This window comes from Paramormyrops kingsleyae, chromosome 15 (assembly GCF_048594095.1).
Source record: "Paramormyrops kingsleyae isolate MSU_618 chromosome 15, PKINGS_0.4, whole genome shotgun sequence".
Classification (NCBI taxonomy): Eukaryota; Metazoa; Chordata; class Actinopteri; order Osteoglossiformes; family Mormyridae; genus Paramormyrops; species Paramormyrops kingsleyae.
The window spans coordinates 26,410,215-26,482,303 of NC_132811.1; the positions used below are offsets into that span (position 1 = coordinate 26,410,215).

Sequence of the window (72,089 nt, forward strand, 5' to 3'; positions counted from 1 at the left end):
AAGTTACCTGCACATTGATACTATGAATAGATTTCCTCCGCTATCTCGCTGTACTTGTATAGTGACAATAAAGACATCTATCTATCTATCTATCTATCTATCTATCTATCTATCTATCAACATAGTCTCCCTCATTTATTGAAGGAGCTTTAATAGGAATGTAGGTGCCATCAATGCACCCAATTATGAATGAATGAATGAATGCCTTTTATTGTCACTATACATGTATTACATGTATTCCAAATTACATTTGGAAACCCTGAAATAGAAAGTCATATAGGGAAGTATCAAGTGTGTGTGTGTGTGCAGGATGAATACATGTAGGCTATAGATATAAATAGTATGGCTATATATTAAATATGCATCATAGGTTTTACTACAAAGGACAAACCTACCACTCTGTGGAATTCCTCTTTAATAACACGCAGAGCTTTATGGACAGGGAACTGTATAAACGTGTGTAAGAAGCGTTAAGTACCAGACATACTGTGCGAACGGCTCTACACACAGTTGCCTTTCCTATATGCTCTGCGTCGCCCATATTGTACAAAAAATGCCCTGACGCAAAAAACCGAAGTGCTATGCACAGAATGTTTTCTGTGCTAAGCGCAGACCCGCGGTTTGGGTTTGTGACATTTGCAATATGCGGTTTCAAGAGATGTTAAGTAAATGAACGATTCTTTTGAAAACTGATAACGCTTTTTCAAATAATCATTAGGAAATGACAAGACATCAATACGCGGTCTTATAACTCTCTCCCGGCGAAAAAAACTTGTATAATTTATGCCTCCACGTTCACAGGATCGTCATCAAAAGGGCACGCCATGCTCAGTAACCTTCTGCAACAAACTTACCCTGGAACATAACCTGCTCAGTAGCAGGTTATCTTCAGAGAGTAAGCTGCTATGGTTACGTACATACCCAGAAAGTTAACCTCCGTTTTTGGAACCGAAAGTTGAGGTTATCCACTAACTTACCCTTAAACTTACCCGGGTATGTCACATAACCTGCTTTCTGGAATACCCCCCTGGTATTCCCCCCCTGACGTCTGCGCCTTTCGTCTCCATTCCGTCCCTGCTCCGCACAACAATATTATTATAATTAAATGTATTAATGGTTTATCATTAATGATATTAAATTAATTAATAAGAAATCTTTATTTTTAAATGTATTTTATTGTATAATAATAATAATAATAATAATAATAGTAATTACTGTTACTGTCTATCATTGTCTAAATGTATTTTTACCGTCTAAATACATGTATTGAGCTAGAATAAACATGCACGATGCTATCACAGCGAACAGGAGGCTGAGATTGAAGTGTTACCCTTTGTTTCCGCTGAGAGACTTGCTGCGTGATTCAAGTTATCTGAGGTTGGCGTTCACCTGGAAACATGCAATGCATTCAATGTCTATCATTTGAAGTACATCAAATATTTGTGGTTGTTGCCCCCTTCTCTGACTTGCCCACTCTCACAGGAGTGCAAATACATTCACTGCTCAGGATTGTTAGGAAACAATACTGCCTTTGAACTTTTTTCTTTAGATTAGATTAAATTAGACTGGATTCAATAAGATGCAATAAGTATATAAAATTGCTGATATTTAGAAAGGTCAGGTGTTCAGTGGTATTGTTCAGAATGATGATGGTGTCTTGAAAGAAACTGTTCCTGAGTTTGCTGGTCTGGGACCTAAGGCTCCTGTAGCACCTCCCTGATGGAAGGAGGGTAAACAGTCCAGGGTTGGGGTGCGAGGCAGGTGATGCTATGAGCCTGCTGCAGGTCAGCGATGGTTGGCAGCGGGATGCCAATGATGTGCTGGGCAGTTTTTACAATCCGTTATAGACGATATTCAGTTATAAGCGAGTTTTACAAGTTTTGTAGCCAAATTAATTGTTCACATGCCAGATGTCACTTGAATCTAGCCTATTGGTATAATTTATCTGTATATACCAATTTTATTCTGTGAGCTATTGTGTTATGTTATTGTAAAATATTTATATGATTTATTTCTGTGCTCTGTGAATTGTACTTCTAAATGTATAATAAATATAAAAATTTTGTTACATGTTCAGTTTTCTGAACACTGCAATACTGCGTATGCGCATTTTAGAGGTGTGTGACTTTAAAAGCCCTCCAGAGCATGGAGTGAAAAATGAAATTAAAAGCGATTTAAAACTAGTCTGTTGCAGAATGCACATTAGGGTTATTTACACGCAGTACATCCAAATTTTGGTGTTTCTCCACCCAAAATGCATATCTGGCCTAAGGTTATGTACACCATAGGCTGTACGCTGATGGTAGAATATGTTTAGGCCTAAGTGAAAAATGCACGCAGCTATGAACTTTTTTGACATGGGGGAATAGACCCCATAATCGAGAAGCTGAGGACTTCATGGATTCATGCTGCCCCCTATTCTGGAGCAGTGGTACATGCACTTGTTATTGGTTTTCAATTGATGTTTCACTGGCTGCCTTAAGAAATAGAAATACATGACTGGCCATCCTTTCTGTCTGTCAGTTTGCTAAATGGAGGTTCTGAAACAAATTAGTGAGAGACAATCTTCCACGTGTCCAATAGGTGGAATTCCTCAGGATTTGTATGCTGTGTGCTATATATGTATCTTTGTGACATAACACCTCTGGCCATATTAATCATACAGCAATTGATACTCCTACTGTGCCACAAACCGGAATGCATATAATTAAAAGAATTTAACTGGTGGTGGGCAAAAAAAAAAAAAAAAACTGGAAGAAATAACTACATTATTAACCAACAGTTTAGATGCATTTTTAGTTAATGAGTATGAATTGCATCAAATCTCAGGAGAAAATGTCACGATCACTTTTAATTTCGATCGGAACCTTAATCCGAGTTTCTGTTTCAGATCGGCAGGCATTTATGTGAGGACCAATTTTGAGGAAGTATCCCTGTCACCGCTTTCTTGCCGTGTCCTTGTTAGCTAGCCTTAGTCTGCTGATTGTATCATATGTAAAAAAAAACAATGAAATAAAGTGTATTTTAAAAAATAAAACTGTTATTTACATTTATCCCTCCCCCCTCTTTGCTCATAGCATTATGCTACGTGCTGCAAATTCTGTCGCCTGGTAAGTGATTGGTTTATAGATATTAGTATTATCAAGGTAGTTAGCTGCTTAGTCGGGTAGCGAATGGTTTTCCATGAGGGTGACTGTATGCACTGTGTTCGCATCAGGTAGTGGGAATGAAGACAGTAATGTCAGCGACGTTCAGAGGGAACCATGAATTACAAATGCGACTAAAAGGCAGTGTAAACTTAATTGCACAATTATCTGAACTTTAAAACCATTTTTACCTTGACAAGTTACTATATCGATGGCTTTGGTGCTGGAGTCTAAATAGTAATTTACTAATTAGCTTGCTTTTAAGTAGGGTTATTACTGGTATGCCCTGTCAATTTTTCTGTCAATTATAAGCTATACATTTGAAATGACCCTTTAGTTATTTTAGAGGTAAAGTGTCAGTTTTCATCAGAATATTACAAACATTTAAAAATGCAGATAAAGCAGAGTTTTAGTTCATTTGTTTATATTTCCTTAATACTGAAACATTTGTCTGTGTGCACAGTGTGGCGTGTTGGAAACTGGTGTCCTCCAGAATGAGAGTAAGAGTATCTCTGCAGAAGTCTCACCCCATGTCCTGCGCCCCCCGCCACCTGTTCTCCTGGACCGGCAGGACACAGCACCCTCCTCATCGCCTGGTGGTCAGGCATTTCACCAACCTGTCACGGCCACCTCCGCGTTCCTCCCGTCTTCGACACGGGGGACACAGTTTCCAACAGTACCGTTCTTTTTGGGTTACCCGGCTGGTCACGAGATTCCTCAAGCTTCGGTACATCCTGCTGGGTTCTGCTGTGGGAGGAGGGTACACCGCAAAAAAGGTAAGACGGGTGACTGTCACCCACCCTCAAATCATTGTAGAAAATATTTCTCATAATGCATATTCTCTTGTATATCTAGTATATTACTCAAGATGCAGGTTCTTTGAGGCATTGTTTATAAAGAGTATATTACTCATAATGTGGGTTCTCTGAAGCATTTTGTATAAAGAGTATATTGCTCATGATACAGGTTTTCTGGGACCTGCTTATAAAATATATTTACTGTTAAACATGTCTGTTTTACATAAGTAATTTTTAAATCCCTCTATATGTAAATATAAAAAAGGAATTTAGTCTGTGGAATTATGTGTAGTGAATTCCTTTACATTTCAGACCTACAATGAATGGAAAGACCTCCTGCCTGATTTCAGTGAATACACATCAATAGTGCCGGATTTCTTCTGGGAGCTCAGTGAACATATTGACCTGGGTGCGTGTTTGATGTCTTTTTTAAGGATGGCATTGTGTTTTCATATGACACATTTAATATTAATGTGTAAATGCTGTTAACACGAGGTTTTGTGATCTTTTCAGTTAGCAGTCTCTGCTTAAACTAATCTAAATTCAGGGGTACTGAAGAAAATGTGACCCACTTGTCATTGTCCATGTCAGCAGGTCCTGGACTTCATCAAGTGGTTGTAGATTACAGTCTCTGGGATGAACTTAATTACAGTTTTTGGTGCCACTTTACTAGGCTACCAGATATGAGTTTATGAATGGCTTATAATCTGCTTATTAATTAGGTTATTAAGTGGCAAAAGGGAGCGGTGGTACCCACTTTTTTCTTTTACTAATGAAGAAAAGATTGTCAGTGCCCTCCCTGATGCTGAAGAGCTCGCAAAGCTGCTGCCTGATTTGGAGAAGATCGGCGAGAACTTCACCTTCCTTAGGACCCTCATCTCCAATGGTTTGTACATCAGCTGCCGTCAGCCACCATCAGCTGCCTGCTTGTGTCATGGTGTTTGTGTGCCCGATTGAAGCTTTTGAACCAGAATGTTCTGGGTCATTCCATGTCAAATCATCACACTTTCGGACCTCATTGTCATGGGAATGAATAGGATGGAGATGGTCCATGAGGATGTAAAACGCTCAGTCTCAACTCTCCAGTGCTGGACATAGTTTCTTCAACACATCCTAGCCACCAATTATCATCATATGCAGCCACGAAATAAGAACATAAGAACTATACAAACGAGAGGAGGCCATTCGGCCCATCGAGCTCACTTGGGGAGAACTTAACTAATAGCTCAGAGTTGTTAAAATCTTATCTAGCTCTGATTTAAAGGAACCCAAGGATTCAGCTTGCACTACATTATCAGGAAGACTATTCCATACTCTAACTACACGCTGTGTAAAGAAATGCTTCCTTAAATCCAGTTTGAAATGTTCTCCCGCTAATTTCCACCTATGGCCACGAGTTCTTGTATTTGAACTAATGCTGAAGTAACTATTCGGTTGAACAGCATCCAAACCTGTTAGAATCTTATAGACCTGGATCATGTCCCCCCTCAGTCTCCTTTGCTTGAGGCTGAACAGATTTAGCTCAAATAACCTTTCCTCGTATGACATTCCTCTAAGACCAGGAATCATTCTTGTGGCCCTACGCTGCACCTTTTCTAAGGCCGCTATGTCCTTTTTAAGATATGGTGACCAAACCTGTACACAATATTCTAGGTGAGGTCTCACCAAGGAATTGTATAATCTTAGCATTACCTCCCTTGACTTAAACTCCACACACCTGGAGATATACCCCAACATCCTATTGGCCTTTTTTATTGCTTCCCCGCACTGGCAAGAATGAGACATGGAAGCATCAATCAGCTACCTTTATTTCAGTAGGTCCCATAAAATACCTGTACTTTATATTTCTGCTCCCTACATGGAGTACCTTACATTTGTCTATGTTAAATCTCATCTGCCAGGTGTCAGCCCAGTCACTAATTAAATTTAGATCCCGCTGTAGCTGCTGAGCCGCTAGTTCAGTATCTGCTACACCACCCACCTTGGTGTCATCTGCAAATTTCACCAGTTTACTGTATATATTGGTGTCTATATCATTTATGTAAATTAGGAACAAAAGGGGTCCTAAAATTGAACCCTGCGGTACCCACTATGAACGCACCTCTGATGCTTGCAAAGTCGAGTGATTTCCTCAGTGTGCACTTACACTGGGACCGTTTTGCACACCTCACCTCTGATGAATGCAGGGCATTTATTAGCCATATTTACTAGCCATGTGGGCCTTTTCAATAGTATGGCAAGTACAGGTGTCTGCAATGACATTAATGAAGCTTCCAATAAATTTCATTGTAGCATTATTTGTAATCTTAATGTTATTACTTACACCTGTGCTTCAGAATCAGAAAACTTTATTAATCCCGAAGGAAATTGCTTAGGAGCAGTCGTAACGTGCTGCTGCAGGCTTTGCTCCTGCGCACAAGTTATACTATTTCATGTCAGTTTGGCTGGCATTAAAAAGGCCCATTAGTGATATGAAACCATGTGATGCTACCTTTAAGTTAAGATATCTCAGCAACACCTTAAAAACCAAAGACCAAATTTTCTGGAGATATTCATGACATTATGATCTAGCTTTAGTAAAAAAAATGATAAATTTTGAAATTTTTGTTATTGAATTTTTAATATTTTAATTGGTTATTACATAGTAATTATTTATATGGGGATGGCATATTGTTTGTTCAATCTATAGAGCTGGACAATAGCTTTAAAACAATATAAGGACCACTTCTGTGCAGCTTACATTAAGGTAAATATAGCCAGTCAAAGTTATACCCCCCCCAAAAAAAAAATAGTAAAATTTTTGTTCACTTAAATCTCCTTCAATATTGATCCCAGACTCGCCCAAATTCAGTTTCATGAGTTACTCATGTGACCAAATCAGCATGCCAAGTTTCGTTAAAATCCGTGATGATGAGGTCCGAAAGTGTGATGATTTGACATGGAATGACCCTTCCCAGAAAGTGGTGAGATTTAGGTTTTTGGCTGATTTTTACCAATGGTGGATTATTTAAATTAATCATTAAATTAGTCAGGAGAGGCTAGGCTACGAATCTTAGTGTGGCAGGTTATTGTATGTTGATAATCGTTTATACCCAGTTATGATCACAAATGACATTTCTTTTTCAAAACATAAAATTTTTCTTCTGTGAATAACATGTAGTAATTCACTCTCAAAGATGATTTAAATTAGTGAGAGAACTGGGGTCTGAATCTGATGGTGGGTGGGTTGATCATGAACTGTCAATCACAGGATATGATTACTTCATATTGGTTATTGAATTGGTTTCTCTTGGGTTCGTTTAACAAAATCAGCATGTTAATCCAGAGTATTATCAATTTTTTAAGCCTTGTTTCAACTTTTGCTTTAAACATAACTTGCCTTTAATTGAACATGAAGCATTTTTGCTTTTAATATTAAATGTCTGGAGATCTACTACTTTAGTTTAATCATCTAAAATGGATTTAAATTTATTATTTTAGTTTTGTATCACAACCTGCAATTCTATGTACGTGTTAATTGTGACACCTTCACATATATCTTGCTTTGTGCTTCTTTACTGTCTTAAAGAGACTAGTAAAACTAGGTTTTCAAGGTCTAATGAAGAAAGAATTATACAGGATGCTAACATACACAACACTGTAACAAAGAAGAGCTATACTTTCCTGAGGTTTTATTGGTAGTAGTGTGGCTTTTAATAATTACAAGTTACAGTTCTGTTTTTATAAAGATTCCAAGTCAGGGTCAAGTTGTAGCAAGGGTACTGATTAATGCTCTGCCCTGTACTGGTTAAAGTAATGGATGCTACATACTTAGTTCATCGCATTTTGTGTTACTTATGGGGGTTGTGAGCTAATATATGAAAGATGTGATAGAATTTTAATTTTCAGGGCCCCAATGAAATAATGACCTTTCACTAATGTCACAATCAAAGTGTAAAAAATCATCAGCTTGTGCTAAGAATTTCTATATATATATATATGTATATATATCCTTGAGGTCCACTGGAGCCATGAACCACTCTCATGGAACATTCTGAAATGACTCAGTGTCGCTGTAATAATGAATACATACATTTTCCTTTTTCCATCTTTTGATGATTTCTTCTCTCCATCCCCTACCCCCCACCCCCTGCATACTTTTTACAGGTGTTATTGTCAGTAATGAAGTCAAAGGAGCTTCTGGTCTGCGTCTGTTGTTAGGTGTGTGTGATGCCACTTCCTGGCACAGTTTCTAAGGCCACTTCCTGTGAAGCCACTGCTGATTGGTTGCTGCTGCTCAGAAGGGCGTGGTCACCAAGCTAGTAGTGGCCACCAAACCAAATAGTCCAGTGTCTAGTAGAATGTATTAGCTTTGAGAAGCCTTGCTGGTTAGCTGCTTGGCTAGAGCACAGCACGGTCATATTAATCTTACACTGTGATTGCGGTGATGTCTGTTAAAATTAAGTCGAAATTCAATATTAATTGGTGCCTTAAAAATAGAGCTTTGTTGGGGTATGTTAAATCTTCTGACATCAATAATGAGTATAGGTCATGCTACATACTGCACTTAACAACAGATACCCTCTCTAGTTGGCCCATCTAAAATGCATTTGTTTGCTATCTTTTCATTAACAGATCTATTTTCTGTAACCACTCTCCTTCAGGCTGAAGGTGTGCTGGTCTCCTTTGACTTCCTAAGTGTTTTGCTCTTACCTTAACATTGGATGTTAACTATAGTTTTGGTGGTCAAAAGTCTGGGAAATAAACTTTGTTGATTTTAGGTTTTTTCCATACGTGAAGATCATTGCTTCTTGAGACCCAGCATGTATGCTGGTTTTCAGTTCAGTCTCTGTTTACAAGTGACCAAAATATTGATCTAATCCATCATGCAATTTAAATCCCGTTACTACAATTTTTTCATTATTTGTAATAATTTGAAACAGTTGGAAAGTCATGCACAAATTCAGTTTTAGCATTGGCTTTGACATGGTTTTAATTGTGCGATCCATTAAGTAAATTTCAAGTTTGGTCAATGCAAACTAATGAAGAACTGGCTTGGTGCCATAGGTGGTTCTAGACCAGCGATTGTAAACCCATGAGTCGTGCAAGTTCTGAAAGGGTCGTGAGACAGAGTTGGAAATGTAAGCATTTTAAACCAACAAGCTCCTATGCTGATCCACAATCAGATTTCCCAGCCCCAATCCTAGAATTAACCTATATAAACGGGTCTTGGGTCTGCAACTGCTTAGCACAAAACTAGTGAACAGTCAACCAATTCAAGAAGCCAAACCACAGATGCTTCATTTAAAATTAAAATTCACTGGCACGTCCAATTAGATTTGTGTGATAGGTATTGATTGACGTAAATTGCAGAGTGTACTGCGTGCTTGATCATAGCATTAATTTAAACCTATACTTGATATAGGGTCGTGACAGCTGGCATGGTAAAAATTGGGTCATGATGCAAAAAAGGTTGAGAACCACTTTTCTAGACCCTATTTAGAATGGCGTCCTATATTCAAGTGTGAAATCCTAGTGTTGCACCTGCTTGGTACAGATACCAAATGTATGGAGAAAACTTAACTTAACTGCTTAACTGATAACACCGGTGTGGTTGCTACTGGATTTTTGTGTAGCATATTTTTTACTGAAGTGAAACTAAATAGCAAGTGATACACTCAGCTTGTCAAATGAAGTAGCAAAGTTTTATTTCATGACTTTTCCAAACTTTATAGTTGTACTGCTTCTTTACTTGAATGGCAGGGTGCCACTTTACAATAAGGCTACCCATATAAAGAGTTCATGAATGGTTTATAATCTGGTTATTAATTAGGTTATAACACTTTGTAAATTATTAATAAACAATTTTAAACACGTTATAACAGTTTTCTTTTTATTAATCAGTTACTACCATTTACAAGTGGCTAAAAGGAGCCTTATTGTAAAGTGGTACCGATGGCAGACCTTTGTGTATTGATCTGTGAGAACGATGGCTTTGTCAAATCGTAGTTTTAATGTCCTGTGTCCCTGAACCCCCTGTCACAGAGTCTGCAGGGGACCCCGCATTTAAAGCTACAGGTGGCCAGTCTGCAGACAGCAGTGACAGGCACTTTAAGAAGGTAAGGTATCATGCAGAATGGCTTCACTATCCTTTCTCCTAGAAACTAGCTTTCTATTACCCCAGGAGCTGCCTGTGCACTTCCCTGTGTTACTGTAATAATGAATTAGCAAGTTTGTGATTATGCTTTGATAGTTTTTCTGAATCCTTGCTGCCCTCTTGGTGAATTTATCCTAAAAGAGTGCAATTAAGAGGCACACTTTCCGTAATGTGTCTCTCGTGATCTTGTCATCTTTCATGTACCCATTGTGAATGTGTACCACTTCCTGTGGGAATCCGCCACTGAGATGAAGGCTTTCCTGTCTGCTCGACCCCTGTAATCTGTCTAGGTGGCATGGAGCAGGAGAGCAGACCCCCAGCTTGTGAGCTGAGCCTCCAGCCTTTATCCTGATCTGCAGCTCATTTACCCCTCACCTCTCAGTTCTTACATCCTCCAATGCATTCCTTTGCTCTCCAGCAGCTTCACAGCTGATGTTTCATTGCTTTTTCTCTCAGCAGTCCCACATGGTTTCGGGCCCTTCCTACCTTGTCTTCAGCCCTTGTCCTGATGTTTGTTAACCTGGTAGATACCGTTAACTAACCTGACCTGCGTTTTATTACCTGTGGGAGTTCACTTATAAATGCACCATTGTAAAGGGGATTGACAGTTGATTCCATGTTTTGAAATGTCTGTTTAAAGCTTGCCGGCTTCTCCCTGGGTTAGGGTTCGAATGGGTTTCCAGGGTCAGGGTTGGAGCTGTGTGCACTAGGCCAGCTCAACCTTGGATTGTCCCTCTCATGGTTTCACGCCTGTCTCTGCACCCCCCTCCCCCCCGCGATGCCCCGGTGTAGGATCTGCTCAGGGAGCTTGCTCTCATTCAGCGGCAGATCCAGCAGCATGAGGAGGAGACACGCAGGACCGTACCTGATAGCGACCACCCCAACCCCCCGCCGCACAAGCGCAAGGTGAAGCGACCCCACCCGCGGCAAACCAAACTCACCCCAGAGTCCCTCCCCCCGAGACACGCCCTCTGCCTGGTTATGCAAATATGCCAGGCTGAGGCCTCCTGAGATTTTTCTGTTTTTTTTTTGTCTGGTCTGGGAGTGGGTGGAAGAGAAACGCCTCCCCCACTCCCCGCCTGCTGTTTCCCTTCCCTTCTCCGTTTATCCTCTATACTTCATGCATACTCAGATATGACGGTATTCCAGTCAACTTCCCTGAGGCTGTCAGTATTGATCTGAGACTCCCGCCAGCTCCTCCTCTTTCTTTCCAAACTCTAGTTGGTGTGAAGGTGGCTTTAAGACCCAGGGGTGCTCTGATCTGCCGTTCAGCCCAGCTCTGTGAAAGCATGTTCTTTTAGCTTTCCTGCTAACAGCATGGCATGTCCAGGAAACAATCTGAGTTTGTTTACTGATCCAAACCAGAAATGCATTCCCAGGCTTTCTGAGATGATTTTTCTGCTTATGTTTTGCCTGGTCTCAGAGGACACAAAGGCAGACATCCCACTTTAGGCAAACTGATTACAGGGAGGCTGACAAGGGATTAGCTTGATACCCCCCACTCAGAAAATTTTAGTGGGAAATACCGGAATAGTGTTGCTTTTTAAGATATCTTAAAAACAACAGTGTAATGTCTGGAAGATAGTAAACATTGAAGTGCCCAAGCCACTGGCTGGTTGGAGTGCTGGTAGTAAAATTTACTATCTGGGGAGAGGGGTGCTGGTGGTGGTGATGAACAAAATGACGTTTCATGAACCACTTGCTGTATTTTCTTTACCACACTAGATGGTGCTCTCTGTTCAAAAAAAGGACACAAAGCATGCCCCAAAGTAATTCAAGAGCACAATCTAATGGGGACAAAAAATACAGCAAATGATTCATGAAGCGTCATTTTGTCCATCACTAGCAATATTAGTAATATTTTACTGCCACTGAATGTAATGATACGACAGATTTTCAGGGTATTCTCAGCTATCAGGGAGCTGCAGTTGAATTTCAGGAGAGGTGGGATGTCTGTCCTCTGGCCTGTCTCTGCTGTGGGTTTCTTGTTGTTCTGTCGTACTTACTGTGTGACTCCACAGGTATGGAGTGGGGATGCCATATTTTGTAAAATCGATACACTGTGGTTTTAATCAGATCTTTTGCAGAGTATGTTTCTAATATGACCTGCTGCTGATTTTTCCCACAAAGACTGATTGCCTTGTTTTTCCTTCTGCCTCAGTCACTGTGTTCTCTTGCCCCATAAAAATATCCTGTTTCTTGGGTCTTGAATTTCTGTGGTCTTTCTCCTCGGTAAGGGTTCACTATTTAGCTTCTGTAAACTGGCTGTAAACTTTGTTTTGCAGGCCTCAGATAAAGAAAAGATAGACCAGCTTCAGGAGGAGCTTGTCCGGACTCAGGTATTAACCTCAGTTATTTCTCTTTTTGTTACGGCCCCCATAAAGGAAGTACCCAGTGTGTCATGGTACTGCACAGATGGGAAGGAGGTACCCATTGTGCCATGGTACTGCACAGATAGGAAGGAAATATCCAGTGTGTCATGGTACTGCACAGATGGGAAGGAAGTACCCAGTGTCACAAGGTACTGCACAGATAGGAAGGAAATATCCAGTGTTTCATGGTACTGCACAGATGGGAAGGAAGTACCCAGTCTCACAAGGTACTGCACAGATAGGAAGGAAATACCCAGTGTGTCATGGTACCGCACAGATAGGAAAGAAGCATATCTATGCAGCCTTTTTTTACAGTGTATCCGTGTATAAAGCTGGGTGTTTGCTCAATTCATTACAGTTTAGTGCACCTTTCCCTTCCCTTTAGGTCAACTTCTGCCCCCTGTTCGGAGTTGTGTTTTATTGCAACCAAAATCTCAGTATTTGGAGGGTAAATCACAATCCAGGCTGCAGGTTCCAATCGTGCTCTAATTTCGTTTTATGCCTGGGATGATCTCACATGCAGATCAAGTATCAGCGCATGCTGGAACATCTGGAGAAGGAGAACAAGGAGCTAAGGAAGGTGGTTCTTCAGAAAGATGACAAGGGCATTCATCAGAGGAAGGTCAAGGTGAGGCTGGATACCGGGCTCCATTTCTCCAGCTGCTAGTGAACATATACATTTCATTGGGTGATACTGTACCAGGCTCAAAGTTTACTGTTGCTCTTAACGCTTATCCAGTCTAATTTAAGCATATTAGTCAGCAGTTTAATTCATCAGGTCAGTATACACCTTTTGCCTCTTCATACATATATGAATGGGAGCCTACCTCATAAGCACTGATTCAAGATCAGTGTGTGAAAATTAGTCTTATTGCAGGGTAAGAAAAAGTCCCAGAAAAGCAGCCCCCCTTGCTTTTCACACATCCTAAGCATAGACTAGCTTCTGTGCCAAAACTGCGTCCCTGGCAGTCAGAATCCGAGGAGTAAAAAGTTGGGTTTGTCAGCTGTACCTGTCTCCTCCGCAGAAGTCACTCATCGACATGTACTCTGAGGTTCTGGACATCCTGTCTGACTACGACTCCAACTACAACACCCAGGACCACCTGCCTCGGGTACGCTGTGCCGTGGTTCCGCTGCTTCTGCTGCGCGGTGATCGTCTAGACCAGCTTCATAATTAAATGAGCTGCTTGTGCAACTAAACTAGAAAAGTTTCTGGTCCATTAAACTATCCCAATAACTACCTGCTCATTATGCTTACGCACGTCTGTATTTTCCTGCTTAATCGCTGTCTGATCTGCGGCTGCCCTTTGACCTGAACCAGCCCGAGTATAAACACAAGCACACACTTTTCCCCATGTCATTGCATGCTTCCTCCTCTAGGTGGTAGTGGTAGGGGACCAGAGTGCAGGCAAAACTAGCGTCTTGGAGATGATTGCCCAAGCCAGGATCTTCCCACGGGGCTCGGGAGAGATGATGACTCGCTCTCCAGTGAAGGTGAGTGCCGGAAACATTCTTCTCTGTGGGTCTTCAGCATCTTTGTCTTTTTTCTGCAGCTTGTATCTTTGGCGAGGAAAAAGCCATCGTCTTTGGTAGATTTCATTTGATGGTGAATCATGACTACTTTTCATCATAATTGGAAGAGTGCGGTTCTTGTTGAGAATGTGTCCTCCCGATCCCTCAGGTGACATTGAGCGAAGGTCCTCACCACGTTGCCACGTTCAAGGACAGCTCGCGGGAATTTGACCTGAGCAAAGAGCAAGACGTGAGACCCTTTAAAAATGGCCACCCTGACATGTTTGTATCCAGCTGAGCCCTGTGATTGCGGGTGCCTGCTGACCCAGTGTGATCTCCTCTCTCCGCGCAGCTGGCTGCCCTGCGTCATGAAATCGAGCTGCGAATGAAGAAGAGTGTGAGGGAAGGCCAGACCGTCAGCCCTGAGGTGAGGACGGACCCTGTGTGATGGGAGGGGCTCGGCCCCATGTGATTGGTAAGGGCAGCTTTATATGATTGGTGAGGAACTGGATCCATATGATTTGTGAGGATCTGGCCCCATGTGATTAGTGAGGGCTGGGCCTTGTGTGATTGTTGGTGAACTGGGTCCATGTGATTGGTGAGGGCCGGGCCCCATATGATTAATAACAGTTGGGCCCTGTGTGATTGGTGAGGGCAGGACCCTGTGTGACTGGTTAGAGGAGGGCTGTGTGATGGATGTGGACTGGGCCCCATGTGATTGGTGAGAATGGGGCGCCATGTGATTGGTGAGGACTGGACCCCGTGTGATTGGTGATTGGTGAGAGCAGGGCTCTGTGTGATTGGTGAGGGCTGGACCCCACGTGATTGTGAGAGGAGGGGTCTGTGTAATGGATGGGGTCTGGACCTCGTGTGATTGGTGAGAGCGGGGCGCCATATGATTGGTGAGGGCTGGACCCTGTGTGATTGGTGAGAGTGGGACCCCATGTGATTGGCGAGGGCTGGACCCTATGTGACTGGTGAGAGGAGGGCTCTGTGTGATTGGTGAGGGCTGGACCCCACGTGATTGTGAGAGGAGGGGTCTGTATAATGGATGAGGTCTGGACCCCACGTGATTGGTGAGAGAGGGGCACCATATGATTGGTGAGGGCTGGACCCTGTGTGATTGGTGAGAGCGGGATCCCATGTGATTGGTGAGGGCTGGACCCTGTGTTACTGGTGAGAAGAGTGCTCTGTGTGATTGGTGAGGGCTGGACCCTGTGTGACTGGTGACAGGAGGGTTCTGTGTGATTGGTGAGGGCTGGACCCTGCGTGATTGGTGAGAGGAGGGGTCTGTGTGATGGATAAGGACTGGACCCCGTGTGATTGGTGAGAGTGGGGCACCATACAATTGGTGAGAGCTGGACCCCATGTGATTGGTGAGGGTTGGACCCTGTGTTACTGATGAGAGGAGGGCTTTGTGTGATTGGTGAGGGCGGGACCCTGTGTGTCTCATGCCCTCTGGTAGCCACCTTTCTTCTCTGTATTATAAAATTGTTATGCTGTTCGTGTTAAATGCATAGTCAGTTATTATGTACTACATAGTGTTTATTATTACTAATTACTTTTTATTTAGCACAGTATTACAGCTTATTAGTTGCACAGTAAATTGTCATTTATTACAACGTGCTGTAGTGAAGCACAGTAAGCACTGGAAGCTTGTAGTTACAGAATATTGCAGAAGGCTGCTTTCCCAGCTGGCAAAGCTGTGTACTGACTGACTGTTCGTCTTCCTCTCAGACCATCTCCCTGAGTGTGAAGGGCCCAGGAATCCAGAGGATGGTTCTGGTGGACCTACCGGGTGTCATCAATGTGAGCTGAGCCCGTCGTCCCTTCACTGTGATTCAAACACACTTACACAAGCAGGACATGTGTGCTGATAACAAGACCTTAAGAGCAAGTTCCTAGTCGTCTGATCCATTTTCTAAATCCAATCACGAGTATCTAATAATGCCCATCTTTCCTCTTTGGCCAGAAGCAATAAGTAACACAACCTTGTTAGAAGAATCGTACACAGTCATATGCTGCATTGATATGTCACTTCATCATAGAGTTGCGTGTAACATGTCCTCTGGGCAGAACCATGTGTTGCTGGAGTCAGATGGAGGAGAAAGCAGGCAGTGCCTTTAGGGTGGGGGGAGGGGCTCGAATGTAGACAGGCGCTGGGCAATGGAGGGGGCTTCAGCTGAGGTTGCATACTAGGCTCTGGGCACACTTTCATGAGAGTGAGACAGTAGGTTAGCTGTGTTAGTACATATCTGAATAAAGATACCATTTTAAGGCTAGGGAGAGATATCTGACTCCCGCCTGTGCCTGTTCATAGACTGTGACTGCGGGTATGGCTGCTGACACCAAGGAGACCATCTTCAGCATCAGCAAGGCCTACATGCAGAACCCCAACGCCATCATCTTATGCATCCAAGGTGAGCTGGGCTTTGGGTTCCTGCTGGCCAGCCTAGCAGGAAGGCTATCGTAAAGGCACCTACCTCCCCTCCCCCGCAGCCTCTGTGATGTCCACATCATTTTCTAGAAGCCTACTGTTTCAGTTTAGCATTCTGTATGGGGTCCTGTGAGGTGCCATTAGACCCTGAATGTCCCAAGGCAGGTGTAAGACTGGTCTGGTGAGTGATGTGGGGAGGTGTGGGTGATGCTGGCCGGTGAGCGATTGGGGAGGTGTGGGTGATGCTAGCCGGTGAGCGATGTGGGGAGGTGTGGGTGATGCTGGCTAGTGAGCGATGTGGGGAGGTGTGGGTGATGCTGGCCGGTGAGCGATGTGGGGAGGTGTGGGTGATGCTGGCCGGTGAACAATTGGGAAGGTGTGGGTGATGCTGGCCGGTGAGCAATGTGGGGAGGTGTGGGTGATGCTGGCCGGTGAGCAATGTGGGGAGGTGTGGGTGATGCTGGCCGTTGAGCGGTATGGGGAGGTGTGGGTGATGCTGGCCGGTGAGCGGTATGGGGAGGTGTGGGTGATGCTGGCCGGTGAGCGATGTGGGGAGGTGTGGGTGATGCTGGCCGGTGAGCGATTGGGGAGGTGTGGGTGATGCTGGCCGGTGAACGATTGGGGAGGTGTGGGTGATGCTGGCCGGTGAGCGATTGGGGAGGTGTGGGTGATGCTGGCCGGTGAGCGGTATGGGGAGGTGTGGATGATGCTGGCCGTTGAGCGGTATGGGGAGGTGTGGGTGATGCTGGCCGGTGAGCGATGTGGGGAGGTGTGGGTGATGCTGGCCGGTGAGCGATGTGGGGAGGTGTGGGTGATGCTGGCCGGTGAGCGATGTGGGGAGGTTTGGGTGATGCTGGCCGGTGAGCGATGTGGGGAGGTGTGGGTGATGCTGGCCGGTGAGCGATTGGGGAGGTGTGGGTGATGCTGGCCGGTGAGCGATTGGCGAGGTTTGGGTGATGCTGGCCGGTGAGCGATGTGGGGAGGTGTGGGTGATGCTGGCTAGTGAGCGATGTGGGGAGGTGTGGGTGATGCTGGCCGGTGAGCGATGTGGGGAGGTGTGGGTGATGCTGGCCGGTGAGCGGTATTGGGAGGTGTGAGTGATGCTGGCCGGTGAGCGATTGGGGAGGTGTGGGTGATGCTGGCCGGTGAGCGATGTGGGGAGGTTTGGGTGATGCTGGCCGGTGAGCGATGTGGGGAGGTGTGGGTGATGCTGGCCGGTGAGCGATTGGGGAGGTGTGGGTGATGCTGGCCGGTGAGCAATTGGGGAGGTGTGGGTGATGCTGGCTAGTGAGCGATGTGGGGAGGTGTGGGTGATGCTGGCTGGTGAGCGATGTGGGGAGGTGTGGGTGATGCTGGCTAGTGAGCGATGTGGGGAGGTGTGGGTGATGCTGGCCGGTGAGCGATGTGGGGAGGTGTGGGTGATGCTGGCCGGTGAGCGATTGGGGAGGTGTGGGTGATGCTGGCCGGTGAGCGGTATGGGGAGGTGTGGGTGATGCTGGCCGGTGAGCGATTGGGGAGGTGTGGGTGATGCTGGCCGGTGAGTGGTGTGGGGCGGTGTATAGAGTGAAAGGGTTCTCCATATCCTCTCCTAGATGGCTCAGTTGATGCCGAGCGTAGCATTGTCACAGACCTGGTCAGCCAAATGGACCCTCAGGGGAAGCGGACCATCTTCGTTCTCACCAAAGTGGACCTAGCTGAGAAGAACCTGGCCAGTCCCAGTAGGGTGAGTGCCTGTCCAATTTTTTCTGTTTGACTATCTCTGTTTTGGCCACAAGGGGGTGCAGTTTGGCCACTCTAGACAACTGCGTATACAATAAAATCTTCTGTAGAACTTGTTAGATTTGCTAAAATCAGGAGACAAATCAAGGGTAATTTACTACAAATGGCTGTATGTATAAAATAAACTATTCAATATGATATTGTTATTTTCTTTTGTACAGATTCAGCAGATAGTAGAAGGAAAGCTGTTCCCCATGAAGGCACTGGGCTACTTTGCCGTGGTGACTGGAAAAGGTAAACCCTCTCTGGGTGTTGGTGTAATGTGAGTGAGGGAGAGTGAAGATGGGCTCCCTTCATCTCTCACCTATGCACTTTCAGGCAGCAGCAACGAGAACATCGACGCCATCAAGGATTATGAAGAAGAGTTCTTCCAGAAATCCAGTCTGCTGAAGTACGTCTCTGTGTGTTTGGGGCATGGTTACTTTAGCTAGGGTGCGAACCCCAGGGCGTATGACCTCACTGTGGCATTATTTTTACCATTTTAGTGCTTTAGCAATTGTGATTAGGATTCAGGGTTCCACAGCCTGTCGCTCACAATCCGTGACACATCAGACTCGCCGCTGACCAATGCACCTCCGATCTCTCCAGGAAGGGAATGCTGAAGGCTCATCAGGTGACCACCAAGAACCTGAGCCTGGCCGTGTCTGACTGCTTCTGGAAGATGGTGCGCGAGTCTGTGGAGCAGCAGGCAGATGCTTTCAAAGGTTTGATATTTAGAGAGGCTTATAACCAAAGGGGGATAATTATTCTGAGCAATTTTTACAGATAATCAATGTTGGGAGCAGTTTGGGTTAAGAACCTTTATCCAGGGGTACAACAGCAGTGTCTTAAGGTTATAAGTTTGTGTCCTTAGCAGCTTTTTCACATAGTGCCATCTACTGGCCTGAGTATATAAGGTTCTCCTTGCACAAAATGCCCTTCATTTTTATAAGTACAGTGAAAGAAGGTATTAGATCCACTAAGAAGACAGAAAATGCTGCAGATAGTTCTGAAGTTATGAAATGTGTGGACAGGCCATGTTTAGGTCACTGTTCTTGTACTTTCTGAGAGAAATGGCTTGTTTATCTTAGTCAGAGTCACAGGGGCCCAGGACCCCCTACCAGGCCGCCCAGATCCCAAGGCCGGGCAGCACTCTCAGGCATGCACACTCAGTCAAGCTCTGGGGGCTCCAGTCAGAGACACCAATGAACCTAACTGCAGATTTTTGGACTATGGGAGTGAACTTAGAGGAAACCCACTCAGCCTAGGGACAACATGCAAACAGCACAGAGTGGAGGTGGGATTCAAACCCACAACCCCAGTGGTGTAAGCCAGCAGTGCTGATTGTAAATTGTGGCTTCTGGCCTTAGTAGCTACTCTGTTGTTTGCACCTCTCAAGACAGATCGACTCCCCCTGACCTGGTATCTGTGAAGCTGCTCTGCGTCCATGTCCCACCAGTGTACTGCCCTCCCATCCTAGTATCCCAGCATACGTCCCACCGCAGCCAGTGCCCAGTCCTCAGCCAATTAGGAGGTGCTGGAGCATCACACATGCAGGGGAGTGGGGCAGATTGATTAGGTGCCAGGCCTGGCTCCCCTGCCCATTGTGTTGCTTATAGATTTTCAGCCCGTCTGAGCGCGTGCAAAGGCCCTGAGGGGTGGGTAGCTCAGCAATTACAACGTCTTCCATTGTGTGAGAAGAGATGGGGCCATCACACAAGGGATTATAGATCCCTGCGCACTGAGAAATGGCGGGAAAGCGATTAAGGCAGCCGGCTCCAGCGAGGATGTTCCCAGACTGGTGTTCCCTGCGTGCCTGGTGCCCATGCCTTAGTTAGGAAAATGTTAAAGGTACTCCATCCTGAACTGGAACAGAACATTCTGCTTTGTGTGAGAGTTAAGACAGAAGCACAGTTAACACAGGTAACACTTCGCCCCTGAGACGCTGAGTGGTTCTCCCCTGCTGGCCGTCCGTAAATACAGGAAACTGCTGGCTGTACGGGAGCATGAAGACTGTCCCCCCCCCTCCCCCCCCGTCTGCAGGCTGGACGCTGTGAGGCAGCATATTGATCGCTGCATGGATCCATCTGTTGACAATATGTTGATTTCTCACCTCTTCGTCCTGCTTTTTCTTCCCATTTTAGCGTCCCGTTTTAATCTGGAGACTGAGTGGAAGAACAATTACCCCCGCCTGCGGGAGCTGGACAGGGTAAGAGCAGGGAGGCATGGGCAGCATCAAGCTAATGTCTGAATACATATGTGTGCAGTGATGCTCAGGCCAGGAGGAGCAGGGGCAGCTGGGTTAGACCCCAGTACTGTCCAGCTCTCTCAAACCCAAACAGCACATCACCTCCCAGGCAGGCCAGGCATTGAAAATAGGGGTGAATGGTGAGTTAACCACTGTTCATATGTTTTCATATTTACTATATGTGACTGGGAAGCAGATAGAACATTCTGGAAGAGTAGCGTCTGTATGGCTGCCAGGCATCATGATCAGTTTGATGGCACATAATAATAATAGTAAAAATAATAATAACAACTAATTGGGAAAATAGACAGTATTCTACCAAAGTCTTTATTTAATTATTTAGCTGACAGGCTTTGCTGGGAAACCCTGGGATATGTGACATAAAGTCGTTTGCATTAAAAATGAAACGTTGAAACATCTTTGCCATCCTCCTTATAAACTATGACTTTCGCCAATAAAATGCCCATCTTACAAACAGGATTTCTAGTAAAATGTAATTGCTTCTCTCTCGTTTCACCAGAACGAGCTCTTTGAAAAGGCCAAGAATGAAATCTTGGATGAAGTGATCAGCCTGAGTCAAGTTACACCGAAACATTGGTAAGTACCGGCATGTTGCCTTTGTGAAGGCCAGAGACAGTGTGAGGGATGGACCTGGGATGTGTTTACAGTTTGGTTCGCAGAATAAGGTCACACATCACAATAAGATAGGTAGTAGTGTTCATCTTTATGCCTGAATGGCTTGGCTCCTTCTTACCTCGCAGACCTCTTGCAATCCAGATCTCCCTCTGTTACTTACATCAACTGATCAGACGCTTTTAATCATGCTGTGTGTGTGTGTGTGTGTGTGTGTGTGTGTGGGGTGGGGGGGTGGGTGGATGGGTGGGTGGGACCCACCACCACCACATTAGGTCTTCACCTACTTTGAGAAATTATGAATCCAAATTGAAAATTAATCTCTTCATCTTGGCTTTTGATTAAAATGAGTGACTGTCTTTTTTCCTCTGCTTTTATTGTGTTTCTGTTCTTGTTCCTTTTTTGTCTTAGATTTATTTGATTTTGACCAATATTTTGGTCAGCCTCGGTTGTTTTAAATATGCTCTGTACATTTTGACTTGATTTGATCTGAAGATTGTAGATAGATAGATAACTATATTGTCATTTTCATAAAACAACGAAATTGAAGTGCCTCTTCTGTACAACATTCATCCAAGATAACTTAAATCTTCATACATTCATTCTGGCCCCCCTCCTTTGCCCCCACACCCCTTTCTTCGATAACACCAGAAATTATATCATTTCATTTCAGCATTCACTAGTATAATTGCCATAGGATAAAAACTCTTTTTTACCCGGCTTGTCCTTGTTTTGGCACCCAACCATATATATATTTACCCAACCATACCCTACTGTATGCTGGGGTTAGTGACCTACTCGCTTCAACCATTTGAAGGTCTGAAGTTCGCCAAGCTGCTCACCAGCTGGTGGCTGTTGGCTCTGACTTGAAAGAACTATGACGAGTCCACGTGCTGTATGAATGAAATGGGAGGTTCGGCTTAGGGAGACCCAAACACTGGAGCTCTGTCAATAAGCCTGAGGCGGGCCTGGAAAGGTCCGCACGTGCATCGTGTCCAGGATCGATGGCGTGATGAACGGCCCCTTGCACTTTTCATAGGCCACCCTAGCGCCGGTGTGAGCGGGCAGTGCAACGGAATGCATGTATTGATACAAGGCTGAGAGGAGCGGTGAAATATGATCCCCCCCCCCATGCGTGATGAATGGGCTGTCTGATCGCTGATGAGGGAAGCAATATTTTACCCACATGCTTTGTGTTCATCTCAATGGCATAAGCTACTCCCACTACCAGTCATCTTGAAGGGGGCTCTTTTGCACATGGCTGGCTTGTGGGTACAATCACACTTGGGGACCCAGACTATAGTTCTCATAGGACCAGGTGTTCACCCAGAGTACCATACATCAAAATTTTGCTGTTTATCTAAATCAAAACCTTGGAGCCAGTTAAATCTTTAAGAAAAGGTAGTAGTGAAAAGGTTAAATGAACCTGCTATGTCAGAAGCCAAGTTTGCTGTCACTGAGGACCTCCCCCCCATTCTCCCCAGGGAGTCCATCCTGCAGAAGAAGCTGTGGGAGCGTGTGTCCACTCATGTCATTGAGAACATCTACCTCCCGGCCGCCCAGACCATAAACTCTGGAACCTTCAACACCACGGTGGACATCAAGCTCAAGCAGTGGACTGACAAGCAGCTGCCCCACAAAGCTCTGGAGGTGCTGCCCCCCCCCCCCCCCCCCCCAGCTACTGTGTGCCATTTTACTTATCTGACCGCTCCATCTGTCTTTCTCTCCCATCTGTCTGTCTATGTGTGTTTTATTTTGTAATGTTATGTTATGCATGATGTGTGCAGTTAAATATAAGAACACTGTCTAACTATAGAGGAGCTCCAGTTGCTCAGAGCATTGAGCGTGGCACTTAAAAGCCCCCCCACCCCTTCCCAGGTAGCATGGGAGACCCTGCAGGAAGAGTTTGCACGCTTCATGGCCGAATATAAGGGCAAGGATCAGGATGACATCTTTGACAAGCTGAAGGAGGCGGTGAAGGACGAGAGCATCAAGCGGCACAAGTGGAATGAGCGCGCCATGGACAGCCTGGTAGGGGGCCTTGGGCCCGACTCCGCCCACATCCACACCAGCTTCTCTCACTTTATGCTGACCAATGGCCAGTCAATGAACAGAATCAGGAGGTTCTTTTAAACAGGAGGTTCTTGGGGTCGACAGCTGTAATGAGGCTTGCTCTCTCCCCAGAGGGTGATCCAGCACAATGCTCTGGAGGACCGCTCTATCACGGACAAACCCCAGTGGGACTCTGCCATCCAGTTCATGGAGGAGACCTTGCAGTCCCGCCTCAGAGACAGTAGGCCTTTCCCATGTCTCCCCCTTGCCTGTCTCTTGCGGCTCCCGTGCTGAGCCTGACATGCGTTCCCTCTGCCCCCCCGCCTCAGCCGACTCGGTCATCAGCGACATGGTGGGTCCTGACTGGAAACAGCGGTGGCTCAACTGGACCAGCCGTACCCCAGAGCAGGTCAGCAGCCCTCTCACGAACATCTACTGTGGAGCATAACCCCCCCCGAATGCATCCCTTTGTGGTCTCCCTGTACGTTTTGTTCTTGCTTCCTTTCTACTTAATTTACTTTCCTCCACCAAGTTTAGTGTTTGTCTATATTCTGATGAGCCAAATCATTATGACCATTAGACTATTAGACGGTAAGCAAACACTCAGGGGTCATAGTCGATACGTTGAATGCAGAAGCAGGGAGCAGGCATTACTTTGACAAGGCTACATCGTAATGGACCACTGACAGTAGTTTTCAGAGGTAAGACCCACAAACCGGGGACAGCATGTTGGCCAGCTAAGACACATCGATGTGAGATAAGAATGAAGACTCTCCTATATGGTACAAGCTAACAGAAGAGCTACTGTGGCACAGATGGCAGGTAACTTTCATGATGGTCATAGGAGGAATGTGTTACGATGCACAGTGCATCGTGCCCTGCTGCATATGGGGCTGCATAGTCACAGGTCAGTGAGAGTGCCCATGTTGGCCCCTGTCCACCATCCACAGTGCCTGCAGTGGGCATCTGAATTGGACCTTGGATCAATAGAGAAGGTCAACTGGTCCAATGAATCTCATTTTCTGTCATATTAAGTGGTTGGCTGTGTACGTGTGTGCTCTTTACCTGGAGAAGAGATGGCACCAGGATGCACTGTGGGAGAAGACAAGCTGATGGAGGGTGTATGATGGTTTGGGAAGTATTCTTCTGGGAAACCCTGGATCAGGGCATCTCCTTTAGGAACGTTAGTCATATTCAATGTTACTTGAATACGTAAGGTTTTGGGACTGGTCCCCCACTCCACAGATTTCATTAACAGGATAACTCAAAAAGTATTTTACAGACCTTTTTGAAATTTCACTTACACTTTATTCAGGAGAAGGTCTGGAACTGATCAACTGTGACAAATTGCACCAAAAATGCAGTGTAGTGGCACACAAACGGACGGCCACAGATGCAGATTTGGTGAACTGGATTACATTGAGACAAGTCAAGACAAAGTTGGGCTTTGAAGGGATGACAAATTGATGAGCTTGGGAGTGTGGGAGGTGCACGAATTAGATGAGGAGGGAGTGGGTGAAAGGGCTATCCAGGAAATGCATTGTTCTCATTCGAACAGCATCTAGTTTAAAACATGCTGCTCAGTGTCTTTGCAGACCAAGTATACCCCTTCATGGCAGTAGTATTTCCCAATGGCAGTAGCCTCCTTCAGCAGGATAATGCATCCTGTTTGGGAATCGTTTGAGGAACATGACGAAAAGGTCAAGATGCTGCCCTAGTCACAAAATTCCCTAGATCTCAATCCGATCAAGAATCTGGGGGGATGTCCTGGAAGAACAACTCTGATCTCAGGAGCTTCACTTCACTTAAACTTAAAGGACTGAAAGGATCTGCTGCTAACATCTTGGTGCCACATACCTCAAGACACATTCAGAGGTCTTATGGAGTCCATGCCCTTTTGCTGTTTTGGCAGCACAGTGGGCAGTACATTACGCAGGTGGTTATAAGGTTTTGGCTTATCGCAGTGTGTGTGTGTGTGCGCGCATGAGGTTTGTGTGTGTGTGTGTGTGTGTGTGTGTGTGTGTGCATGTATACATATGCTGAAAAGGGAAATACATGTATGCTCTCTGTAAAATGGATAATGCAGAAATGTAATGATATGAATGAAAAACATAACTAACTAAAAAATAGTTATATCCACTGTTTCAGATTCAAAATGTTCACATTTTGTGGTTTTTATCTTTCATATTTTCAATTATGAACGGAATTGTATAATAAATGCATTCTAGTCATACATTTTCAAAGATAAACCAGTGTAAAATGCAGGCAGGATAGATATCTGTCTGTGTTTGATGGCTAGATTAGTTTTTTGCCTCTGTGTTCTAGTACATTTATGCGTGGGGTGTCTTAGTTTAGAATAAGCTGGAGAAACGCAAAGAGCCTCACTCCGCCCAGCATGCAAAGGGTTAATTTATTATTAATGTCAGCATGTGGTTCTAAATACTCAACGCAGCAAAATTCTGTTTAACTGCTAAATTTGTCCCCCGCTTTGGTCTGGGTGTTCCCCATGTTGGTGTCCCTTTAACATTACACCTGAAGGCTGCTAAAGGTTCGAGTTCATGTGACATGTTACGGTGCCCCTGTATGTACAGCACATCAGGAACGCAACCCGTGGTGAGCTGGAGCGTCTGCTCAGGGTCAATGAGGAGCACGCGGCCTACCTGGCCAACGACGAGGTCACCACTGTGCGCAAGAACCTGGAAGCCCACGGCGTTGACGTCGATCCTGTGCTAGTGAGTCCTGTGGCTTGGGCTGCGTCAGTGGCCCCCTAACCATTCCTGCACTGTTTAAAGCTGCAGACAGCCTGGTAGGCCAGGAGTAGCAGTAAACAGCCTTTTCACCTTCATAAATCTGCGGTCTGTATAATGAAGCAAGATTTTTTGCTTAGCTGGATAGCTTGTCAGATTTAAGGTAGTCTGCACTAAATGTAGGTGAATGAAGATAAAGTCTATTTAAAGTGGGGCACCAAGTTATCTAGCTAACCAGCAAATTTCACTTCAAGATACAGGCCCTTGATCTCTATATAGATTTTACACATGGCACTAGTTATTTATCTCTTATAGCCACCATTCATTAGTAAAGTAATGTTTGTTTCCCCACTGTTAAAAAGCACTTTTTAAATGGTGTTAACCTGGTTAGTTAGGAAAATAGTAATTGGTGCTGAAATTATATGCTCTGTCTTTAATTCCACATGAAAAATCTGAAAGAAAATATATAATAATATATAACATTTACAGCTGAAACACTGATATTGCTGCTTTCTCAATCATGCTTAATATGCTTAACACTCACTGAAACTGTCACAATTTTGGTCAATTGCCTTGTAAATGAGATCCTGCTGTTAATCAGACAGAACAGACTTGCTAGTCAGGACAAAAGCTACTCACCTAGGGAGGTCTTTGGTCTCCTATGATGCTCTCTGAGTTGCCTTGTTGTGCTCAACTCATGGTCCTTCCCACTCACCTTCAGATCAAGGACACATGGCATCAGCTGTACCGACGTCACTTCCTGCATAAGGCCCTACTCCACTGCACCCTCTGTAGGAGGGGCTTCCACTACTACCAAAGACACTTTGACGACTCTGAGGTAGGGTGGTTCACTCCTGCCTCTTCATCTGCCTCTCCACATCTGGCTTTCTACCTCTGCCTCTCCATATTTGCCTCTCATATAGCTTCAGTAAACCCCCAGGCGATCTCCCCCAAGTATAGGTCCTCCATTGACGGGTGTCTGGGACTAGAGATACCTGTTCACAATTCACATCATTTTTTAATGAATCTTTCGAGATAAATCCTAACGGTGCAGCTGAGTAGCCCTGTTTCTCTGAGTTTAGGATGGTTCTTGAAGCTCCAGCTATGTCTCAATTTGCATTTTTGACAATTTTATACACTTTTTACACCAGCCGGTCCAGGGACTACAGGTGTGAATTAGCAATAGTGCTATAACCTGGTACAAAGCATCTCTCCTTTTTTTTTGAGGTTAATATATTTTGTACATTGTCCCTCTTCAAATAAATAAATAAACTAAACATTGGCCACCCCCTTCTCTCTTTAGAGGGGGGTGGACAGCAAGGGGCTGTATATATACATACCTCCAGCTGCCGGCTGACAGAATTTTGCATTGTGTGTGTTGCAGCTGGAGTGCAACGATGTGGTTCTGTTCTGGCGGATCCAGAGGATGCTTGCCATCACGGCCAATACCCTCCGACAGCAGCTCACTAACACGGAAGGTAGGGGGACAGTTATCTTTGACGGTGCAAGGTTTGCCTCTGGTGTTTAGGGTCTCCTGGGCTTGATTTGCGTATGCAGGTGTCCTCTAGGAATTCAGAAACATGCAAATAAGTAAATTGCTTTCTAACTATCCTGTAGTGCAGTGGTTCTCAGCCATATTGCACCACAACCCAGTTTTTGCCATGTCAACTCAGTTGTGACCCTTTATCAAGTATAAGTATTAATGCTATGATCAAGGGCGCAGTGCGCTCTGCAATACACACCAATCAATGCCTATCGCACAAATCTGACTGGATGTGCCAGTGAATTTTAAACCATCTGTGGTTTGGCTTCTTGGATTGGTTGAATGTTCACTAGTTTTGCACTAAGCAGCTGCAGACCCAAGACCTGTTTATATTGGTTAATTCTTGGATTGGGGCTGGGAAATATGATCATGAATATGTGTCTGTGAATAATGATGCCTTTCTGCTGTTTCTGCTTCTCAGTGAGGCGTCTAGAGAAGAATGTAAAGGAGGTTCTGGAGGACTTTGCCGAGGACAATGGGAAGAAGGGGCAGCTCATTACAGGGAGGAGAGTGCAGCTTGCTGAGGATCTCAGTAAGTGACTCCAGACGCAATCAGACCCCAGTCAGACCCCGGCCTGAGTATTAAAGCGAGTTTCTGTTTGGAACCAGAATCAGAAAGATAGTACTGACTAAGTATGTGAAATATACAAGTAATTTGTTTTGGTTTGAGTGCCCTGCTGTAACAATATTCAAAACAATTTAAGACTGTATACAAGCATATACACATGAAACTGCTTGGCCTGTACTGTGATGTTAATATCGACATTGCATGTTACACACATGCAGTTGGGTTTCAGACCATCAAGTTATACAGATTATTGTCATAGGAAACAAAATGGCAAGCTTTGAAATTATGATTTATGTATTATACGTAAAATGTGATGTATTATATGGTTATGTATTATATGTAGAACAATCTATCTAACGTTAACCGTCCCTGCTTTTGCATGTGCTCTCTGAGCCAATCATAATCATTCTCATCCTTGTTGCTGGACTCACTGATAGATAGTGTGGTGCGTTTGTGAGAAATTTAAATGTAAATAGATAAACAAGAAGAAAACCGAACAAGAACTGGTTACAAAAAGACATCTTCTGCTGTATGGACGTATTTTGTATTCCACTGAGAGTATATTGAGCAAAATATACAGCTAGTGATATGTCAGCACTGCTTTGTGTCTGTTGGCACAACTCGCGGCAACACCAGCAATATATTTGACCGATCTGTTGGTAGTTAATAGCAAGTTATATTTGGCTGTAGTTTAATTTAATTTTCAAATCCCTTTTTGCTTTATAAATATCGCAATATTTATTGGAAAATTTTCAAATATCACAATTTTTTCAAAATCATGTAGCCCTACAATCTACACAATACTCAAGCCTGTATTTTTAATATAGTGACTTTTTTTCGGAAGTTCGTTTATTAACAACACATTTAAGATTTTATGTACAGTGGTACCTCGGTTCTCGAACTTAATCTGTTCCGAACTCCGGATCGAATCCTAAAAAGTTTGAGTTTTTCCCATAAGAAATAATGGAAAACCAATTAATTGGTTCCCGTTCCCCCAAAATTACACCTAAATATGTTTTTTTTTTTTTTTTTTTTTTTTTTTTTTTAGCATTTAAACACAAAATGAACAGGATAAAACAAGAAGAGCATTTTTTTTCTTAATGGCTTCCAAAACGATAAAGATCTTATCCCAACATTACCCCTGTCCTGCCCCGATCGTCCACTCCTTCCGTGTGCCACGCCCCCTCGTTAACCTCGTGTGGGATCCCCATGTGATCAGCTGTTTCTGGTTGTTGTCATTAGTCCTCTGTATTAAGTCCGCGTTTCAGTTTGTTTCCCCAGTCCGGTCATTGGGTGCGTTCGACTTGCTTACAGTGCTGGCTTAAAGCAAGGCATTCTGATCCTGACGCAATGCATTACGGTTAGATGCATTGCGACCTCTCACCCGGCTGCACAAACTGGAACCGCCTCCATGACGACACACCTTTGCCCTTATTGGCTGAAGAGTTTAGTTACACGCATGACGTTTGTATCCCAGGCAGTTCCAATGCGTAATCTGCTATTTCTCCCGAATATCATGTAAAGCAGTGAGAACTGGTTTTCAGTTAATTTACCTGGTAAAATAAAGTTTAAATAAATGACATAAATGCTCTAATAGTACACGTAAGTTAGTGGTTTATTTATTGTTAGTTACTGTAATGTTGCGCTGCTTTATTTGGTTAATCGTCCAGTCTGTGAAGAAGGCATTCAAGTAAGAATTGCATTGTAGTATGACTCATTTCCTGGCGCGTACAATTTATATTAGGTTAGCGTTCACGGTTCGACTTCTGATATTCAGATCGAGTTCTAGGTCAAACTGGTTTATTCGACTTTCAAGAAATTCGAGTTCTAGTGAGTTCGAGAACCGAGGTACCACTGTATTTTTAAATGGTATAGTGTAAAATTCGTTTGACCAGTAGAGGGCGGTGTTGGTCAGTAAAAATGAACAAGTTCCAAATTAAGGACCATACTTGCTTTCAGGCACCCAAGACCTTAATTAGACTTAAAGGTTATAATAAACCTTTAGAAAGCGGAACCATTTCAACCATTTTTTTGTTTTGCAGCTCTACAAAAATATAAAGACTGGATGAAATATGGCTGAAATCCATTAATAATCCAAAAGAGCCAAAAGACTGAGTCCTGAAATTGAAATGTAATGGTGATGTTTCTTGAATTCTGGAAAGCTCCAGGGAGCACCCTTTCACTCAGGCTGGAGTGTGTCTTACAGACTTACCGTTGCATTAATTTATATTCTCAAATGTTTGTGTATCTCCACCTGAATGCCTGTACGGTATACAGTATGTGTTTCTCAGCATATGATAATGGATGCCTTGTGACGTAGGTGGTAGGTACTCAGCGATACTTTGTTACCTTGTGTTTTTTTGGAGGTAAGTGATTATTTCTCTGACTTCAGAAGGGCAGTGTATGAAGGCCACCGCAGTATTCATCTGTGTCTGGTGTCTGTCTGCATTTTGGGTGGAATGTCCAGGTTAAGCTAGACGGAACCTGTGGAATGTCGCAGTACGTTTGAAGTTCAGGTAGTGATAAATGTAAATTTAGGATTTTTAAAATCCCCCTCACTTTTTAAAATATTATGCTTTAATTGTCTGTATTAGTATGTCGTGTACAAGCAGTGCCTGGGTTAAGAACGTCCGACTTATGGACAACTGATACTCACGAACGGACTGCCATAAAGCCTGTTAAATTCAGATTACCTAATGTATTTTTACTGTATGACGGGGGCTGTTTATGATCACGCAGAACAGGTTCAGATGCAAGCTCCTGGGAGACCAGCCGGCATTGCGGACACATCCCGCGCGGCCATGGGGTCGCATAGGGGCCACACCCTTACCAGGCTCTCACGCTGCCCTTGCCAGCAGAACTTCCTTAATTGATTATTTGGTCTCTTCCGTTCCACGGCTGGGCCTTGCTCATTCCCTGGCAGATCCGTTTTGTCTCTTTTGCAAATGGCTCTTTATTGCCTTTTTTGATGATGGTTTTGTTTGTCTTGTTTTAAATTTTTTCGCCCGTATTAGTGATACAGGTATGTGGCAGAATACATTCACTAATAGTAGCAGAGTAAAGTCTCCCCCAAGCTCCAGCTGGGTGCGGAGGAATGCCTGTCCTCCCCTAACTCCACATGGGCTTTGATCTGCTGTCAAGCCTCATCTGAAGAGCTTACTTCATTTCCTCTTTTTTTTAGACTTTATTATGAAAATGCACCCTTGGAAATGTAAGGCAGGACTCCCACGCTTGGAGGCGTTGGAATTCCGGGCCTGCCTGGCCCTGCAGTTGGCTTGCAGTAGGTGGCGCCGTGCCCCCTGTACGGAGCCCATTTGATGTGGGATTAGGCAGTGTATGTAGCGGCACGCCAGCCCTCCCGCCACGTTGCCCCCCCCCCAGCAGGTGTGCTCCCACCCCCTCCTAGTCCCCTGAGGCCGCAGGGGGGATGGCAGGCGGCTTGCGGGATGTGCCCAGGCTTGCCTGCGCTCTCGGCCTGCCACAGTGGGGGGAATGGAGGGGATCTCAGCATTCCTCACGCCTGTGAGGAATAACACTGTCTGCTCACTAAGCGGCGCCTCCCAGAGTGTAAACAGTGTGCTGGCCGTCAGCACGGACTCTGCGGTCCTGTATGACGGCACCGGAAACCTGCCGGCCCCCTGACCTGCCTGGGAGGTGGGTGGGGGCACACGAGGGGGGGGGGGGGGCTTCGGAGTTTTGGAGTCTGTGATGATATTTGGTGCTGAGGTTAGGCACGAGGGCACGCATGGAAACAGCAGCCACCTGGAGCAGATGGGGGTGTGTCAGCCCAGCAGGGATTAAACAGAGAGCTGTGTGATACCTTAACCCCCCGCCCCAGAGGAAAAGGGAGAGCTGCATAAAGTGAAGGCCTAATTGCTGCAATTAAAAGCGAGAGACTGTCATTGGAGGGGCTGACCTGAGGCCAGGGCAGTGAGCCGCGTGGGCTGCTGTGCCTGCAGGTGTGGGGGGGGGGGGGGGGGGGAGAGAACCAGCTACTTCAGCTGGACAAAGAGAGAAGTACATCCCTGAGGGGCTGCACACTGAGGTAGCGAGTGTTGACTCTCACTCACAGGATCGCGCCGTGATTCTCGGGTTTCATGCGGGTGGGGGGGGTTAAACCTCAGTATTGTGCTGAGTTAAAGCTTGCCCCTGGGAATGGGGGGGCACCAGACAGCTGTGGGATGTGTAGCCAGCCCAGGCACTCCTGTGTATGTGCAGCCCTCGCACCCGGAACCACACTGAGCTGCTTTAATATGCAGTCTGGCTTTGGCTTCTATGTAATTAGTGTAATTAGTGTTGATGAACCCGCAGACCCCCTCTAAGCCTACCAGATCTGGCGTGTGGCTCCCCGCCACAGGGCGGGGGGGCATGGTGGGACCTCCCTTCCGCTTGCAGCGTAAACTGTGTATTGGGCCCTGACACCTCTGCTAAGCCATGGCCACACGTCCCTGATAAGGGGGGGTGGCTGTCTTCTGTCACGGCTGCGGCCCCACACGACACCCAGGCAACAGTTTACATTGGGGGAGGGGGGGGGCTTTGAAAAAATGTTAGGAGGCTGTTGCGTGGGGATCGTCGCCGTCAGGGGTGCCGCTGCCCGCATGCCTAGTCTTCTGAGGATTGCGAGATGGATGAGGGGGTGTCCCACCCGCAGATAAATGGTTGGAGTGACTTGTTGAGTAGAAGTGGGTATATGTGGCTCAAAATGAGGGGGCATCCTTCCCCTACCCCCTCCCCATCAGATATCACTCCTGCAAAAGTGGAACCCCCCCCCCCCTCCTCAAATGGAGCTGATGGGTCATCCTGCCTAACTCCCCCGTGCTCTGGCATTCCCAAAACATAGCTGACGTGGCTCTGAAAGGACCCCGTGTGCCTGGATGATAAACACGTCCTGGGCCCCCACGACCTCCCAGCTCAGAGTGCCGTGAGTGTTTCCGTAGGCAGCTGCCTGCTGCCCAAACGCTGTCCGGGCCTGCTTCAGGAATGCTCTAAGCCCCTCTGTGACCCTCTCATCAAAACTCTCATCATAACTCCTGACTGGGCTGAGGTGTCACTGGCCGTCAGCTAGAGAACTTAAAAAATGGTTGAAATCAGACACAAGATTTGTAGCTGAAGTGAAAGTTTAATGTTAAATTTTTTTATTAACTATTGGGCTGTTACCATTTACCAGTCGCACTCACTAGAGAAGACTTACCTGCTAATGAACTTTGTTCTCCTAATTAATATTCTCTTTTTGTTTTGTTAGTGATCATATTTTGGCCAAGACCTGCCAGGGGTTGAGTTTATCTGCAGACCCCAGGAAGCGAGCTGGGGGGCCTGTCATGTGATGCTGATAAAGTTCCAAGACCAGCATTGCTAAGATTAATTAACGTTTCCGGCCTCGTTGTCTTCCATCTGATCCTCCAGGTTTCCCCTCTCTGATCTCTGCCGTCCTCCGCATTTTCCTTTGAATCGCAACAAATGGCAGACTTCTCGGGTACCTTTTCCCCTTGTCCGGGTTCCGCGAAACGTAATGTCTGGTATCAAGGATATGTTTGGTACTCAGGTTCATTACAGGGTTATGAAATGAAAATGAATGTGCCACTCTCATCCATACATAACCCCCCCACCTCAGTGTAGCAGAGTTAAAGTTAACGGAATGTGACAGGGTGTCTCCCTGCCAGATAGATATCTACTGTGTCGGGCGACAATGATTAAGGGGTAACTACTGAAGGGGAAGCTCCCTACTCGCAGCCCAGTCCCCCGTTATGGATCCTTGTCCACAGCCCAGTCCCCCATCTTCTTCGTCCCTGTCCCCTGTGTCTGCCCGCTGTCCACTGCCCTGTCCCACATCTCTGCCCGCCATCCGCTGCCCTTGTCCATCGTCTCCGCCCTCCTTCTGCAGCCTTGTCCCTGTCTCTGCCCGCCGTCTGGGGGCCTGACCCCCATCTCCACCCTCTTCTTTCTGTGTTCCACTTCCTTCAAGCTTTTCAAACTTAATGATTTTCTTCCTATAGGTTTTTAATGGTTTGGTGTTATCAATGAAAAAATTTCTCATAATTTTAGCTGAAATTCCTTTTTGACGATTAGCGATGCTGGTGCATAAAAAATACTGCAACTGAATTAAAGCATGTAACACTAACCCAGAGGAATGAGAGCTGCCTGTAGCCCCCTGCAAAGTCGCATCATTAGGCAGTGAGGTAAGTTTCTGCCATATAAGGAGATGTTTCCCAGGGGCTGTCAGTGCTGATCGAGTGGCGGTCCACGGGTGCTGTGCTCCAGGTGGACTGCCTGCTTAAATAGTAGCCTACAGTGCTGCCCTGTTTGGCTCTGTAACTAAATTACTGGACCGAGCTGTAACCCAGCACACAGGAACAGATATACAAACAGAAAGCCTGCTTGTTGTTTGTGGTGAACAGTGTAATTTTGTCAGCATGGGGTTTTTGTCGCCGTAATCAGAATCACATGGTTTTCAAGAACGCACGTTTTATTCATCAGCAGACGAATGAAGTATTGCAAGCCTAATTCCCATAAAACGAAGCTTGTAGCAACTGGGGTGGTCTGTAATTTAGCGGATAAACGATAACCAAAAACTCATGGCACAGCATGTAAATGCTGATGGAGATCAGGCCCGTATAAACTTAACAAGTCATATGTACGCTTTGGAGTGGTAGGGCTTTCTAGCCATCAAGCCTAGTTGATGTAATGGTGAGAATGAGACAGATGAGTCGAGTAATGGGTAATTGGGACGTATGAAAGATCCAGCCCTGGCTACAGCAGTTTAAAATGAAAATGATAAACTGGTAAGAGGTGAATTTAATTTTTTGCAACTTCCTTGCAATGAGTAGTTCATTTTGTGTTCTGCTAATGACCTCTGGCTTAGAGTACAGTACTCCCTCACCATCTGTGAGAAACACCATTATTCTATTCTTCTCATTTAACATATAGCATATAGAACACGTTTAAAGAGCTGCTAGGCATGTTTCACTGAAACCACGTCCAGATGTGTGGATGCTGCACTCTGCCATGTTTGATGACAGTGTGCATTCAGCTCTTATTTGAACTGGAAACTAGGGGTTCTTTCCTCTGTTAAGCTTTTATCAGTTTTTCCATTTAAGCTGCCTTAGTGCCACATTTATTTTCATGCATTACTATCTAGAACCCCACAGTATTTTTTCTCAGGACACACAATTATCTCATCCAAAGATTTTTTTTTGTCATTTATGCCCCAATTTCCTTGTCCTTTATAGATCCAGAACTGCAGTCACTGGGTGGTTACTTCCCAAATCCGCTGGTTTTTAGGGTTAACCTAGTTGTCCAGAATTGTAGGTGAGTTTGAATGCTAGTGCTTGTTTTTTTTCAATTGGAGTGGGAGTTCTCTTTACTGGAGATTTAAGTATATTCTGAAATATGTATGGCGTTATATACACCCTTCTCCTGCCTTTCACCAAAAATTAGGCTTGGCCACGATTGTCCATCAGGCCGGCTTTACTTTCATTATACAGTGGATGACTGTGTTGCTGCATGGCCAGGTTTGCCCATCGGTTTAGTTTTACTTTCACTATACAGTAGGTCACTGCCTTACTTCATGACCATGTTTTTCCATCAGGCTGGCTTTACTTTCACTGTACAGTACACCACTACATTACTGCATGGCCATGTTTGACCTTCATTCTGGCTTCACTTTCACTGTACAGTATGTCACTGCATTGTTGCATGGCCACCATTGCCAATCAATCCGGTTCTACTTTCGCTGTACAGCACATCACTGCATTACTGCATGGCCACGTTTGCCCATCAGGCTGGTTTTACTTTCACTTACACTTCATCCTCCATTAAATAAATTAGGTTTTCTTGTCCTTCCTCTTCCCTCCCACTGAATGGATGCCGATGCCTCGCTCTCCGTGCCCTGCACCGTCGCTCTCCTCCTCAGCCACACTGTTTCAGAGTCTAATTACAGGTCAATTAAAGGCTTTAGTAGCTTTTGCAGAGCTGGGCATATGGAAGCTTAGCAGCGAGAGGGAGGCCGTGAAAGAGATATCATTTCATTGAGAAAGTGAATGGGGGGATTGTGGAGGACTGCTGAATGGAAGAATCCTGCACAGCGCCTATGAAAGGGGTTGCTGGGATAGGGGCCAGAGGATTATGGGAATATTCATGATGGAATAAAGGAGGGTCATGAATTGATGTTGCTAGCAGCTCATCTTTTAGGTAAACAATTCCTAAATGGACTTTAGATCCTGCGTTCCTTGGAGGTACAGGGAACAGTGACTTTGTTGCATTTCTTTTCCTGAAAAAGGGAAGTCTGTCTCCCCTTTGTTGTTCTCTTGCATCCCCCCACCAAGAAAAAAAAACAGATGGTAGTGGACAATAAATATCCATTTTACACAGTCCACTTAACTGAGGCTTGAATGTTCCATCTAGCTGGCCGGCCCTTGTTCTGTAGGACCACCCTGCACTTCAAAGTTACCTTTGTTTTTGTTTTTCTTTGGGAAAATTGAGTTTTCAGTTTAGCATCACAGCAGAACATCTCATCAACATTGGCTGTTTATTAGTTATGCTGGTTCTTATTGGCAAACCTAACTCTGGATATGACACAGTTACCTTCAACAGGTTCATAACAGGTAAATATATATATGTAAATATATATATATATATATACACACACAGCCCTGGAAAAAAATTGAGGTCACACTATATTTTTAAAAAATTGCTTTTTTTTATCCTGGTATGCTGGTAGAAGGCTATACTGCGATGCAGGCTTCCTCCAGGCTCAAAGTTTGTAAAACTGAAGTCCACAAGAACAAGGTGAAGCAGGAGACACTGGCAATAACCAAAAGCAAACCAGGTAGAGGGGAGAGGCAGCTTTCTAATACCAGGTATGACCATCAACTTATCTGGCAGTGCCTCTTAAAGATGACCTCAAGTGACCTTCAGAAAGAATGGGAAACATTTAGTGGTGTGAAGTGCACTGCTAGGGCAATTCATAACAGGCTCCTAGAAGCAGGACTGAAGATCCATAAAGCAATGAAGAAGCTCTTCGTCTATGACAAGCAGGGAAGCGGCAGGCTGGAGTTTGGAAAAAAGAAATGTATGTGTACACAGGTGCACACCCTTAAATTGAGAAATGAGTGAAAGTGAAAATTTTGAAGAAGTCTTAATTTTTTTCCAGAGCTGTGTATAGGTAATAGTGTTTACAGGCAAGCCTATCACCAGTCCTAACAGGTCACATGACACACTGGCCTTAGATATCCTTATAACGATGGTCAGTGATAAAATGTCTGTGAGCCCCTCTGTTGTCTTGCTTGCCTCTGTATATGCTCTGTACATAATATAGTACTGTTACTCCAATAGCAAACACATTGCCACCCAGAGACAACCAGATCCATGCACCTATGGGCCTTCATTCCTCCGCATTGGTTGTAACCTGTTGGTTGGTATTATGTGATTTGGCCTGCCTTTTTGAGTGCCTTCTTGATACAATCCAGCCAGCATTTCCCATCCAGGTCCCCTTGTCCTTTCTAAATCCAATACTTCAGTCAGTGGGTGGTTACTTCCCAAACCTGGTGGCTATTTACTTTGAACAACATCCAGACAAGATGAAATCGAACACGTCAGCGAGAGCAATCTATCGCATACTTAAAACGATGCTGCCACCTTGTTGTGTTGTGTCACACCACAACCATAGAGGACGCAGAATGTTTTTGATGCAGCAGACCTACATACCGAGCACAAATAAATGTATTGTAGAGAGTGTGTGAGTCATTTTAATAAAGGAGATGACAGCTCTTTTAAAATGAAAGTTGGCCTCTTTATCAGCAGCCACTGTTGGTTAAATACTAGCAGTGGCACAGACAGGGAAGCTAACAATTTACGCGTCACGGTTACAAACTAACAAAACATGCATCCAATGGCAATCTTTGCATGGTAACGACATTTACTATTAACAGAAATACACATATTAATTTGCGCTATTTGAGGTGCGGTGCAGAGCATGCCAGTAACTGCATAATTAGTCCTGCTGACCAACCACGCAGTGTCACATTTATGCCAGTCAGTCGTGGATAGGGGTGGGATCATAACAAAGAAACAGTTTTTCGGGGGCCCTGCACAAGCTGTGCATCAAGACAGTGATCACCACAGCAATTACGGCCCATACAACATTGTACTGCTAAAACAATGTTGATTCGGTCAATTTCATTGGAAGCATATACCTTTAGGGGTGACTTAGTTGTATGGAGTCATAAGTAAGTTTAAATGCTGGTGCTGAACTTTCTTGTAGTTATAAAACTGCATGGCAAAATTGCCATGAATGCAGGCACTGGGTCACGTTTTACTTCTCACATGCCTAGATCTCCCTGTTATTGTAAAGCAATAAGTGTGGCCACACGTGAATGGCCCCTACTGTCTAACCCCCCCCCACCGTGTACACAGCCCTGCTCCGGTGCTGGATCGTGTTTCAGCGTCGCACCTGCCATGTCAGAGAAGCCGCTCCCCCCACTCCCATGGCTAGGTGCTGTAATCTCTCCCCTTCTCCTTTCTCCTTTGTGCCACGATATGTTAACAGAGTATCAAAGGAGCGTGAGTATCTCTCAGAGCTCACTAAGCACGGGTCAGGGACGTGCTCCAACGCCCCCCCCCCCCCCACTGATATCTGCACCAGGCCATTATGTACACCCTCTCTGGGGTGCTGGACCTCCAGAAAGGACACCCAGGCCAGCCTGCATCATGACTGTTTTGACATACTTTTCTGTCTTAGGTCTGTATACCGCCCAGTCGGGAAAGAACTTGAGAACTGAGACCATCCATAAATATGCACACACTGGTGTTTATAATGCAGAGGAACAGTTTAAAGTGGTTTCTGTGTAACCTGCTTTGTATAAGGGCTGCTAATAAGACCGTCTGGAAGGGAACCCATTCTCTGGTCTAACTGAACCTGCTGGGCTTAATCAAGTGGCCAAATAAGGAAATCCGCTGGTTGGCTTTCCCAGACCTTTGAGACTGTACAGGGAACCAGGATTGCCTCAGGAATTCCCAGCCACTGAACCGGCCAGGAAGGCCACGGCTGCAGCCGCTTCCTGAATAGTGATTTTATCGTGAGGATTTGGACTTGGTCTTGTTTAATTTGTGTTTGAAAAAAGAACCTGTAGATTAATGTACTGTCGTGTGAGAATACACAAAGCCATTACTATTACAGAGGGATTTCACTCTCTGTCAGTGTCGGGGGGGGTTTGGCTTGGGAGGAATGGGGAGGCTGGTTTCTAACTGGCGCAAGTGACAACTGTCATTTAGTGCAGAACAATACATATATCAGGAGGTGACACTTTTTCTCCTCCTTTTTCGGGATTTCGAACTCCCCCGGTGTTTCCTTTCCCTGTAGTGGCATCCCTGCTCTGAGGGACAGCCGTGTAATAATGCCCATGTCAAGGGGCTTTGATGTGGCCTGCGTGGAGGTTACGTCCCCCCTGCTCCATGGGGCTAAGTGGAAATTCACACCGGCCTTTCATTATTAGATCTACTTACAGCATCAAAGTGCACCTTTCTGGTCTTAAAGCGGTGATGGGAACCATCTGCTCTGCATCGCGTGGATGATTGAAAGGCAGTGGGAGGTGCACAATGCTGCCCAACTGCTCTCCTGTTCCAGAAAGAAAAATAGGGCAAAATATGATCATTGTTTACGAGCAGAGCTGGGAGCTTTCGAGGCTTTCCCGGGCAGATTCTGCCGGGCTCATCTTGCTGCCTATGGATTAGCCAATGATGACATCATGTCACAGGTTCAGCAGGGGCAAAGGCCACAGGAATCCTCAGAGCTCCATTCGTCATTTTAAGGGAAGTGCACGTGTGTACATTTATCTGATTTTTGTGTTTTTCTCTTTTATACAGAAAAAGTCCGGGAAATTCAAGAAAAACTTGAAGCCTTCATCGAAGCTCTGCACAAGGAGAAGTAACACAGGCAACGTGACCTTCCTGGAAATGTGCAACCAGTGAAGGCAGTGCTGACTGTTCCATCTTGGCTCCTATTGCAGCAGCACTGCATTTCAGAAGCAATGTAACATTGTAATGTCTAATGAAATAAATTATTGTCGGTGGCGGAATGCGCTGCCCTGCAGGCCAAACGTTGCCCTTCTCTAGATGTACAGCTGCTCGGTATCACTGGGGGATTTGCAAAGGAAATGCTTCTGACGATATATGAATCACCAGCCCCTGGTTTGCATCGGTACACAGTCATTGGACACAAACTGCAGGTCACTGGGAATCCGAGAGATGCTGCTGCTTCTTCCTCCACCTACAAACCCCACCTCCCCAGCCCTTGATTTTAACATTAGGGCCCAGCTTAATTAAATTGACAAAGGAAAAAATTGTAAAGTATTAGTAATGTTGATATGGTAAAAATAATAAAGGCAGCTTACTCTGCGTAAACGTGGAAATAATGTGGGAGTTGCTAATGCAGAGCGTGACTGTGATCACGCTTTCATTAAAAGTGTTCGGTTTATTTATTATGATTCATTTTTCTTCCACACTAGAATCCAAGAATTTAACAATCAGGGAGGGGAGGGGAGGGGGGTGGTTATGGCTCTCTGGATTAGAGCAAATTCCTCCCTGTCACCAATAATTCAGGAATTTCTAATGAGAGTTATTTTTTCTTGATTAGTTTATTGTATTATATTGTGATACAAGTGTTATTTATGGGGGGTTTTAAGAAGGGCTCATGGAGAGGCTGCTGGGATGCTTGGGATCTGGGGAATCCGTAGCCCGAACAGCTTCTGGCTGTCCCACCAGCTGTAAATCCGGACTCAAAGAGCCTGGGACCACGATGCTGCTCCATCACTCTGGATGGCTGCAGTTCCTCTGTAAAGTGAAAGTTACTTGGACCAAGAAGTTCTGCACTGTGTCCATTTGTACGGGTTACTCTGCAAACAAAGAAAAGTCTGGAGAATTATAAGAAAACAAACATCATTCCGTGACACTTCTGTCATGCCGCTGGGACCCCATCTCCACATAATCTGCGCCGTTTATGTGTAAAGGCCCCGGCGTGATGTGTGTTTTCTTTTTTGCCCTATGCCTGATTGAGTGTGAAAGTGAAGTGTTTCATTGGCAAAGCTGTTTATCTGATTGCCGGCGATAAGGGAGGGGTGGGATCTGCAGGTGTGTGTGTACTGTGGCAGGCCCCACGTTCTCGTGTTTGCTTTTCACAAGCTTATTCCCCGTGTCATGTTAAAGGGAGCCATTCAGCGCTCGCTCTCTCTCTTTCGGCAATGTGTGAGGGTGATGCAGCCAACCCATGACCCACCCCCACTCCCTGTCCTCAAGGTTACAGGCTTAAATGCGGCTCAGGTTTCCTGTCAGACACCTGTGTGTTTGCGTCATCCTCGCCCACACGGTCAGCACTGTTTTCCTGCTTCTGAGGGTCTCTCAAGCCCTACTGGATAGCCCTGGCCTAAGAGGCAAACAAAATCTCTTGGGTCCCTGTCACAATCCCCACATGTAACGAGCGTCTGCCCTCACCGGGATGCCCGTCAGTTATCGGTCAGTTTCAGTTTCATGCAAGTAACGGATTCCACCTCTCAGTGACCCCTGGAATAGGGCAGAACCCTGAAGGAGTGACTGGTGGTAATGACAGAATGCGATGGCAGCACAAGTTCGCATGGATTAATCTGCATCTGTCTTCAGCAAACATGTTTATGGCTTGTTACTAGATTCCCCAAGCTTCAGTTTAACCAATATTGGAGAATTTGAGAATTTTGAAGAATAGTGCGCTTCGTAATATTTGATGAGTTTAAATTATTTCTTGTTGATGTAAAATGCAGTTCCTGTATGTGCAAACAGGACCTGCTTGAAGTTCCCTTAAAATTGATTGCATAAAAGCAGAAACGCTTTAGCTTTATGAACAGTTAAGGGAAATTATGATGAAAAGATTCTTCAGATTTCTTCAGATCTACCTAAAAATCACATCCCTTGCATACTGTTGTTATTCTGTCCTTGTAGCATATATCAGTGTTTTGTTATTGTGTTAGCTCTATTTTTATTTGCAGGAACTGTATGTATAGGTATTTTCCCACCACAGGAATATGTTCTGGAACCAAGACTTCTGTCACGTTCCCACCGCAGTAATTCATTCCGATTGTAGTTCCTCGGAGGCAGTTCCGAGTTCAATAAACATTGCTGATTGGTTGGCTACAAGCACTGGCACAAACTTGCAGGGAAAAGAAATAGAAGTAGTGAAAGAAAAATTGAGCAGGTGAAATTATTTTTGTATCCATCTTCATACTTCTTCATCAGAAAATTTCTTTGATAACCAATATACTTTGTCAAATATCATCGGTGCCGGACATGAAACTTACCAGTGCTTATTAGTGGCATAACGTTTGATAATTTTTTTATTCTGTGGAAAATTTTACTTTGATCTGATGGCCAGATTCAATAATGAATTATAATGAATTAAATGTCACAGGACATAAAAATAAAATATTAAAGGCTGTGTCCCATTTTGATCATGATCGCTCCCCCAAAAACTAATAACTAACAAAATGACTTTGTCATACTCCATTGTTTTGCAGAACTAGGTTCCTGAAATTTTGTGGCAAGGCGCTTTATGTGTTGGGATTACGATTGTTGTTCTTTTGTTTTGATGGCTTATCCCACTAAAACCACTTGCATCAATGTTTTTTTTTTCTCCTTCCTCCATTCTGGTAGATCGCCATAACACAAATCCTTGCATTATACATTTCACTTAGTAGATGCTTCTAACCAAAGCAACATACAATTAAGAAATCAGGGTCAGACAGTCCCTGGAGCTATTGGGGTTTAAAGATCTTATTCTGGCGCTCAAGAATGAAATCACTCCGGTGACCATGGGATTCAAACCTAGCGTCCAAATCCATTCAGCCATGTGTCACCCCCCATATCAGCTACTGCTGCTGTCGATAACCCAGTTTCCAGTCATACTGTATACAGAGAAACGGCATGTAAATCTGACAATTTTTTTGCCTTGATCTGCATGATGAATGCAAGAGATGTGAATAACCTGTACTGCCTGTTTATTGCAAGGAGCATCACTGAATGTATGATAAACACTGTATATGAACTTTGGTGAGTGTAATGCAAGATAAGACCATCCCCTGCCACTAGCTGAGTAATGGCATTGATATTAGTATTAACGTAGCCTTAATTCACGCATGTAGCATATGGGTGAAAGGCTAAGAACCCTTGGTGCTTATCAAGAGAAGCACGAGACTGAGCTCAGGGCTGAGGGTGTTGTGTTGGGAAGCTGCCCTGATGGCCAGCTGATTGATAACTCTGGGGGTAGGGGTTTTTAACTCCAGGAGGGGCGGGGGATGGTGCCCTCACTCATGTGTTTCACAAGGGATGTGATTGTTGCTGGCATCTCAATCATAGCCCAGCCTTGGGGCAAAGGGGGCGGAGAGGCGATGAGGGGGCGGGTGCCAATCAGCACGGGGGGCTGTGGGGCAAACCCGCACCGTTACTCTGCATTCTCTCCATTCAAATGCTGCAATTATATTCCTCCTCTTGGAAAAAAAAAAAGACGCTCGACTCCATACAGCTTCTGAGACAGAGGCGAAAGTCAACCCGTCGGAATCTCCATTGTGCTATCAGATAACCAAATTCTCAGGACTGGGAGGACACTCTACACTGGCCATTAGCATTTCCAAAGGCCATCACGTTGACTAATAGTCGGGCCACAATACGGCTGTTGCTCAATTTGTGTTTTGCCTATTATGCGTGTGACACAAAGAAGCCAAAGCCTGCTGAGGGAATGTCAAATCTGCTATGGCACCAGACGGCCACAAAGCTTCTCTTCTCCCCTTCCGAAAAAGACCTTGTCCTTTGTTATCTTTTTTTGCTTTTTCCCTCAAATCTGAATTCTATGGTGTAAGAAAATCAATTTGGTGATTCAGGGGGAGGGCCGGGTATAGCCATGTTAGCATTTGTTAGCTTGCTTGTTGGAGAGGTGGGACAGACACCCCCTCCTTTGTTCAGTCTGCTTCTTGCACAGGTTAGGAGTTAATGGAGGGCCTTATGTGCAGAACGCAAAGAGGGTGGTGTGTGGGACCTCCCACTCTGAATACACTGCCACAAACTGAACATGAACTCACACAAAGTCTCCTCACACTCCTATGACATATATTCAGAAATAAAACACAAAAAAATGGCTTGCTATCACCTGAGCTGTTAAAGGGGTCCTGTGGTCTCTCTCTCTCTCTCTCTCTCTCTCTCACATACACACACACACACATGCTGGTTTGCCAAAGCAGGTGAATGGCTGTGCAACTGACCAGTAACACTCATTCTTACAGTTAGAGCTCTTTAAAGCTTCCTGCGATTCACCATTGACCATTGTGATTATTTACAGGTTGCAGATATGGCATCATGGAGATCCTGATAAGTGGCCCATAGGAACAACAGCCAGGTCACATGGGACCTGCCACCCTTTACATTACAATAAATGACCATTTTTACATACCACACCAAACCTCTATTGGCTGTTACCTGATAGTGCTGCAACTAAATAGTGCATTTGTGAACATTGAAGAGCGATTAGTGATTTTGTGTTGATGGCACACTTCTCACTCCAGTCTTCCATGAAATCCTCCATGTTTTTAACTGTGGTGATATATAATATTTAGCTGAATACAAAACCTTGAGAATAATCTTGGTCACGGTTTGTGAGACTGTAGGAGAGATTTGTATGGTAGGACAGGAAGTTGTTTCTTTTTTTTGGGGGGGGGGGGGCACTGAATAACAGCACAGACTATTCTCTAATGCCAGAGATTATATAACTGAATTGCCTTATTATGAGGAAATTGTGGCGTTTAACTAATTTTCAGTCGATCAGCCATATTTCACAGCTAGACTCCTGTGGCCTGTACTATGAAGCGGGGTTACTGGCTTATCGGGGTAACTTGTCAGATTTATGGTAGCCTGGGCAAAATGTAAGTGAACGAATATGAAGCCCAATTAAACTGTGGTACCTTAAATCCGACAAGTTAACCCGATAAGACAGTAACCCCGCTTCGTAGTACTGGCCACTGGCCTGCAGATTACCTACACAGATGGAGCACCAAGACAAGTCCACTTCTTTGTCTCGGTAACAGTGACAACAGGACTCACTGTTAGCGTTATATTTAGCCGGCGGCCATCTTGCCACCTCGGAGGTAAATGCCGACAGAAACAGGACTGCGAAAACGGCCATGGTGGCGCCGGTGACTCGCTTTCATGTGCAGATTAGACTTGCTGTGGATAATAGAGTGCCACACAGGCGTGTGAAAGGACCGGCAGCCTCGCTTGTGGCTCACATGGATTTAGGCGGATTATGTGCATATTCATGAGAGTGGCGAGGCCAGCAGGTGAGGCCCAGGCCCAGAGGCTCATCCCTTAGGTAAACAACCCAAGAAAGGGGCCCTGGGCCTCAGGATGAAAGTGTATCCACAGCCCGGCTGATCTCTCCAAGGAAGGGCTCGGCTAAAGCTTCCACTCGTCCCCGGATGGGGACGCTTTCATGGTGTAAGTGGGTCAGGGGCCGGCCAGAAAAGTGCTCTGGTGACATTACTTCACTGTGGAGAATGGCTCCTTTGGAATCCTGAAAGCTTTAGCAAATAAAGTGCAAGGAGCAGAGCGAGTCTGTGATGGACCGGGCTTTGTTTGTGAAAACAGAACTGTAATATGCATAATTGGCAAAATTCGTACTGTTCTGTAATACTAAATATGAAAATCAAAGCAAATACCCCCATGGTATATGGTCTTCTTCAAAGTACAATTTAATTACAAAGTATTACATGATGAGTTAGCCGGACCAGGCACTTTCCTTTGTTATTTATTTAATGACTGGCTAACAGAAAACTTATACAATTCCCTTCAGTTGAAAATGGCTTATCATCCAGTGCATTCATCTCCATTATTTCAGTTGTGTCTTTAGGGTGTTGCTAACTTTAAATATTGATAAAGTTTAAATATTGGCTGGCAATATCAGCATGTTAATTAATACTGGAATTATAATGCCTTTATTGTCATTGTACCAAGTTACAACTCATGTATGTGATGCTTTGAGGTACATGTGAACATTAAGGAAATAGACAATTTACAGCCCCATTTCCAAAAATGTTGGGATGCTCTGTAAAAGATAAAAAACAGACCTTGTCTGAAAAAGACATCTGGATGGCAGCATATGTTTCTCCAAAACCTGTATCTACTGTATATCGCTCAGCATTGATGGTGCCTTCCCAGATGTGCAAGCTACCCAAGCCATTGGCACTAATGCACCCCATTACCTTCACGGATGCTGGCTTTTGAACTATCCGCTGATAACAAGCTGGATGGTCCCTCTCTTCTCCTCTTTAGCCCGGAGGACGTGGCGTCCATGATTTCCAAAAAGAATTTGAAATTTTGATTTGTCATACCACAGGACAGTATTTCATTTTGTCTCTGTCAATCTTAACCCTTGTGTAGAGATTTCTCTGGATTCTCTGAATCTTTTAATGGCATTATTGTACTGTCGATAATGAAATTCCCAAATTCTTTACAATATTTCATTAAGGAACATTTAGGCACAATTTACCCACATAGTCTTTCACAGAGTGATGAACCTCTCTCCATGTTCACTGCACAAAGACTCTGCCTCTCTGGGAGGCTCTTTTTATACCCAGGTATCGTACTGACCTGTTGCTAATTAGCCTAATTAGTTATGAGATATTCATACCCAGAATCGTGCACCATACTCCACTTTTTATGCTTTTATTTCAGACAAGGCAAAAAAATGTAACCTTAGCCAAATAACAATGTCTAGGGTACATACAGTGTGTACAGGCGTACAGCTGCAGCTGCCCATGTCGTTACAGGCTGCTTCTATGCACCATTGTGTTTTCTAGGCATCTATTTCAGAAGCTAATAGTCCCTGTGGATGACGTAAGAGCCCATTGAGGCCATTATAATGTGGGTTTGCCCTTCAGCATTACTCTGGCTTTCAACCTCATGCTCACCTCCATGGCCAGCACGCTCCCACGGTACAGCAGTACCACAGTCTGCACAGTGGCCTGGTGTCAGTTTCTTCTTGTATTCTGTGGCCCCGAGCTGCATAACTTTATTTTCCTGGTGTGGAATGCTGGGCCTGGCTGCCCTCGGCACTCTGCCTGACAGCCTGATGTGCTGGAAGACAGGACAGTAGGTAAAACTAATGTTCTATGTTATCAACTTCCCTGTAATCATTGCTTTGGAAAACTGCCTATTCAAAACAAGCTCATAAATGGAATCAACTGACATCCTGGTGTGGACCATCTTCCATGCAGGGCTGCAGCATTTGTAGGTTTTCAAGATTTTTCTTTTTCTGTAAGTACAGATAAAGAAATGGTCCAGTTTTTTGCTGTGCAATTCTCCATTTCCTTTCCATTTCCAGTGAATCCTAGGTGCCGTGAAAAGACTGGGAAAAAGACTGGGAAAAAATCTGTATTATTCATCAGGAATTTAATAAATACTAAATAAGTTATTTTTTTATTATTTTGTCTTGTTATCCCCATAACAAAGTCAGTTTGGAATCTTCTAGCAGTTGTGAGACATTTTAAAGAATTCCCTTTACATGCTGTTTGTCTTCACTTTGCCGGTATCAGTGCACACGGTCTAACACTAAAAATGGAACTCTTCTTTACTGCTGTTGCTTTATTCTTCCTCATCCTGTTTGTTCACCTGCTTGTCACCACAAGTGACACTTTTGCTCTGCTGAAAAGCTGCCCCTAACCCCCATCCACACACGACCAGCTGGCACGCTGCCAAGAGCCTCCCCAAATATTGGGTTAAAATACTGGGGCCACTGCAACATTCCTACCGGCTCTTGTTGGGTCCCACTAAATGGTATTGTCCCCCATTGTCCGGTGTGAGAGCACGCCCTGGCCAGGCCAGTGGCCCTGGGAGCAGTGGTACACCCTCACTGTGATCTCTGCTCAGGAATGTTTGCTCTGCTAACACCAAGGAGTCATGGCTACCACCCCCAGCGCCTCTGCTCTCCAAACAGCCGTAGACAGCACTTCCAGGCAAAGAGGCTTCCTTTATCTGTGGATGCAGCCCTTCTCGAAGAGGAGAAGGTAAATAATTACCAGCTTATAATAGGTGCATAATGGGGTGCTGTGGACTCTGGCTCTGAGCAAACATGGTGGGCGATTTGCGATTCGCGGGCTGGCTGCATGTCCCACGTTGCATGTCTGCAGTCTGCACCACCTCCAGCATCTTTCCTAACTTTAAAACAGCACAGGATGGAGTAAAGTGGCTGATCAGCACACTGTGCATGTGGACAGGGGGAAGCACCAGCTTCTTCAACAGGTGAGGAGACTCACACAGACAGAAATATCAGTGAGAGGTTTGTGAAGTGGACCCATGGTCTCACATTGAAGGTATTGGCCTGTTTCTGTTGATTCATTTTTAAAAAGCCATGAAGTATATCTTACTTTTTTAAGTCTTTAGGTGACAGAGAGTAGCAAACCCCACCCACAGATTCAAACAAGCAGCCCCCCAGACACGTAGAGATAACCCTAAAATCAGCTGCCTTGTTGAACAATCAGCAGGTCAGGTAATACCTCAAAGACAAGCCCCCACTGCCCCCCCTCCCCCTGAGCGGACAAAACACTGACCTTCGGACTCCTACCTTCTGCAACAGCAGCTCTTAGCACTGGAATACTGGGGATAGGGGTGGGGGGACTGTTTACTTCATTCAGAGCCACTTCCTGGAGTCTGTTTAGGTTGCATGTTACATGTGGCCACCTTCCCAGCATCCCTGTGACAATGGCATTAACAGCCCTGCCGAAGGTTCTCTTTGATGCAGCTGAACTGCTCTGCTAAAGCTCTTACTCCTTCAGAGTCATTAGAAAAGGGAGCTCAGACTTTAATGAATGAATATGCGAAATCTATTGTAAATTCAATTTACACTCCAACCGCACCTCATATTTTATGTAGATATTAGCATTTTATATTAAGAATATGGATTTTGTTCAAACATTCAGGAAGAGTGCTGATAGCACACTTGATTTAGTTGCACAAATTTGCCCCCAATTCTGGCCCCGTATTTGAACTTGTAAGGCAGAGATGCCATATTCCTTGAATGTCTGAATGACGTTTTTGCTTGGAAACTGTCAAACATTAACCGCAGACTGTGTATGTATTATTTTTATCTTCAAAAGACAGAATTTCTCCACGTCCATCAGATTCCCTCCGCCCCCATCCTGGTCTCAAGAGCCCAATTAAGAGTGTCTACCTGCCTGGGGCCTGCCCCCACCCCTCCCCCACCCTGACCCCTGAGCCCTGACACACAACCTCGGTGTTGAAAGAAAGCACACAGGAGAGTCCGAGGTCCTGTGCCCCGGCTCTGCGCCTCGCAGGAAGCGTATGCTCAGACCACCGGCTCGGGACACTGGGGCCACTGAGGGGTTGCCTGGGATCGGGTCAGTACCGTCCTAATTAGGCACAAAGATGTGCTTCTGAAGCAGGGCGGGGGCGCTTGAGTAACAGGTCTGGCAGGGGGGATTGCCCCCTGGGACCTTCACCAACAGAGCTTTGTTCCCGGGGGTCAGTGGGAGTGCAGATGGAGAAGACATGGTGGCCGGACTCTGCCTTTGGCTTTAGTGCCGTAACATGTGCAGCAAGTCAGGCAACAGATAAAAGCCCCTCTCATTAGAGACTGCTCACTTCATCATTCATTCCCAAATTGAACTGATGTTACACACACACACACATACATATATATTCATACATATATATCCGATAAATATACTTTAAAAGTCCGATTTTAGTCGGACTAACACAATAATTCAAATTTATTACTGTGCATGTAAACGTACTGACTGTCACAGAAAGGGACATATTAAAACCCACCAATGAATTTGAAGGCCAACCAAGCCTTATTTATTTAACTAATAACAGTATGACCCAAATATGAATGTGAACTTTATAGTGAATATTATTCCTGAAAATTCTTTTAAAATAAAACTGAGCAATGATACACAAAAACCCCTCTGAAGATATAGAATAAAATTAAAAGCATCCATTGGGCTGTTATTCGTCTGCTTTTATCTGGCATTATCCACTGGATCCTTGTTTGCCGGAGTTTAGTCCCAAGAAATAAAAAGAAAAATCAGATTACAACTAGAATGTTATGCTGTATTTTGTGCCAACCAGCAGCTGTTGAGCTTGAGTAAGGGGAGGGGCAGGAAGAGTAAAGGTGCAGTGCAGAGACACACAGGATGATCAGCACTTCGTGGGCAGGGCTCTGATGGCACATGTATTCAATGGTGCCATTCAATTACCTCAATTCCGGTTCACAATGCGCTATGAAACGAATGAATACATTTCAGGACATGGACAGAACTTAAATTCACAGATGTTCATTAAAAACATTATGCTAATTGTGGCTGTGAGTTAGATATGACTAATGCTGTTTACAGTCAGTGATAATTGTCAGTTTGGGAACATTTTAGTTTCCTAATAAATTACACCAGCTCCGCAGAGAGAATATTTGATAAGACCAAGACTGTCAGTCAGCTCTGTTACACCAAACTCAGATATGTTCCTGGAAATGCATCCAATATGCGAACTCATTTGAGACGACATCATTGCAGCCTTCATTGTCACTTTTGCCAGGAAATTCATACAAGGCTAAAAAATTACCACAGATACTGGAGTGTTTATTGTTACAAATATGCAACCACATTCAGAGATAGAGAACACAGGATTTATTATGATTGTTATTGCCTGATTAGATTAGATAAGGTTTTGTAGAGCTTCATTGATTCCAGAGGGAAATTCTTGAAAATTGGAAATGATTATATTATAATATTTTATTTTTGAATTTTTATTTATTTTAAACATTTATTTTTACAATGTGCAAATAAATATCTTGAGGTTTTGTTATTCAGGCAGATCAATGTCAGTCACAGTGCATCTCTTTACATTTGTTCCTAAGGGTGTACTCACACTAAGTGATCTGTACCGTGCCTATGCCAATTTGACCTCCAAAATCTGATTGATTAGTGTGATCGCTCCACACCATGTCTGGGCTCATTTGACCTCCAAAGTCCATTTGACTAGTGTGATCGCTCTGCATCGTGTCCGGGCACAGTACACTGAACCGTGCCCATGCCCACTTGAGTAGGTGAAGCATCTAGCCCAAGCATGGAACACTGACATGACATCAATGATGCAACTGGAACACGCATGTGCACATGTACTGTATACTTTACAGGAACTCAACCTGGAAGGAACGGATCAGGTAGGCTGTACAGATCGGGTAGCGACAAACATTTAATGAACATTGTGGCAAGGAGATTTTGGTTGATAGGAGTATCCAGGAACAACTGGATGGAACACACATAAACTCTGAGATCTTTAGTAAAATACAGGTCTATCTTGTTATATGTGCAGTATGATTAAATGAAAATTGCTGCATTGCATACTCAAGAAATCTATTAGAGTTCATCCCACCTAAAATGACTCTAAATAAGCCACACAATAAACACATTAATCATGAACTCCATGGTGCTGTGCAACAGTGCTTTCATTCCTATGTTTTCTTCAACACAAAAAAGTCGCACGGTGATGATGAAACCTCAGCAGACCAGCGGAGGAGTGGGGAGTGGGGGTGATTATGCTTGAGTATTGTACAAGACAGTCAGGCTTAGTGTGGGTACACCCTAATTATGTTTATGTTCGCAGTTCTAGTAATTAATAATTTGAAAACTAATTCAGTTTTCCCTACTCTAACAAAATTGCACCAAACTGTGAACCCAAAACTGAGGTTTACACCAAACATTGCATTTTGTGTACCATTACATTCCTGGGCCATTTTTCATAGCATATCAGAATTATTTCACAGAACATAAAGAATTGTGCTGAGGCCCTATGTGTTTTATATATGCTGGCTAGAGGATGCTACTACTATGGCTATGAGCAGTATGACATTTTTTGATTTTGCATTTGATAAGGATCTGTAAATGATATGGGCAACATATGGTAACATATGACTCCCACAGAGAACTGTGTTCAGCAAGATCAGATTTCCGTGTGCGGAGCTGGCATGTTCTCCCCATGTCGCACGTCTTCCCTCCCATGGGCCAAGCAATTGTAATTATGTGCTTCTGAATAGCCCTGTGTGTCTGAGTGTCTGAGCCCTGTGATGAACTGGCATCCCATCCAGGGCGGTCGCTGTTTTCCGGGACAGGCTCTGGGCTCCAGGCTCTGGGCTCCGGGCTCCAGGCTCCCTGCCACCTTGACCAGCATAAATGGTTGGAATTATTTTGCATTTGTTTGCATCATCTGGGGGACAGCAAAGAGAACAATATTTCATATTTTCCCTCTTTCAGTTGAAACCTTGACAGCTCTACTGAAGTTATACTTTACAGTTTTAATAGCATTTCTCCTAATAATTCTTCCTACATTTTATAAATGGCGTTTTTTCTGATTTCTGCAGTATCAGTATACATAAAGAGCCACAAGTATTACCTGGAAGACTGGAGATCGATGGGAAAATGCAACCTCTTTTACATTGATGAAAACAGCAATCCAAGATGATCCCTGGAGCCTTGGCAGCAGTAAAGAATGGGGCGGAGCCACTACATGTCACCGTCCATTCTGTGGCGGAGGTCTGGGGCCCCGTGAGACCCCTGCTCTGTGTACATAGCAGTGGCCAAGGTGGGCCCTTTCATCCATCCATATTCTAATCAGCTGGATTATGGCAACACTATTCTGCCTCCAGACATGTCCAAACACGCCTGGGTTGGGGGGTCATGGCGGTCTCTGACCTCGGCTCTGGCGGGACCCGTGCTGTCCGAGCCGACCTGGTACTCCTTGCTGGTGGGGCGGGGCCAGCGCCCTTTAATCAGCTTTGTCCAGCTGCCTGACAATGGTGGGTGACTGAAAGGGAGGCCGTGGGGGTCAGCCTGTCACTGGCAGGATGCTGTGTTTTGGATGCCATTGAAGTCACTCGGCCTTTGGCCACTGATAGACTTTACACATAATAGCGACTATCAATTACGGGCATCGATTCTACTGCTAAACCACCCAGACTAACTAAAATATCAACTTTAAAAACTGACCTTTTCTCATCTGAAACTAAGGCCTGCAGCCGAGAACTTTTAATAACGTCAAAGTTCCCTTTAGGACATTAAGGTCTTCATGGTGCATAATTCATCTCCATTACTGCTGATAAATGTCTTGGTAAGTTAATAATAGCATTTGAGCTGTCTGTTAAAATGAAGACTTAATGTCATTATGTCTTTTTACAGCTCCACTCATACAGAATGCCTTTTCTGCAAAAAACTGAAGATAAACAATAAATTGAAGTGAGGGAAAACATCCTTTACATTCATCGTTTTGAGTGGGGTTCCAAGGCACAGCGAAAAACTATATTTAGAAGTCTTTCCTTAGCAAATTTGAGTGAAAGATAATTCTCAGAAAATTGCCTATGCTTTAAATATTTTCTAAGTTCACACTTGTTTCCAAAGCAACCTAGTCAGCTGGAGTGCTTTTTCCACATAGCAACAGTATTTTTACAGAAGCAGCTAAATTGAATCCTCTCAACTCAAACCAAGGCCCCTCTTCAGACTTAAACAGTTGACCTTTGAGCAAAGTTGTGACCTTTTTTTATTATATTGTCTTTTTGGCATCAGGAATGACTCACTATAAAACTCTGGGCTGTGGTGGGTTGCATGTCCACCGTGTAGCATGTCAGCGTAGTGGCAGAGCTGACGTGTGGTGATATTGCATCATCGCATCCAGGGCACTGAGAATAAACCAGGAATTTACAACTACTCAGCATCACTTTGACAGACCATCTGGAAGAGCAGCACCCTGTCAGGGAGCTTCGTTAGAGCAGCCAGAGTTAACGAGGTCCTGCCAAGGCCGTGCCCCGCTGCCAGCTCCAGGACTCTGAGCAGGAATACGAGTTATGAAGCAAGCAAACTCAAAACAAGCTGTTATCTCCCCTCGACCCTACTGAGTGCAGGGAATTGGGGTTTTAAACTCACAAAGTGTCTAATTATCATCAGGGGAACAGAGCCATTCCATAAGCTTTGAAGCTGTAGACCAGAAACATGAAAGATAATAACTTCAAGGTGTGTTGAAGAACTCTAATTTAAATTACCAGAATCCTAAATCCTAAATCCGAAGGCCTTATTCTTGATATTTTCTCTTCGATATGTACAACATTTTCATGTATCTTTTTCATTTATTCATTTACATGGGTGAATGACAGAGATGTTGTGAATGATGGTTCTTGATAGCATTTCCATCATTCATATCCTTCGTGACATCAGGCCGTCTCAGATGTCCCTCAACCTCTCTGTGACATCCAAAAGTCACAGCCCATAGCAAAATTAAAGGGTCTCTCTACAGAGAACAGCCTTTACCAGTCAAAGACTTGAACCAGCACCAAATTCACACCTCATTTGTGCCCTCAACAAACACGTGACCTGAGACACTTAGCAGAAGCATCTGAGATACGCTCCTCTCAACTAAACGAAGCTACTTTGTTATACAAAAACTCTCTTTTGGGAGAATGTTAGAGGGACATGCCATGACAGTGGCGGGTCCTGCTTCTCCCAGAGGTGTTTCCATGACCAGCTGTGCCCTGGCCCTACATGAACTGGCGATAATGAGCTGACAATGACCCTGCAGAGCTGAGCAGAGCCCACCTGGCCCCACCGGTGATGAAGTGCCTCAGTCTGCCTAGCGCTACAGTAGAAGCTCACCCCTATATATCTCTCTAATGAGGCCACAGAGGCAGGGCTCCCCAGCGCAGGGTGTAGCTCCGAGATGCTTCCAAGCCGGTCGCACTAATAGGAGTGGTCAACAGGGGCATCGCTGGTTACAGACCTAGCAGAGCAATTAAATCAAATTGGGCACTTTGTGGAAGCCTGGACCCCCCTCTCCCCACTCCAGATTCATCATGAAAGTGACCTACTTTGGTTGTTTGATGAATGAGAGAGGAAAGTAAAATCCACTGCTGCTCATTGATCTGGGATTAAGCAGGCAAGAAGCACAGTTACTTTATTTGTTAATTAGCAGAGTAGGGGATGAAAGGGGAGCTTCTCACAGCTTCAGTCTGCGGCCGATGATAGCAGGAGGACAGGAAGCTGCCCCCAGGGCTCTATTCCCTCTTCCTTCTTTTTCCTAGTGATCATCACAGAAGTCTGGTTGGCACACATGAACAGCCGCTCTGCCTCATGTGTCACCCAAGAGGGGTCAGCGACACCAAGGAGATGTCAGATGACAGCACAGACTCAATCTCACGTGCTGCTATGAGCTGGTTTACTATACTATGGTGTTGGTTGCATGGGCAGCAGTCTGTGCCTATACCACCCTCATCCGGCCACCTCCTTCAGTTCCTCCAGGGGAATACTAAGGTGTTCCCAGGCAAGCAGAGAGATATAATCTCTCCAGCATGTCCTGGGTCTGCCCCGGAGCTTCCTCCCGGTTGGACATGCCTGAAGCATCTCCCTGCGGAGGCATCCAGTAGGCATCCTAGACAGATATCTGAACCACCTCAGCTGGCTCCTTTTGATGTGGAGGAACATTGTCATGATGCAGAAGCACACCTGTAAACTCCCTACAGTTTTCTTTGTTGTTAGTTTTCACTTTCAACTTGTCCCCTAAATGCCAGCTCCTGTCAACCCAAAAATTAAATCACATCAATCAGTCTCGTGGTTTTTCCTCACTATGTCATTGTGTTTGGCTAACTGGAGATGCATGCCTTTGTTGATCAAACTATCAATCCTCATTTTAATTTGAAGAAACAAGGGAGGCCACATCCCCATCTCCTCAGATCCAAAATGATAAAATTTGGCTGGGCGGGGCAGTGGGGAAAATAGGGGGGGGGGGGGTGTGTTGATAACACAGTCCAGAAATATGGGACAGACCTTTTACCATATTTTGGTATGTGACAGAGCACAATGTGTTATTTTTCAATATGGGATGATTACCTAACATATGGGATGGATGCAAACTCTAATCCTCACATTTCCCAAAAAGTATAATTTCACAATTGCCCTAACATGTCCCTTTCTCACAAACAAGTGAATCAAAAAATGAACATTGTTATTTATAGTATATAAACAGGATTATTCAAATTCAAATTTTATTTGTCATATACTTGTCATACACATATGATTTACAGTGAAATGTTCTACAGATGTCACACATGTCAACTTAATGACGCACAGATATGTGGTTATGGTGCAAACAGAAGGCAGTGCAACATCAAGCAGAGGTGGTCCAGCACTGCTTGTTGTACATGGACTGCAGATCAGGGAGCTTGGTGTGAATGGTGTGCTCAGCTGATCGCACCACCCTCTGCAGAGCTTGTCTGTCCTGCCTGGTGCAGTTCCCGCACCAGGCTGAGATGCTCCCCATTAGGATGCTTTCAGTAGTGCAGGAGTAAAAGTTTTTAACTACCTTTGTGGGCATTTTGAATTTCCAGAGGTGTATGAGGTGGTATAAACGTTGGCGAGCCTTCTTCACCAGGGTGTTGATATGACCGGACCAGGACAGATCCTGCGTAATGCTGACACCTAGGTACCAGAAACTGTCCACTCTCTCCACTGGGGCCATTGATTATGACCAGCTGGTAGCTCCTCTCCTGTTTTCTGCAGAAGTCCACAATTAACCCCTTAGTTTTGCTAATGTTCAGGAAGAGGTTGTTCACCAGGCACCAGTTCTCCTGGGCCTTAATCTCCTCCAGGTAGGCCTTCTCCTCATTGTCAGAGATTAGGCCCATAACAACAGTGCTGTCAGCAAACTTGACCATTGAAAGTGGCCACAGAGTAGTAGATGACAGTGAGTACAGCAGGGGGCTCAATACACAACCCTGGGGGGGCTCTAGTGCTGAGGGTGAGAGAGGATGAGACATGTCTGTCCACCCATACAGGTCGTGGTCTCTCGTCAGAAAGTTGTAGATCCACTGGCACGGTGATGGGCTGAGACCCAGACCCTCCAAATTCTTTGTGAGGTTTGAGGGAATTATGGTATTAAATGCTGAGCTGTAATCAACAAACAGCATTTTTGCATAATTCCAATTCCTGGTATCCGGATAACATATCTCCCACATGTCCAGGTGACATGTAGGAGATATGTTATGGCATCATTGGTGGAACAATTTTGAAGTTATGCAAATTGTAGTGGGTCCAGGGAGATAGGTAAAGAGGTGATGAACTTTCTGACCAATCTTTCAAAGTACTTCATCACCACTGAGGTCAAGCCTGCAGGGTGGTAGTAATTGAGACAGACTGGCTGGGGTTTCTTCGGTACAGGAAAAAGGATTTTTTTAAAACATGTTTTTTACTGACTGTGCCAGTGAGAGAATGAATATCTCTGTGATCCCTGGTGTTAGCTGGACAGCACAAGCTCTAAGGACTCTACCTCAGATGCCATCGGGTCCTGCTGCTTTCCTGGCGTTCACTTTCTGGAAAGCCTCCCTCATGTCATGCTCCATAACGGTAACAGCGCTTTCTGCTCTCATACTTCCTGAATGACTGCTGCCAACAGTCCCGCCAGCCCTATTAGTGCTGCTAGCATCATTAGCACCGTGGGCTCCAGCCTCAAAGTGAGTGTAGAAAGTGTTTAGCTCTTCTGCCAGAGACACATCTGCCTTCTCCGTTCTTGAAGGTGGTATTTCATTGTCTGTTATTATTCTCAGTCCCTGCCACAGGCTCCTACAGTTGTTTTCTCAGAGCTGTGACTCTAGTTTCTGTCTCCTTCACTGCTCTGCGCAAAGCTTTATATTCCTCCATGTTCCTGGTGGCGAGCCATGCAGTGGGGGCAGCTGTAAGGAATATCACTGCGTCTTGTAGGGTTTTATCCACCCACGGCTTCTGGTTCAGAAACATTTTAATTGTAGTTTTCTGGACTGTGTCATTCACCAATTTTCTGATAAATCCCACAACCGCTTCCGTAAATGCGTTAATGTCATCAGAGCTGTGCCTGAACATGTCCCAGTCTGTGTCACCTAGAGTGTCCTGCAAAGTGTCCATTGATTACTTTCTCCGTTATGCGATCATCCTCTGAACCGGGTCTCCATGTTTCAGCCTCTGTTTGTATTTCGGCATAAGTAAGATGGCGGCATGGTCCGATTTGCCAAATAGTGAAAGAGATCATGCCTTGTAAGCATCTCTGGTGGGGGAGCTGATGTGTTGGTGGAAGCTTAACACTGCACGTATCTGGTGGGGTTTATTTTGTAGAGGCTGCTGGGATTGCCGTAGAGGCTGCTGGGATTGCTGTACTGTGCGGGAGTGGTGTAGTCGCTGTGTGCACTTGTGTTGTGTTGTGCGCCTGTTGAAGCGGTTGATTTGATTTGAATTATCTGTAAAGTATATTTGAGTGTTTGTGTGCCAGCACGGTTACGTGGGTGGTTGTTGTTGTTGTTTCATTTTTAACTTTTATTTTTATGTGTGTACTTGTCTGTCCTTGTTAATTGACAGCGTGAGTGTTACCGACAGCTGCGGGCGCGAGCGGCGTTTCTGTCTGCGTCCTTCGCATCAAACACCCACGGGTAATATTATCGAACATCGGTAACATTAACTCTAAAAGGACAGTTACTCCTGAGCTTTGCTCGGTCGCCGGTCGGGGCCGGAAGGACATTTTCCACTTTTTTTCCCGCTCCGGCAGTAGCCTGCTTTGAGAGGGGTTTTTTTTGTGGTTTTTTGGCCTCCCTAGAGCAACTTCGCTTTAGTTTAGCTAAACGTGGTTCAGCAGGAAGTTAATCTCGGGTAAGTAATTGTTAATTTGGTTATTTTAAAAGTTTAATTGAAAGGTTGTTGTCGCTGACGCTGCCGGATAATTTATAATAAAGTACAGATTTAACGCAAGTGTTAATTTAGTGTTTTAGTGTACTCGGCACTTTGTTTTAACTATACGTTAATTAGATCAACTAAAAGTTTAAATACTCTATATTAATATACTGGGCTGGGAGTAAAGGACGGGGACATAGTGAGTTAGGTAATTATGGGGCCAGCTCAGTGTTGTGTTTGCAAAATGTTTGCCCTTCTGGATGCTTGCGTCCAGTCGGACTTCGTCTGCGAGCGATGTAGGTTAGTTGACTCACTCATGGTCCAGGTCCGTGACCTAGAGGAGCGACTGGCTCTCATCCAACATAACAATGAGTTAAAGGAGAGAGTTAATACGCCTTCTAGGGAGACTGTGTGTACGTCACAAGCGGGGAGGGGGGAGAATGATGAACAGGTAGGTCGAGAGAGCTGGGTGAACGTAGAAAAGGGCGTACACAATTCACAGAGGCGGCATCACCTGAAGTAACGGTGTCTAACCGCTTTCAGATGCTTCCAGCTCTAGAGCCGGAAGAGACTGGGGAGGCAGGTGGGCCCTTGGGCACCAAGGAGCCGCCTAACCCCAGTAGGAGGGAGGTTGTGGTAGTAGGGGACTCAATTATAAGAGGTGTAGATAGTTATGTGTGCACCCATGATAGAGGGTCCCATACGGTGTCTTGCCTGCCTGGTGCCCAGGTGGGGGACCTTCCAGATCGAGTGGACAGGCTTTTGGCCCCAGCCGGGGTGGATCCAGTGGTCGTGGTGCATGTTGGCACCAATGACATAGGAAAGGGCAGGAGGGCTGTTCTGCAAGATAAATTTATAAAAGTCGCGGATCAGCTTAGAAGCAGAACATCCACAGTGGTATTCTCTGGAATACTTCCCGTGCCACGTGCAAGTCAGGCAAAGTTAGCTGAGATAAGGGGATTAAATGTGTGGCTAAAATGGTGGTGTAGGAAAGAGGGGTTCAGGTTTATGGGGCACTGGAAGACCTTCTGGAACAGGTGGGACCTGTTCAAGCCGGACGGGTTGCATCTGAACCATAGGGGAACCAGTGTATTGGGGAGGCGTATGTGCAGAATAGTTGAGGAATGTTTAAACTAGGGACTGGGGGTGCAGGGAGGTCAGTTAAGAATTTATGTGGGGAGAGACTGAATGCCCAAATAAATATTAAAAGTAGACACTGTAAAAGGCCTACCATTAGTGGTCTGTATTTGAATGCTAGGAGTATTACAAACAAAATTAATGACTTAGAGGCTTTAATTTCTTCAGACAATTATGACATTATAGGAATAACTGAAACATGGATGAGTGACAATGATGGTGATGAATATAATATGGATGGTTATACGTTGTTCTGTAGAGACCGGATAGGCAAGAAGGGAGGTGGTGTTGCAGTATACGTAAAAGAAAACTTGCAGGCAAGGGATCTCACTGATAAAAATTAAAATTCAGAAGCTGTATGGATAAAACTTGATGCTAAAGATTCAAATGGCCTAATTGTCGGAGTTTGTTATAGAGCACCTAATGTAGCTGCAGAGGAAAGCAGAATGCTATATGATGATATCAGGATTATGAGTAATAAAAATGATGTGGTGGTTATGGGTGATTTTAATTTACCTGGGATACAGTGGGACACAGTCTCTGGCTCTTCTGTAAATGAACTTGAGATTGTGGAATTAGTACAGGATTGTTTTTTTACTCAGTTTGTTAACACCCCTACCAGGGGAGAAGCCCTTCTTGATCTTGTTTTCTCTAATAACCAGGATAGGATTGGAAAATTAGAGGTTTTAGACCCATTGTATGGTAGTGATCATAACATGGTTAAATTCGAGGTTAATTTTAGTGTCCGAAGAGCAAAGTCGAAATTAAAAGTATACAATGTTAGGAAGGCTAACTTTAATGGTATGAGACGGAAATTAGAAACTGTAAACTGGACAAAGTTAAATAGCAAAACAGTTGAAGAGGCATGGGAATTTTTCAAAAGCACATTGTTGCAAGTGCAAGAGGACTTCATACCTGTTTCCAGCAAAACTAAATCTAGGAAACGACAACCAAGGTGGTTTACTAAGGAAATTAAGAATAAAGTCAGGAGGAAAAGGGCTCTGTTCCACAGTTGGAAAATAACTAATGATTTCAAAATTAAGCAGGAGTATCTAAGTCTACAGGCAGAGTTAAAAAATAACATTAGGCTATCCAAGAGGGATGTAGAAAGAAAAATTGCATTGGAGGCTAAGGATGACAGTAAAGGTTTCTTCCAATATTTTAACTCCAAGAGAGCTCTAAAATCTGAAATCACTAATTTGCAGGGTAGTAAGGGCCTTATAATTGATAACGAAATTGATATAGTAAATGAGTTTAATGATTATTTTTCAAGGGTGTTCACAGTAGAGAACACAAGTATCTTACCACCAATTAATATGAATACAGCATCGTCTATGACCAATATATGTATAACTGAGGTTGATGTGATACTAAGCCTAGCTGAACTCAAAATAAATAAATCGCAGGGCCCTGATGGCATCTTACCTATAGTCTTAAAAGAGATGAGGGATATTATTAGCCAACCTTTAACTTTAATATTCCAGAAATCGTTATCTGCGGGTGTGGTACCATCAGATTGGAAGCATGCTAATATAACACCCATATTCAAAAAAGGGGATAGAAGTAATCCAGCAAACTATAGGCCAATCAGTTTAACTAGCATTACTGGAAAAATAATGGAAGCTATAATTCAAGTGAAAATGGTAGATTACCTAGATGCAAATAACATTATAAAGGATAGCCAACATGGATTTAGGAGAGGTAGATCCTGCTTAACAAATCTACTTGAGTTCTTTGAGGAAGCTACAAGTGAAATTTATCACAAAAAGGCCTATGATGTGATTTACTTAGATTTCCAGAAGGCCTTTGATGTTGTCCCCCACAAATGGCTCTTGCTAAAGCTTAAAGCTGCAGCGATTTTAGGAACTGTGGCAGCTTGGATCGAAAACTGGCTAACTGACAGGAAGCAGCGAGTAGTTATTAGAGATACAATGTCACAGTGGGCCTCCGTTCATAGTGGGGTACCACAGGGTTCAATTTTAGGACCACTATTGTTCCTAATTTACATTAATGATATTGACACAAATACATACAGTAAACTGGTTAAATTTGAAGACGACACCAAGGTGGGCGGTGTAGCAGATACTGATCTAGCAGTAGAGAGGCTTCAACGGGATCTGGATTTAATTAGCGAATGGGCTGATACTTGGCAGATGAAATTTAACACAGATAAATGTAAGGTAATCCATGCAGGGAGCAGAAATATAAAGTACAGATATTTTATGGGTTCCACTGAAATAAAGGTAGCTGATTACGAGAAAGATCTCGGTATGTATGTTGATGCTTCCATGTCCCACTCTCGCCAGTGTGGGGAAGCAATAAAAAAGGTGAACAGAATGTTGGGTTATATCTCTAGGTGTGTGGAGTTTAAGTCAAGGGAGGTGATGTTACACTTATATAATTCCTTGGTAAGACCCCACCTAGAATACTGTGTGCAGGTTTGTGTCCTCAAGAAGGACATTGCTGCCTTAGAAAAGGTGCAACGAAGAACTACGAGAATGATTCCTGGTCTTAGAGGAATGTCTTATGAGGAGAGGTTAGCGGAACTGAATCTGTTTAGCCTTGAGCAAAGGAGACTAAGGGGGGATATGATTCAGGTCTATAAGATTCTAACGGGTCTGGATGCTGTTCAGCCAAATGACTATTTCAATATTAGTCTAAATACTAGAACTCGTGGCCATAAGTGGAAATTAGCGGGAGAACATTTTAAAACAATTTTGAGGAAGCACTACTTTACACAGCGTGTAGTTAGAGTATGGAATAGTCTTCCTGCTAGTGTAGCGGAAGCTAAAACCATGGGTTCCTTTAAATCAGAGCTAGATAAGATTTTAACAACTCTGAGCTATTAGTTAAGTTCTCCCCAAACGAGCTTGATGGGCCGAATGGCCTCCTCTCGTTTGTAAATTTCTTATGTTCTTATGTTAGAGGTTGGCACTATTAATGTTCCCTGCCACAACGATCACAGCGTCTTGGTGGATCTGGTGTTGGGTGAGAGCCTCATGTAGTTCACATAAGGCAGTGTCCATGTCAGCTTGTGGTGGAATATAAATGGTGCTGACTATAACCAAGGTAAATTCCTAAGGAAGGTAGAAGAGCAACATTTTATGCTCAAAAGCTCCAGGTTGAGTGAGCAGGATCGTGTGAGAGGGACAATGCTTGCGCTGTGGCATCAGCTGCTATTTACCATGCCACGCACGACCTCCTCTTGATTTCCCCGACTCTGGTGTTCTGTCCATGCAGTGAACCGAGGAGAACTCAGCTGCTTAGATGGCATGGTCCAGTACCTCTGGGTTCAACCACATCTCAGTGAAGCAGAGTATGTTGCAGTCTTGTATGTCCCTTCGGAACCCTGGCTCTGAGGTTGTCAAGCTTATTCTCCAGAGACTGTACGTTAGCTAGCAGGATGTTAGGCAAGGGAGCACGGTGTGTGCAGGCCCTCAATCTGTTCTTGATGCCAGCTCGTTTACCTCAGGGCGGCAACTTTGGGGTACATCCATTGTTCTTCCCTGGGGGTCTCACTTGGCCAACATGGGTCTGGTGTTAAAAATGACGAATGGTGAGTGAGTTGTGATCCAATAAACATAAGTGTGTTTTTATCGTATTTGATTGTAGACATTGTAAAAAAATGGAAGAGGATAGAATAAAGAAAAAGGCAAAAAAGGCAGACAAAGCAACAGAGTGGTCAGAGCAACTGTGATGGTGGCTGACCTCACCAGCGCCAATTAGCTATAATCAACAAGAACAGTATTTACAAACCAGGGTGTTTTAACTCTTGGCTCTTCCATAGCATACCAATCTTTGTCTACAAACCAACAAAGAATATTGGGGAACAACTGGGTTATTTCCTGCCTGATGGCCGAACTCTGAATGGTTAAACATGTTAGTCATCTTTGTGTTGAGAACGCACAAGAACGTGTATAATTGTAAAGACTAGGAGAGGCACTGCTTCACTGGCTGGGTTTAAAACCATGTCATATTCCATAACTACTAAATAGAAATTGATGAGAAATACATTTAAGTATATTAACTTAGTGTGAAAGAAAATGTTTGCCTTCACTGAAGTTCCTATTATCAACCAAAGAGTGGACATAAATTGTGATTGTATTTATATTTTGGCATTAAAATTACATTTTATAGGATATTAATATGCTAAGCGATTGGTTGGCACCCCATCCTGGGTTGTTCCAGCCCTTGCGCCTGTAGCCTCCGGGGCTCTGCTTCACCTGTTGTCTCAAAACAACTTTTGCCACAACCAGTGTTAATTTTGTTGACGAAAAATTTTCATCATAGTTATCATCAACGACCTAAAACAAGATGTACTAATCATATAAAAAACAAGATCATCAGACTAAAACAAGATGATAACTAAATAAAAATGATTTTTGTGATGCCTAAGACTATGACGAAGTGTATTGACAATTTCTTAAACGAATAAAAATGGGACAAAAATGTTTGCCAGAGACGAGATCCAGTCAGAACTAATGTAGTTTGCCTAAGGCAGGGATCAGTTAGAGAAAATTTCTTGAAGCAAAGGTTCAGAAGGTCATAATGTCTAACTATTTAGTCTGATATATATTTAAGTACCCTATTAGTTGTATCAACATCTACTAAATAAAGGTAGGGCTGCATTTCAAAATAAGAGAAAATAAATAAAATGTGATAATTGTGCATGTTTAAATAAAGTGCTTAACTTAAGTTGTAAAACCCTAATACAGTCGTGTCTATGTCATATATTTTAGTGTTCATGGATTTGTGTTGGTTTTCTATAATCCCACACCGGTAATAACATTGAAGTCTCGTTTTAATATAAACACATACAAACTTATCACTTTAATCGCTGTTAGAGTGGGATATTGTCATGATCCGCTCCGTCCGCTCCTGATGTGTGCCACGCCCACCTCGTTACCTCGTGTTCAGCCCTGATTGTGATCACCTGGGACCTGTTATGTCTAGCTCGTCTTTTGTATTTAGTTCTCGCCTGAGTCCGTCTTCCCCAGACTCGTCATTGTAGTGTCAGTGTATTGTCCGTAGTTGTCCGTCTTTTGTTAAATAAATCACGTTTACCCGAAGTCCTGGCTGCAATTCGCCTGCTTTCCGGCTCGCCCGTCTCCGAAGGTGACAGATATGGACGGTCTTATTATTTTGAAAAGATATAAAACGTGACGTGTTTTTGTCATATTTGTTTTATATTAGTCGGATTAACAACACAAACGGAATCCCGAGCCATTTCAGGCGAAAACAGTGCATTTTACTTTTTATTTCAAATAAAATGCGGGGTTGCCAACTTCAGCCAGCTGGCTGGAGTGAGATTTTCAATTCGAGATGTCTGCATGTAACAGTTCTTACCTTGTGAATAACCTGCTTCTGTATTTAACCGTGTAAATACACTTTGGACATTGCTCATTTTACATTTATAATAGTATAATATAGATCTGCCATAAGATTTCCTGTGTGAGCCTGAAAGCGTGAGTGTCATGCCAGATTCTTGAGATTTGGCAACCCTTAAAACGTACATTTTTTGTTTCTCCTGAGTTGATTTATATAACAAATAACATTACTTTATACAATTGTTAAAAAGCAGAAACTTCAACAAACATGAAATCACCAGTAAACTACGTCTACAAATGTTTATTTTAATATTTCTATTTCAATATTCAGAGAGAGCAGGCCTGGTGGCATTATAGCCTACGCACTTTGAAGTGATTTTATTTTTGCACTAATGGCACTACTGATTTTACAGTACTCAGTTTCCAGGTAAATAAACATAAGTTTGTGTTTCAAATAAGAGTGAAATCTGTGTCTTTGTGTACTGCATAGTCAGACCTTAATACCATCCCTTAACACTGGTTTCATTTCATCTTGTGAACATAATGACTTTCTGACATCAAAGGGACACTTTAAACATTATACTTTTAATTTTAGTCGATGAAATCAACTGTAGTTTTAGTTGACTGTAATCATGATATTTAGTCAGCTAAAACTAAAATAAGTTAGATAACTAAATTATGACTGAAACTAAATTACATTTTAGTCAAAAGACTATGACTAAAACTAAATAAAAATTTACTGTCAAAATTAACACTGCCCAGAACTCATTACCATAGATAAGGGTAGAAATATAGATCGACCTTTAAATTGACTTGGGGCTGAAAATTATCCCCAATTTGGATGGGCAATCCACCCTTTGTGATCTTCATCCCAGCTGCTTCACATTCGGCTGAAACCACCCCAACGCATGCTGGAGGTCACAGTCCAATGATGCCAACAGGATCACATCATCTGCAAAAAGCAAATATGCAATCCAGAGATGACAAAATTGGACACTCTCCAACCCATATTAATGGAATTGGTTATGAAGGGCAGCCCTGGCCAAGTCTAACACCCACCGGGAATGAGTCTGATATATTTCTGGCAATGTGATCCAAGCTCTTATTCCAGTTGTACAGGGACCGTACATCCCATAGAAGGGCCCAGAACCCATGGTCCTGAAGCATCTCCCACAGGGTACCTCGAGGGATTTAATTGTATGAGTCTTGTAAGTCAACAAAACATATGTAGTCTGGTTTGGATAACTCTCATGAACCATCGAGTACACTTGTAAGGATAAAGAGCAAGCCCAGTGTTCCATGAGCTGGTCAAAATCTGCATTGCTCCTCCTGGATCTGAGATTCCACCAACAAACCTCTTCAGGACCCTGGCATAGGCCTTTCCAGGGAGACTAAGGCGTATGAACACCTTTTCATCCCCTTTCTTAAAGATTGATACCATGACCGCTGTCTGCCCATCCAGAGGCACTGATCCCAACTTCAATGCAATGTTGAAGAGACGTGTCAACTAAGACAGCCTAACATAACATATAAACAGCCTCCAGGAACTCAGGGGGAATCTCATTCACTCCCGAAGTTTTGCCACTGACAAGTATTTGACTACCTCAGTGACCTCAGCCCTACTTAAGGACAAGTCCTTTGACACCTCCTCTGATTCTTCTTCCTCCATGGAAGGCATGACATTGGTATTCAGGGGTCATAGAAGTGTATCTTTTCCTTTGGCGTCACTGAACCTCCCCCTCACCAGAGCTTTTGCAAAAGCCGCACTTTGCTTGGCCTGCTGGTACCTGTCAGCTGCCACGAGAGTCCCACAAGCAAACCAAACTTGGAAGGCCTTAAGACTGACAGCCAGCTTTACTGCTGGTATCCACCACTGGCTTCAGGGTTACCACCACGACAGACAGCAGTGACCTTACGGTCACAGCTTCGTACAGCTACCTCAGCAATCTCCATTTTCCACCCAAGTGTCCAAGACATACAGTTGCAGATCCGTTCATGTGTCTAAAAATTGATTATCAAGCTATGGCTGACGGTGTTCTGGTGCCAGGTGCACTCATGAACATACTTATGCTAGAACACAAAGTCAATTATTGGCAAACTGTGCCTAGTACAAAAGTCCAATAATAAAGCATTGCTTGGGTTCAGATCAAATAGGCTAATCTTACCCTTCTAGATTTTACTGTCATTACACATATGTGCATTAAACTCCACAGTAGGATAATGAAGTACTCAGAAGGGGAGCCTTCCATCAACCCACCCTAGGTCCCCAAGAAGACTGGAAACTCTGAGTTGATGCTTGGTGCATAAGCACAGATGACAGTTAGATCCTATCCCCCGACTCAAACTTGAAGAAGGCAACCCACTAATTCACCAGGATGAGCTCCGAAATACAAGTGCCAAACTGGGGAGCTATGAATAAACCCATACTTGCCTGATGCTTCTGCACTTTTGCAAATATCATCGTGATATATCCAAGGACTGAAAGCTGGATTTAAAGGTGAATCTTCCATCAAAAGGGGTCAAGCTTAATTTCCACAGGTACTTTGTATGAGTGAACACTTTGTCAAAGCCTTAGTTAGTCACAGGCAGGGTGGGGTGGAGGGGTAATACAGGTGATGGTAATGTTCTCATCAGTGATGGACTCTATAGATGGCACCTGTTGTCTGGTAGAATGGTTTTCACAGAAGACGATGATGGAGTGCAGGAGGATGCCCAGACGCTGCCACATTCCTCCCACCTTATCAAGCAATCAGACTCCCTCACAGCCCAGGTCATAGCTGGACAGGACCACTGGGCCTTCAAGGCAAACACTGATAAAGGCCTTTGTGTGTATGGACATGGGTGGCCATCAGAGAAAGCTATGTCACCTCACAGAGAAATGGTTTAAACAAGAAATTTGAAGATGGCTTGTGATCAAAATTAGAGAACAGTTAACATTTTTTTTGTAGAAGAAGCCTACAAATGAAGTCTGTCAATTTTTTTTTTGATGGTTACAACTTTCAGAAATTAATTGGAACTGTAGAGGCCCTTGCTTTCTATGATTAGTACATCAGTGCCCACAGGACATAACCAATTTCTCACACTACCCTGATTTGATTTTGTTCCACACATCTCCAGTTTCTCCCACAATTTGGTAACTGTTGTGGGTTTGTTTGAAATTTCATAATTTCAGATGTCATTATCCCTGCACATTAATGTAGTCACACTAGTCACGCTGCAAGGACCACGATAGCCAGCTGGGTTTTGATTAGGCTTGGGCGGTATATTATTTTTCATACTGTCATACTGTATGGACATTATACCATGGTATATACCCTTCTGCTCTCTGCAGGAGTTGCTCTGCTGCAGTTACCCACAGGAAGGCTGCACGCATCATGAAGGGGATGGGGGAAAGCCTTTGGGAGCCTCATCCCCAGAAGACTGTAAACCATCGGAGAGCCTATCCATGTAGGTGCATTGAATGTCTTGTCTCTCAGGCAAGATGACCATCTTTTTCTGCTGTTGGGGGAGCTTTGTAAACTCTGCATTTCAGTGGTGTCACTCTCTGAGATTTACTGATCTTGACTTTGCTGACGATGCTGTGATCTTTGTGAGCTCATTGGAGGCTCTGATTGGGGCTATCAAGCGACTGAGTGAGGAGTCTGAGTTTCTGGGATTGCAAGTGTCCTGGATAAAAACCAAGATCCAGGTCTTTACTGACTTCTTAGGCACAGCCATCAGTAGTGTGTCTGTTTGCGGGGAGAATGTTGATCTCATTGATAGATTCGCTTACGTCGGCAGCATCATTCAGATTTGGAGAGCACTGAGGGATCATGAGGTCACTGGAAAGGGATGTGTGGTGCTCCCAATATCTTTGCAAGAGGACAACGGTCCAAGTCATTAGAGTCCTGGTGTTTCCTCTCTTGCTGTATGGCTGTGAGACATGGACGCTATCCAGTGAACTGAGACAAAGACTGGAGTCCTTCAGTACTGTGTCTCTTAGGAAAATCCTTGAGTACGGCTGGTTTGACTTGTCAAATGATCGGTTGCTAGAGGAGTCCTGAATGAGGCACATTACCTGCATTGTGAGGGAACGTCAGTTATGGCCCAAAGCCATCTGCTTGCAGGATCCTCATTGCTGAGGACCCAAGCGGCTGGACCAGGCCAAGGGGATGCCCATGTAACACCAGGCTGCGGCAGATGGATGGCCATTTCCAGAGGGTGGGACTGGACCGTGTGTCTGCCTGGGGGGGTCGCCAACCAGGATCCCAAGCTATTTTGTCATGTGGTGGGTGCGGCATCAGCACATGCTCCCCAATCCGACCTGACCTGCATCCACCTGTTGAGTACATGCAGTTATATGTACATGTGGTATATGCCATTAATCACCAAGGTGTGTGAAAAAAAAAAAAACGTTTAGCATCCTTACTTACAATGCCCTTTTCTTGTCTAATTGTCTAATTGCCATCTGTGCATCTAATCTTTTTGAAAATCTTCTTCAAGATTCAAGATTCAAAGCATTTATTGTCATATGTACAGTAGAAAAGTGCATTTCTCTGTGAAATGAAATTCTTTCTTTGCTGTCCAAACAAAATGCCAAGGTACAATATAATAGTAAAAATAGTAAATAAATACTTTGAAGCGTAATGTGCAGATGTTGCGAAATATTAATTGTGCATTTGTGCAAATTGAAGATGTGCAAAAGAGCTTAATGTGCAAAAATTACAGTATGAGGTAGGTGATGATGTCCATTAATCATACTCCTGTCAGCTGTTTAAGGAGTCTGATGGCAGTGGGGAAGAAGGAGTTATTGAGTCGGGAGGTTCTAGATTTTACACTTCTGTACCTCCGTCCTGAGGGCAGAAGTGTGAACAGTCCATGTTGGGGGTGTGTGGGGTCTTTGAGGATGGAAGCAGCTTGCCTCTGGACTCTGTGGTGGTAGATACTCTGCAAAGAGGGCAGCAGAGTCCTGATGATCTTCTCCGCAGTCTTCACCACTCTCTTCAGGCGTTTACAGTCCATACGTACCATGCAGTGATGCAGCTGGAGAATCTGCTCTCCACAATGCAGCTGAAGAAGTTCCTGAGGATCTTGGTTGACATACTGAACTTCCTCAGTACAGCTGCTGTTGAGCCTTCTTGACCAGCTGTGTGGTATTCAGTGTCCAGGTGAGGTCCTCACTGATGTGGATGCCCAGGTACTCTGCTCACCCTCTCCACTCCAAGCTCCCGGATGAACAGTGGCTGATGAGGCCTCCTCCTCTTCCTCATGTCCACTATCATCTCCTTTGTCTTGTCCATGTTGAGGGTGAAGTTGTTGTCCTCACACCATGGCACCAGAACGGCCACCTCTCTCCTGTAGGCTGCTTCGTTCCCTCCAGTGATGCGACCGATCACTGCGGTGTCATCCATGAACTTCAGAATGATGTTGTCTTTGTGGGAGGCGACACAGTCATGGGTGAACAGGGTGTAGAGGATGGGGCTGAGGACACAACCCTGTGGGATGCCAGTGTTTGTGGTGATGCTGCCTGAAGTCCTGTTACCGATCCTGACAGACTGAGTTCTGCCAGTCAAAAAGTCCAGGAGTGTGGTCAGTTTGTCGGTGAGTTTGTGGGGGATGACCATGTTGAAGGTGGAGCTGTAATCAACAAAGAGCATCCTGATGTGGGAGTCTTTGTTTTCCAGGTGGGAGAGGGAATAGTGAAGGGCAGCAGCGATGGTGTCTGATGTGGACCTGTTGGGCCGGTAGGCATACTGCAGGGGGTCCAGAGTGCCTGGGATGTTGCTCTGGATGTGGGCCAGCACCACTCTCTCAAAACACTTGGCAATGATTGTGCCACTGGTCTGTAGTCATTCAGCAGATAGCTGCGCTGTTCTTGGGGAGCGAGACAATGGTTGTGGTCTTGAATGGTGATTGAGGTGAGGGCATCAGCCAGCTCGTTGGCACATGCTTTGTGGGCCCACCCAGGGATGTTGTCTGGTCCTGCTGCCTTGCGGGGGTTGATCTTCCTCAGTACTTTTTGTACCTGGTCTGTTCAGACTGTTGCTAGGGGGGAGGGGGGTCGGGTGGTCTGGGTGTATGCATGCCTCCTCTCTGTGCTGTGGCTGGGGGTCTCAAAGCGGGTGTAGAAGGTGTTGGGATCATTTAGCAGGCTGCCTGCAAAGCTGATGGTGCTGGTGGTGGCCTTGTACTCTTTGATGTGCTGCAGGCCTTGCCACATCCACCTGGGGTCAGCAGAAGAATAGAAGCCATCCAAGTTCTCTCTGTACTGCCTCTTGGCCTCTGTGATGGCTTTCCTCAGTCTGAACTTCACAGCCTTGTACTCTGTCTTGTTGCCTGATCTAAATGCAAGAGAGTGAGCATGCAGCATGTGTCATTAAGGAGCTGGGGGTTAAAGGCCTTGCTTAAGGACCTGCAGATACACTGAGGCTGGGTTCGAACTGGCGACCTCGTGATTAGAAGCACACAGGCTTAGCTCACTGAGCCACACGCTGCCCCCAAGATGTGCTGTATCGCTATTTTTATGGTTTTTAAAATCAAAATATGCAGTGGTGGAAAAAGGAAGATTGTTTCCAGCAAGTGAAATTCTGCTGGCCGCTAAAGCAGTGTCTGAGATGGAACTGAGAGCAGCATGGAAGTCACTCATTCAGGCCCCCAGTGATGGGTAGGGCCCAGGTTGTCTGGCTTGCTGGTTCACCTGACTACATCCCACAAATCTATGACATCCACGCCCATGGAAACTTAATCTGGGTAGATTAGCTGAAGATGTCATTGTGTCTGCATCCCATCATGGAGCTAGTGGACAAACATGGTGGAAGAAGCCTGTCCATACAGCAGACACAAGCAGATCCCGGCTGAAACAAAGCATGTGGTCTGTCTCCAAACGAGCGCCTCGCGTCATTTAGAAAAGATGGCAAGCAGACGCTGGCTGCAGCACCTCAGCGGCTCTGC

General features: G+C 44.6%; 1 protein-coding gene across 8 annotated transcripts; it reads left to right on the forward strand.

Annotated features, from left to right (window-relative positions):
- Positions 1 to 2,912: 2,912 nt before the first annotated feature.
- LOC111848170 (OPA1 mitochondrial dynamin like GTPase) lies at positions 2,913 to 40,418 on the forward strand. Of its 8 annotated transcripts, XM_023819965.2 has the most exons (32): positions 2,913 to 3,110; positions 3,610 to 3,922; positions 4,256 to 4,352; positions 4,722 to 4,829; positions 8,090 to 8,143; positions 8,558 to 8,593; positions 9,968 to 10,041; positions 10,872 to 10,985; positions 12,365 to 12,418; positions 12,975 to 13,079; positions 13,477 to 13,563; positions 13,832 to 13,945; positions 14,133 to 14,213; positions 14,316 to 14,390; positions 15,701 to 15,772; positions 16,284 to 16,383; positions 17,993 to 18,123; positions 18,341 to 18,413; positions 18,498 to 18,570; positions 18,768 to 18,883; positions 20,303 to 20,367; positions 20,927 to 21,003; positions 22,524 to 22,689; positions 22,918 to 23,070; positions 23,224 to 23,332; positions 23,421 to 23,500; positions 25,683 to 25,823; positions 26,560 to 26,676; positions 27,223 to 27,316; positions 27,803 to 27,913; positions 35,176 to 35,254; positions 35,859 to 36,119. In XM_023819965.2, exons 1-32 carry the CDS (start codon positions 3,082 to 3,084, stop codon positions 35,935 to 35,937), a joined length of 3,177 nt encoding a protein of 1,058 aa, XP_023675733.2. In that variant the 5' UTR covers positions 2,913 to 3,081; the 3' UTR covers positions 35,938 to 36,119. The 8 variants fall into 8 exon arrangements, with proteins under 8 accessions (XP_023675733.2, XP_023675737.2, XP_023675738.2 ...); XM_023819969.2 differs by lacking the exons at positions 35,176 to 35,254; positions 35,859 to 36,119 and adding an exon at positions 39,809 to 40,418; XM_023819970.2 differs by lacking the exon at positions 10,872 to 10,985.
- The last annotated feature ends 31,671 nt before the right edge of the window (positions 40,419 to 72,089 follow it).

Excerpts from the sequence above, each read along its gene's own strand:
- LOC111848170 (XM_023819965.2), top strand. The coding sequence starts at position 3,082 with ATGCTACGTGCTGCAAATTCTGTCGCCTG. Across the intron at positions 18,414-18,497 it reads TGCCGTGGTGACTGGAAAAG|GCAGCAGCAACGAGAACATC; the intron begins GTAAACCCTCTC and ends ATGCACTTTCAG. Across the intron at positions 23,071-23,223 it reads AGCGCGCCATGGACAGCCTG|AGGGTGATCCAGCACAATGC; the intron begins GTAGGGGGCCTT and ends CTCTCTCCCCAG.